The sequence below is a fragment of the Equus asinus genome, chromosome 20 (assembly GCF_041296235.1).
Source record: "Equus asinus isolate D_3611 breed Donkey chromosome 20, EquAss-T2T_v2, whole genome shotgun sequence".
Classification (NCBI taxonomy): Eukaryota; Metazoa; Chordata; class Mammalia; order Perissodactyla; family Equidae; genus Equus; species Equus asinus.
Window position 1 is genome coordinate 64,804,067 of NC_091809.1, and position 72,089 is coordinate 64,876,155.

The window sequence follows — 72,089 nt, forward strand, 5'->3', positions numbered from 1 at the left end:
AAAGAAGATCTCTCCAAATGCAATCAGCTTATCTAGCTTTATTCTTGAAGGTAATCTCACATACCCAAATTTCAAAATGTTCAGAGAGAACATAAAACATGTCTGAGACATTGCTTTACTTATGAGAATAACTGCTTAGGGAAAGGAGATGCACAGGTACCCGAGCCACGCTATAAAGGGACAATTCAGTGGGGAAACTATTCTTAAAGCACAAAAATTTACTTGGGGAGGGGAAACCAGAGGATTATTTATTTTGACAATAATTTGTTTCATTCTCCCTATTGTAAAGAGTCAAAAAATGAGAGGTATTAGACCCTCCCCATTCTAAATCAGTGGCCACACCGTGTATCCAGAATCTAGGCTCCCTAACCAAGGACCTTCATGACTGTTATGTGACAGAACCTAAAATAAGAAGTTACCAAACACGTGGAAGGCAAAAATCCCCTCCGTTTCTCCCATCAGTTCTTGTTGGAGAGACTGCGGCTCAACAAAAGATGTTGGTGTAGAAAGTGGTTCGCAGATATGGTGGGTGGGAGAAATGACTTAGATCTGGAGGAAAAGTTTGAGCTTCTCCGGGACAATGAGGAAAGAAGGTACTAGACTTCCAAACCATAAAAAGGAACCATAGCCTATCTGCAGAGATGAGAGATCAATGTGGGGTACTGGTGAGGGCTTGTCCCTAAACACAAGGCCTTGAGAGTACCCACGGTTCTCTGGTAAGAAATTTATAATCATTGGAGAAGACCCTCTGGAAGGAAACTTTTAAGTCCACTCTGAGGAAGGTAGGAGAACAGGATGGACAGTGATATTGTGTAACATCAAGAAATCATGGTACCTACATTACCTTTGCAGATTAAGGACCAGGGACTTCTCCCATTTTCCAGACAGTCACTTTCTAGTACAGCATCAGAATAAAAGGAGGGAGATCCTTAAAACTTGAGTGAGATGGAATTTCCCACTACCCTGGGGCAAGGACTCAAACTAGATTTCATTTATTGCAGATCAAAGAAAGGAAGATGACATTTCTTTCCCTAATTTTTAAGGAACAAATTCCATCCATGACAATATTGATTGGTACTCACTTTTTAAGTAATAGTCCAGTTTCTTTTGTATTTTTGTTTGACAATTATACAAAAGAGAAATTGTTCTCAAAATTATAACAATCTGAAGGGAGAATAGTCTTAATTGATCTCACTATTTTTCCTCACCCAATGTTTTTGAGCAGCTCCTAAATGCCGGACACTGTGGTCTCTACCAGGGATAGTGTGAGCAAAACCTGCCTGACGTCTGCCTTCATAATCCTTTCAGTCTTAGTAGCTTCCCATCCACATGCAACTTCCTGGTTCAAATTTCTCGGACCCTTTTTCATTCGTCTGTTTTCTTTACTACCACTCCCTAACTGAGGTTGGTTAGGTTGGATGTTTCCTTTAGAGCTCTTAAGTCCCTAAACTCTAATACTGATTAAAAAGAAACAAGGGGCCAGCCCGGTGGCATAGTGGTTAACCTCGTGCACTCCACTTCAGCAGCCTGGGGTTCACAGGTCTGGATCCTGGGTGTGGACTTAGCACCGCTCATCAAGCCACACTGTGGTGGTGTCCCACATAAAATAGAGGAAGATTAGCATAGAAGTTACCTCAGACAAAATTTTCCTCACAAACAAATAAGAGAAACTCTTCTTGGTTCCTTCAACATTCAACAAACATTTACAAAGAACCTACTATGTGCTGAGCACTGTTTAGGGACAAGAGATAATCGATCAGTGAACAGTGCAAAACCCCTTTTCTTCATGGTGCTGATGTTATAGTGGGATACCAAAAGATAATTTAAAGTAAATAAGTAAAATAAAAGAATATTGGATGATGGCAACTACTTAGAACAGCAAAGCAGGAGACGGCAATTTTAAAGGGCAGGGAGTGAGAAGGGGGCCCAGGGAAAGCCTCTTTGGAGGTGATATTCGAACAATGATCTGAAAAAAATATGAGGCACACAATTGCTACAAATGTGCTACCCATGATGGTAAATGCTATACCTACTTTATCTTATTGTTTTATTGTTACCCTACCCACTATTTTTTTAAATAAAAATATTGATTGATTGATTGATGTAACAAATATTTATTGAGAGCATAACTGTGACATACACTGTTCTAGGCACCAGGATATATCAACTAGAAAACACAAAACAAAACCTTGCCTGATTGGAGCTGATATTCCAGAAAGCTGAAAAAATCTATGTATCGTGACCAAAGTCACACAGTAAACAGTAGAGTCATATTCCAACCCAGTCATTTCTCACTCTGCACTATTCTTTCCTCTATACAACTATGCTTCTCTTATTCTTGATATGGAGAGAGAATGTGAACATTTGAGATGTGGCAAATTCTTGCAAACATCATAATATTTCTTGTTTCCTAAAAGGAATTTACTAGTTTAGCAATTACGTGCTTGGTAAGTAGTACATCAAAGTTGATATTATGGTAATGAGAAAGCATAGAAAGAGTTATTAATGGTGACACCATGATTAGGTAGATTTTCCATTTGAGCAGAAATGATGTTTAACTATTTTTCTATCTCCTGTAAGTCATTACGAGAACTACAGACAGAAATGGAGGCATCTTTATATCCCGTAAGGAATGATGTACCATAAAGGAATTTATAGGAACAGATAAGTTTTGCTTAAGAGTTCACAGATTTCTCTGCCTCCTCCACATCACTTTGTGTGTGATTTTTTTTTTCTACTCAAGGTTTGATTTTAGTCATAGTCTTCACAGATGCTATAATCACCCATATAAATGTATTTTGCTAAGTCAAGGAAGAGAAAGCAATGGTTCTAGAGTCTAATTTGCAAAAAGATATAGAAAATCAAAAATGGAAATTGAATCAAATTGTTCAGTTCTGACTATAAATTCAAACTTTGTGCAAATCGATCAATCATTCATTCATTTACCAAATGTTACGTGAGTGCCTACTGTGTGGCAGGCAGTTTACTAAGTGCTGGAGATTCAGCTATTCACAAAACAAATCAAAGTTCCTGACCTAATGAAGCTTCTTTCCAGTGGGAAGAGACAGATAATGAACAAAATAAATAATTAAAGCATTTTTTATATTGAAGTTATGGTGAAAAATAAAGCAGAGAAAAAGGATGTGGAGTGAAGGGGGAGAGGCTGGAATTTTAAATAGTCAGTAAGGCTGTTCTGAGAAGATGCCATTTTAGGAAAAACTAAAAGGGGGAGAAGAACTAGTTGTGTGACTATCTGGCATACCATGTAGCAGGTAGAGCAAATGCAAAGGCCACAGGCAAGATCGTGCCTGTCGAATTCAAAGGGAATCAAGAAGGCTAGCAGGAGCAGAGAAAACAAGGGAGAACAGAGGTGAGATGGGAGAGGTAACAGGGAGCAAGATCATATAGGCTGTGACAAGGACTTTGGCATTTGAGCTGAGAGAGGTGGGAACTATTGGAGAGTTGCAAGCAGAGGAGTGACTTAAGTGTTAGACGTGAATAAGATTATTCTGGTTGCTGAGTTAAAAATGGAATATATACAGTTATGTACCATATAATGATGTTCCAGTCAACGACAAATTGCGTTTATGACGGTGGTCCCATAAGATTATAATGGAGCAGAAAAATTCCTATTGCCCAGTGACACCATAACCATCACAATATCATAGCTCAGTGTCCTGAAAGTCTTATCCAGTATGTAGATGACTTTCTTTGCTCACTTGATTTGACAGTTTGTTGGTCAACATCTAATATTTACTCCAAGCTCTGGCCCACAGGGACATAAGGTCTCTAAAGACAAATGCAATTATGTAGCCCTCAAATGCATTACCTCTGGCATGGTATTTCCCCTGAAGGGACTATTTATCATCTAAATGAATTAACACTATTATCAATTCTCCTACTCCTGACACCAAAAGACAACTCCAAGGGTTTATAAGATTAGTTAGCTATTGCTAGAATTGGTTAAATTAGTTAACAAGGTTAAATTTCTCAGGTTCACATTTAGGGTCCAAAGTAAATATGTAGGAGCTTCAGTAAACCCCTGAGGCATAAGGTGCACTGTTGATTTTTCCATAGAAACCAAAAAAGATATTGTGATTGGGGTGAAGAGGTATATTGAAAAAAACAAAAGCAGAACATAAGTCGATGACCATAAATGAATGGTATTGAGTTGGATGGAAGCCATAATAGGATAGGTTTAGAAACTAGAAAACCACTGGATGACTATTTTGTTTATTGCTTTCAAGTCTTGGACTGGCCAGTATCCTTTGCCAATAGTCTTCTTTACTTGGAGGATGGGGGTATTATAGGGACTGGATGTGGGAAATAAGAGTCCCTTGTCAAGGAGAGCTTGAATTTTGAATTGATTAATAAATTCTTCTCTATTCTTATGGGAGTCCAGAAAGTCTTTAACAATAGCATACGAATCTGAGTGTGACCAAAGCTTAAAGAGTACTTGTTCAGGTGGGCATGCAGGCCATTGACCCTCAGTCACAGGTAGGGAAGGGCCAATAACATAGGTTAGAATGGGGAATTAGGGAGCAAGGCAGTTGAATGGAGGCAGAGAGGGATTAAGGAGGAGGAGTAGGGACTGAAGAGTGAAATAGAAAAGGGAATTCCCAGAGCAAGGAGGAGTAGTGGATGGAGGAAGGGCTGAGACGATGCACATGGAGGGTTTGGGGCAAGCAAAGGGGTTTTGAGGTTTTCTTGGGGGGTAAAAGAGGAGCAGGAGGAAAGGATTGGTGGAGAGATAAACAGTCCTTAGCAGATCATACAGTTTGAGATATTTTCTCATTTTTAGCCTCCTTGCATCAAGCAAAATAAGCTTATCATTGGTGAGAAGAGATGTTAGAGCCCTGAGATTCAAGGACACTTGATAGATGGACACATTCGGAGAGTTCCAGGTGTCCCAAAGAAACCTTTGGAGTTCTAAATTGTCCTTTGTAAAATTCATTCATTTTTGGAAGTAAAGAAATGAATTGTCACTGTAGTGGTGACATATAATTAGCAGAGATTTCGGAAAGGGGTGTCAAGAGGATTGAGAATTTTCCACAGTACCATAAACAAAAGCTGGCAACGAAACAAACCAAAACAATGCTCAAAAAATCAAAATCAAATCTTTACTGTTTTACCATGAACAAATATCTGAAGCACAGGGTTCAGGATCTGTACTCACTGTGGGATTCCTGAATTGCCAGTCAGGGAAGGAACACAACAGGCTCAAGAGACCTCAGTACGTGGGTGGAGAGGGTGGAGTCTGGAGGTGGGCTTCTAGTCTAATCCGAGTTATGGCGCCAAACTGTCAAAGACAAAAAGTGGGCAAGGAAGGAGAATGGTTTTCTCCAGACTGTTATAATAAGGCAAACAACCCAGATGAGAGCAGTGTCTTACGCTTTTCTAGGGAGAGAGAAATGGGTTACAAAGGGGATGATTTACAACCGGGATTGTTTTGCAAGAAGAAATCGCAGTCTGTTATCTGAACAGGAAATGTTTTTCTCCGGATTAGCTAGTTTCAGTGGAATAAACTCTTAAATAATCAATCAATCATGGGGCCAAGAATGGAAAGCTGGAGGGTTTGTGCCTGTCCTTGTCAGTAGATTCAGACAAAAGGAGAAAAGACTGTATTTTTGCCTTGTCATAACTAAGTCCTCATTATTAAATAGTCTACAGTGACAGAAGTTTATTCAACTATCTTACAAAATGGCTTTACAAAGTAACTAAAAATTGTCATACATATTAGGAAGAATGGATTACAGTTATCAATATATCCTTTACACACATGGGAGAAATTCTGAGGGATTTTTTGTCTCTCATACCTCTCACAACTTCATAACTGCAAGACCACCACACAGCCTATAATTCCTCCTTATCCAAACCCACTGAAACTCTCTCAAAGGCCCTGATGTCGCCTTCTTTGCACATGGCACTTACCTCAAGCATACAAATGGGAAACTTGAAGTGGGATATACTATTACAGATTTGCAACAACCCACTGAGTTCAAACTCCTACCTGAGGTTAACTCAGAAAAGTTGCTGAACGCATAGCCCTCACCAGTCTTGCAAAGTAGGACAAGATAAGAGAGCTAACATTTACACAAGGAGCAGATATGCTTTTGATGTTGTACGTGATTTTAAACAGTATGGAAACAAAGAGCATTCATGACAGCTTCAAGGGCAGCTATTAAAAATGGAACTTAAGTAGCTAACCTATTAGAAACCTTACGACTATCCAAGTAACTAATTATTCTCAAAACTGAAGCTCAGACTAGGAACCAGACTCTCCACACTAAAGGAAATCCCTTGACTGACAAATATACTAACATAGATGCCTCACAAGAAAATTCTTCCTCAACCACCTGCATACTTCCCTTTTCTCACCTTCCTTTAAAGACAGAAACTCTACTTGGAGAACCTACTGGACAACTGCTAGCACCTGAGGCTGAAAATCTATTGGAAACAAGCTAGTTATTTTATCTATTCAAATGAGCTTTGGAGACATGCAAATTGCCACTTGTCTGTCCTGGCATGGCTGGAAATTTAGCCCACAGCCTCAGCAAAGCCCCCAGCAAAGAAGCTCTTGAACGTCTCATCCACAAATATTGGCGTGGACATGTCATGTTGTGCAGTAACCTCAATTTTCCCCATTTGCCAGGAAAACAATCCTGCTAAAAATGAAAAGGTAAAATAAGGATGAGTGTCAGCTCCCACTGGTCCCTTTTTAATTGAAAATGGATTTTGTTCAATTCCCAGAGTCATGTGCATACAAATTTGCTCTAACCACAGTCTGCGTGTTTTCAAGTGGTCAGAAGCTTGAACAGGCTGCTGCCACCACTATAGCTAAGTTGCTACTAGAAAGCATTTTCCCCATGTGAGGCATATCTTTGTTCTTCTCTAGCAATAGAGGAAGTTCCTTCACTAGTATTCAAGATATTCAGAGTACTTCCACTCTCACAAAAAACACACTATCCTTACTACCCTCAAACATCTAGAAAAATAGAATGGACAAATGGTGCTCTAAAACTCAAATTAGCAAACTTTCTGAGGAAACCATCTTGCCTTGGCCCAAAGTCTTAGCTTTAGCCCTAATGATCATTCAATCTTCTCACCCCCAACCCAGTCAATTTCAACTATCCTTTCATGAAATAATTACGCACAGGCCAATGAGGATCCCTTACTCCTCTTGAAATTTGGAGATTCTAATTGAATCCAATACGATATCTTTAAGTACTGCCAAGGTATCATGAAACGCACTCATAGTTATCATCAACAGGTCAAGTCTGCCTTTTCCCAAACACACCACCATAGCACTGACATCATCTTCAGGTCAGAAACCTAGTCTTCTGGAAGACACCACTAAAAGACCAATCTTAAACTCAGGTGGAATGACACTATACTGTCCTCCTAATGACCAATACCAATGCAAAACTACAAAGAGTACAACCTTGGGTTCATGTTTCATAATTTTAAAAATAAAAGTTTCAGGGCCTGACCTGGTGGCACAGTGGTTAAGTTCATGCACTCTGCTTTGGCAGCCCGGGGTTCACCAGTTTATATCCCAGACAAGGACCTACACAGTGCTCATCAAGCCATGCTGTGGCAGGATCCCACATATAAAATAGAGGAAGATTAGCACAGATGTTAGCTCAGGGACAATCTTCCTCACTAAAAACAAAATCAATAAAAATAAATAAAAATACAAGTCTTGTTACAAATGGAAATCCACACCAATAAGAGACCTTAAATTGAGGCTCTTTCAAGATCTCCCAGAAGAAGATGACAACATGAGGTATACTGCTTTCCCAGGAACTGGAGACCAAACAGGTAACATCACAAAGTGGTCAGCTTCTACCCAAGGCATGGGGACAAGATCCTCCAGGATTCCCCTATTTAATATCCTCCATGTTTCTCTTTTGTCTTTCCATCATCCTCCTTTAACTTTTTTTTATTGAGACAAAATTCACCAGAAAATTAACCTTTTAAACTGTATATTTCGATGCCTTTTAGTATAATTACAAGGTTGTGCAATAATCATAACTATCTAATTCCAGAATATTTTCGTCACCTTAAAAAAGAAACTCCAGGGACGGGCCCAGTGGCACAGTGGTTAAGTTCGCATGTTTCACTTCGGCGGCCTGGAGTTTGCCAGTTCGGATCCCAGGTGTGGACATGGCACCACTTGGCAAGCCATGCTGTGGTAAGTGTCTCACATATAAAGTAAGGGAAGATGGGCATGGATGTTAACTCAGGGCCAGTCTTCCTCAGCAAAAAGAGGAGGATTGGCAGCAGATGTTAGATCAGGGCTAATCTTCCTCAAAAAAAAAAAAAAAAAACTCCATTCTCATTAGCAGTCTCTCTCCATTTTCCCTTCCCCCTAGCTTCTGGCACCTGCTGATTTACTTTCCATCTCTCTGGACTGGCCTATTCTACACATTTCAGATAAATGGAATTATACAATACATGGCCTTTTGCTTCTGGCTTCTTTCCCTTGGCATCATGTTTTCAAGGCCCATCCATGTTGTACCATGAATTTGTACTTCATTCCTTATTGTGGATGAATAATATTCCATTGCATGGATATACTATATTTTGTTTATTAATTCATCAGTTATGGGCATTTGGGTTGTTTCCACTTTGGGGCTATGATATTATGAAAAATGGTGCTATGAAAATTCATGCATAACTTTTTCTGTGAAATTTGTATCAGTTCTCTTGGATATATACCTGGGGGTGACATTTCTGGGTCAAATGGTAATTCTATGTTTAAATTTTTGGTCTGTCAAACAGTTTTCCAAAGCAGAGCCACCATTTTACATACTCAGTAGCCAATAGTTGTTATTGTCCATCCTTTTTGATTATAATCACTCTACTGGGTATGAAGTAGTATCTCATTGTGGCTTTAATTTGCCATTCTTTAATGACCAATAATGTTGAGCATCTTTTCATGGGCTAATTAGCCATTTGGATGTCTTCCTTGGAGACTCCTTTTTTTTCTATCACTCATTTATTTCAGTACTTCCTTGAGCCAAGTCTTTCCTTTTCCTTTTGGCCTTCTCTACTGTTTCCTTTTTCTCTATTCCTCATTTACCTGTAACATTCAAGACCTCCAAAACCTTCGCATAGTATTCACTGAGCTGATTACTCAGTCTTATAATCTTTCTTTTAATTGTTCATTTTGTTGCCCCTTTCCTCTTGGCTCAATCATCTTTCCCTAAATTCCTCTTCCCATCCCTAAAACTTCCACAGCTATTAATTTAGCTATTTTCCCACAAACAATGTTAGGAAACTCTTCTTATATTTTATATAAGCTAGATGAAGAACCAAATCTAGTCTTGACCTCTTTTAGAAGAGGTCATACTTACTTCTCTCACAATTTTACAGATGGGACTTTTCTCAGTTCCAGTTTCTGTTGACACACCTTTTATGCTACCAACTCTGATGACTATACTTGTAATATTCATTATTGCCTCACAGAAAACACAACCTAATATTAAACAACTCCGCCATGGGTACTGGCACCTAAGGGCACTGGAACTTTACATATGGAAAAGTCCCAAACAGCATATTCTCCTTCAGCCAGAGATAATCTATGGCAAACCTACTTCCATTAACCTTGTATAGCCCCCAAAGACACCTAATTGATTGTGTAAATTGGGTCAATTGGTATCTTCCAGCAAAATGGATAGGCTCATGTTACCTAACCAATCTTGTCAGTCCTTATCAAATCTTTAATTTGACATCTTTCTTAAGCCATTTAAATTCCTCTCTGACCTCTTCAATGCCCCATCATCAATCTCAATAGTCCACTAATAAGTGCCACCTGAACACACTACATGACAGATGCCAAAACATAAACCACAGTTTTCCTTTTATTCTGGATTTGAATACACCCTTAAAAAAGAAGCTAATTGCTTGGGAGGGCTTGACTGCTGCACCCAATCACTTTGGGACCACCATTGTGCCTGGAGCAGGTGCAGTATTACAGTATGAGCCACTCAAGAAGCAAAATTAAACTCGTGCTTCTTCCATGCACCATTACAGGAAATAACCATCACTGTGGATAACGTGACAAAGAATCTTGACCTCTTCACTCAAGAACTTCAAGACACTCGAGGTCCAGGACTCCGCAACCAATGAGCCCTTCATATGATCTTGGCCTCAGGGGGAGGATGTGTGCTGTGGTCAGAAACAATTGCTGTACATTTTCCAAAACCTTCTCTGACCTCTACAACATACACAAGAACTTTTGAGATACTAACCAAGAGATCCACTGCATTGCCACCACAGTCCTTATCCTATCACTAAAGGACCTTTCCACATCAATTTCCTAAAATCTATTAAACTGGTTGTCAGTATGCTGCACATCTTGGTTCTAGTCCACAATACAGCCTCTAATAACCATTTTTATGCTTCTTTCTCATAGGTATCCCCCTAATTAAATGCCTTATCTCCAGAACAGTTTCTGAGTTGCAGTCACCTGCCAGAGCACAAACATATTTCAGCTAGTTCTCCAAGAACAGAGCAAACAAGAAACTGCTGATTATACGGACTATATAACCAAACCTTGACCCAAGACCCAGCAGATATTACTCCAATCCTTAAGATTATTCTAAAACACATGATATTTGTCTGAAACAAGAAGAAGGACTGACAACAGATTAACAGTCTTTTCCTCTTTTGCTTGAACCTGCTAACAAGTCCTAGCTCAGAACTTCCAACTTCCCAAATTTCATCCTATGATTGGTTAGCTACAACTAGAACTAGCTAACTACAGAGAAAAACATTTTTTGTTTAGATGACTGACTAAGGTTTCTCAGTCTTGAAAACAACCCCAAATATAAATCATCCTATCCACAACTTGTTTATTTCTCCCTATTGAAATCTAAGGCAAAACCACCTGCTGAGACATTCTGTTCTTTTTTTGGGATGTTCTTCTTATTGCAGTAACCTAAACAAATTAATCTCCTTACTTGTCCAGTTTTTATTTTGATAGTTATTATTTAGAAAATTTAATCGATGTAATTAATGTGAGTAATCATATCCATTAATAACCACTTTCTTTTTTCTCTATTATTGAGTGTATTTATATTTTTTTAATTTATTGATGTCCTAGTAGTTTATTACATTGTGAAATTTCAGGTGTAGATTATTTGTCAGTCACCGTATATATATATGTGCCTCTTTACCCCTTTTGCACACTCCCCAACCCTCTTCCTCTCTGGTGACAACTAATCTGTTTTCTTTGTCCATGTGTTTGTTTATCTTACACATATGACTGTGGCATTTGTCTTTCTCTGTCTAGCTTATTTTGTTTAATATAATACCCTCAAAGTCCATCCATGTTGTTGCAAATGAGATGATTTTGTCACTTTTTAGGGCTGAGTAGTATTCCATTGTGTATATATATATATATATATATATATATATATATATATATATATATATAGTATTCCATTGTGTATATCCACATCTTCTTTATCCATTCATCAGTTGATGGGCACTTGTGTTGCTTCCACGTCTTAGCTATTGTGAATAATACTGCAATGAACATAGGGGTGCATAAGTCTCTTTGAATTGTTGATTTCAAGTTCTTTGGATAAATACTCAGTAGTGGGCTAGCTGGATTACATGGTATTTCTATTTTTAATTTTCTGAGAAATCTCCAAAGTGTTTTCCATAGTGGGTGCAACAGTTTCCATTTCTACCAGCAGTACATGAGGGTTCCCTTTTCTCCACATCCTCTCCAACACTTGTCATTTTTTGTCTTGGTAATTATAGCCATTCTAACAGGCATAAGGTGATATCTCATTGTAGTTTTGATTTGCATTTCCCTAATAATTAGTGATGTTGAAGATATCTTCCTGTGCCTGTTGGCCATCTGTATATCTTTTTTGTAAAAATGTCTTTCCATATCCTCTGCCCATTTTTTGATCAGGTTGTTTGTCTTTTTGTTGTTGAGTTGTATGAGTTCTTTATATACTTTGGAGATTAATCTCTTGTTGGATATATGATTTGCAAATATTTTCTCCCAGTTGGTGGATTGTCTTTTCGTTTTGTTCCTGGTTTCCTTCACCTTGCAGAATCTCTTTAGTTTAATGTAGTCCCATTTGTTTATTTTTTCTTTTGTTTCCCTTGCCTGAGTAGACATGGTATTCAAAAAGACGCAGTGAAGACCAACGTCAAGGAGTGTACTGCCTATATTTTCCTCTAGGAGTTTTATGGTTTCACATCTTACCTTCAAGTCATTAGTCCATTTTGAGTTAATTTTTGTGTATGGTATAAGATAATTGTCTACTTTCATTCTTTTGCATGTGGCTGTCCAGTTTTCCCAATACCATCTATTTACATTACATTTACAATACCTTTCTGCATTGTATGCTCTTGGTTCCTTTATTGAAAATTAGTTGTCCATAGACATGTGGTTTTATTTCTGGGTTTTCAATTCTGTTCCATTGATCCGCTACCATGCTGTCTCAATTACTACAGCTTTGTAGTATATTTCGAAGTCAGGGATTGTGATGCCTCCAGCTTAGTTCTTTTTTCTCAGGGTTGCTTTGGTTATTTGGGATCTTTTGTTATTCCATATACATTCTTGAATTCTTTGTTCTATTTGCATTATGAATGTCAGTGAGATTCTGATTGGGATTGCATTGGATCTATAGATTGCTTAAGATAATATGGACATTTTAACTATATTTATTCTTCCAATCCATGAGCATGGACTATCTTTCCATTTCTTTATATCATCATCAATTTCTTTCAGTAATGTCTTACAGTTTTCAGTCTATAGGTCTTTCATCACTTTGGTTAAGTTTATTCCTAGATATTTTATTCTTTTGTTGTAATTGCAAATGGGATTGTATTCTTGATTTCTTTTTCTGCTAGTTCAATATTAGTGTGTAGAAATGCAATTGATTTTTGTAAGTTAATTTTGTACCCTGCAACTTTGCAGTAGTTCTTGATTATTTCTAATAGTTTTCCAATGGATTCTTTAGGGTTTTCTATATATAGATTCATGTCACCTGCAAACAGCAAGTGTTTCACTTCTTCCTTTCCAATTTGGATACCTTTTATTTCTTTTTCTTGCCTAATTGCCCTGGCCACAACCTCCAGTACTTTTGTTTTTTGGGATGTTTCTGATTACTGCTTTAATCTCTTTACTTGTGTTTGATCTATTCAGATTCTCTATTTCTTCTTGATTCCACTTTGGGAGGTTGTATCAGTCCAAGAATTTATCCATTTCTTCTAGATCGTCCAATTTGTTGACATATAATTTTTCATAGTATCTTCTTTTAATCCTTTGTATTTCTGTGATATCTGTTGTAATTTCTCCACTTTCATTTCTAATTTTATTTATTTGAGCCTTCTCCCTTTTTTTCTTAGTAAGTCTGGCTAAGGGTTTGTCAATTTTGTTATCTTCTCAGAGAAGCAGCTCTTAGTTTCATTGATCTTTTCTACTGTTTTCTTGGTTTCTGTTCCATTTATTTATGCTCTAATTTTTATTATTTCCTTCCTTCTGCTGACTTTGTTTGTTTTTCTTTTTCTAGTTCTGTTAGGTGTAATTTAAGATTACTTATCTGAGATTTTTCTTGATTGTTAACATGGGCTTATATTGCTCTGAATTTCCCTCTTATAACCACTTTTGCTGGTTCCCATATGAGTTGGTATGATGTATTTCCATTTTCATTTGTCTCCAGATATTCTTTGATTTCTCCTTTAATTTCTTCATTGATCCATTGGTTTTTCAGTAACATATTGTTTACTCTACAAACATTTGTCACTTTCCCAGCTTTTTTCTTATAGTTCATTTCTAGTTTCATACCATTATGGTTGGAAAAGATGCTTGTTATGATTTCAATCTTCTCAAATTTATTGAGGCTTGCCTTGTTTCCCAACATACAGTCTATCTTTGAGAACATTCCATGTGCACTTGAGAAGAATGTTTATTCTGCTGTTTTTGCATGGAGTTTTCTACATATATCTATTGAGTCCATCTGGTCTGGTTTTTCTTTTAATTCCACTATTTCCTTGTTCACTTTCTGTCTGGGTGCTCTATCCATTGATGTAAGTGGGGAGTGGAGGTGCCCTACTATTATTGTGTTATTGTTAATTTCTCCCTTTTTGTCTGTTAATAGTTGCTTTATGTACTTTGGTGCTCTTGTGTTAGGTGCATATATATTCATATGTGTTGTGTCCTCATGGTGGAATTTCCCTTTTATCATTATATACTGTCCTCTTTGTCTCTCATTGCCTTTTTTATCTTGAAGCCTACTTTGTCTGATATAAGTATGGCAACATCTGCTTTCTTTTGTTTGTCATTTTCTTCGAATATCATCTTCCATCCCTTCACTCTGAGTTTGTGTTTGTCTTTAGAACTGAGATGTGTTTCCTGGAGGCAGCATATTGTCGGGTCTTATTTTTTAATCCATCTAGCCACTCTACGTCTTCTCATTGGAGAATTCAATCCATTTACATTTAGAGTGATTATTTATATATGGGGCTTAATATTGCCATTTTATCTCTTGTTTTCCAGTTGTTCTGCATTTTCCTTGTTTCTCATCCTGTGTATTTCTGACTGCCATTTCAGTTTGGTGATTTTCTATGATGATTTTCTCTTTTTTTATCATTTGTGTCTCTGTTCTGATTTTTTGTTTAGTAGTTACCATGAGGTTTGTACAAAAGATCTCACACATGAGATAGTCCATTTTCTGATGGCCTCATCTCCTTAGTCTAAGCAGATTCCATCCCTTTCCTCTATCCTAAGTTACGTTGTCAAATTTATTCCATTTTGTGCTGTGAGTTTGTGATTAAAATGAAGTGATTATACTTATTTTTTATGCTTTCTTTCCATTTATCTTTAATGTTATAACCGAGTGGTTGCTAACCTGTTCTGATAGAAAGCTACAATTCTCTGATTTTGCCTGCCCATTTATCTCCTTGCTCAAGGCTTTGTAAACCGTCTCCTTTTTTTCTGGTATGAGGGCCTTCTTGATTATTTCTTGGGAGGGGCTGGTCTTATGTTAATGAACTCCCTCAGCTTTTGTTTATCTGGGAAAGATTTTGTTTCTCCATTATATCTAAAAGATAGTTTACTGGATAGAGTATTCTTGGCTGAAAATGTTTCATCTTTCAGTATTTTTGATGCATCATTCCACTCTGTCCTAGCCTGTAAGATTTCTGCTGAGAAATCTGCTGTAAGCCAGATGGGGCTTATAGGTTATTTTCTTCTGCCTTTCTGCCCTTAATATTTTTTCTTTGTCATTTACTTTTGCCAGTTTTACTAATATATGCCTTGGACAAGGTCTTTTTTGCATTGATGTAGTTAGGAGTTCTATTGACTTCATTTACACGTAATTCTAGCTCCTTCCCCAGATTTGGGAAGTTCTCAGCTCTTATCTCTTTGAAAAAGTTCTCTGCTCCTTTCTCCCTCTGGAATATCTATAATTCTTACATTGCATTTCCTAATTGAGTCAGATATTTCTCAGAGAATCTCTTCATTTCTTTTTAGCCTTAGTTCTCTCTCCTCATCTACCTGAAGCATTTCTATATTTCTGTCCTCTAAATTATTATTTCCTCCATACTGTCAGCTCAATTTTTTAAGGATTCTAGATTTTTTTTATCTCATTCATTGTGTTTTTCATCTCCAGAATTTCTGTTTGGTGGTTTTTTTTTTTAGAGTTTCAATATTTTTTGAGAAAAACGTCCTCTCCTCATTAGTTATATTCCTGAGATCATTTAGTTCTCTTTCTGAGTTTTCTTGTGACTCATTGAGTTTCTTTATGATAACTACATTGAATTCTCTGACATTTAGATTGTAAATTTTTGTGATTTCAGGATTGGTTTCTGGACACTTGTCATTTTCCTTCTAGTCTGGAATGTTAATGTATTTCTTAATGTTGTTTGATGGGTTAGATCTTTGCCGGCACATAGTAGTAGTATCTGGGTGCAGATTCCACCTGCCAAAACTGGGGGACGGTGGCAGGTGTCTTCTGAGTCTGTCGCATCTGCTGGCAGTTGTGCCTGTCCACTGGAAGCTACACTGACAGGGCCCATCAGAGTTTGCCTATCAGCCACCATAGCTTCACACACAGAGGGGCCGGTGCTCTGACACAGATCGCCTTCCCTGGCTGAGTGGCTGAGCTGGTTCATCAGGGATTGGGAGGAGGGGGCACCTTCTTTCCCACCTGTGCTCCTGCTCTGCACTCACTGGTAACCCACCTGTGCCACTCAGCTTGGTGGGGGTGCCCCCGCAGTGACTGAGCCACTTTGGCATGGAGTGTTCCCACAGGCTGGGGAAGCAACTCCAAGAGCAAAAGCATTACTGCAGAGGGCTACCTTTTCCCTTGTCTCCTCTCAGAGTCATATGCCAGCTGCTTCTTGAGGTCCCCTGCCCTAGATCTCTGCCATTCAGGAGGGGGAGGAGATCTGCTTATCTACTTCTACTGCTTCCCAGGGGATCTAGTAGCCCCACCTTCAGACATATGGCTGCATGGATCTCTCCAATGTATTTTGCTGTGTGGATGTCCTCAGTTGGTTAATGAATGTCCTTTTCATTGTTCTTCAGGGTAGAGATTAAGGGAACAGCTCATTCTGCCATTATGCTGACGTCATCTCTGTATTGAGAGTATTTATTAACAAGGTAATAACCACTTTCTTACCTCTCAATCCAGGTTTAACTAAATAAGAAATTTGCTCAGAGAAGGAGCAAACTCACATTATTCTACTAACATTCATAATAATGGGGTACCACTACGGCATGCTATTAAGATGGTACTATGTAAAGGACCCAGGAATATTGAAACTCTACTTTGACCATCTCATCCCTCTTTTCTCCAAAAGCCCTAATGGAAATATAGTCATATAGTGAGCAAAGCAAAGCAGAAAAACATGCTATTCTCACAAGAATGTATGCTCTATACTCTTGGGTCAGTAGTTGTTTGGCTGACTAGACAGAAAGCTCCTTTTCCCTAAGTATAAGTAGCATCAAACCAAAGCAGACCCTTAGATTGCTCTATTTTGGCTTCCAAAGCCCAAACCTAATTCTCTGAAGCCTCCATTTTAAAGGGACATTCAAGCATAAATCAGTGGGAGAAAAAGAATGATTATGTCATGATAGTTTATGTATAACTCTAAGACCTAAATCTTTTAAAAACTTTGACACAGAGGCTGGCCCCGTGGTGCAGCAGTTAAGTGCACATGTTCTGCTTTTGTGGCCTGGGGTTCACCAGTTCAGATCCCGGGTGTGGACATATCACCACTTGGCATGCCATGCTGTGGCAGGTGTCCCACATATAAAGTAGAGGAAGATGGGCACGGATGTTATCTCAGGGCCAGTTTTCCTCAGCAAAAAGAGGAGAATTGGCAACAGTTATCTCAGGGCTAATCTTCCTCAAAAAGAAAAAATTTGGACATAACAAGTGCCCTGGAAATGAACTATATCCAGATGAACACTCCTCCTTATAGGCCATGAATAAAAAGGAAGGAAGACAAATAGGATCCTCACTTTCCTCATGCAAAACCATCAATGGACAGGGAATGATTCCTAAAGATGGAATAGAAATGACTTCTACCACTGAGTTCCTATTGTCTCTGTCTGTTAAGTGATTAAGTTAGAAGGAGACTCAAAAGACCTCAGAAATTAAAGATTCCTACAATGTAGTGGAGGATTCCAAAGTCTAATTAACAGCTATATTATTTTTGCTTAGAAATTATTGTAATTTATCCTATCTTAATTGATTTTGATTAAATGTGCTCATTATGATGTGATCATTAATATAAAAATTTATTAACACTTATGGAATTTGTTTCCTAGGCTTTGAAGTAATAATTATCTTTTTAGTTCTGGAAATCCCAAAGAATCAAATATTAATATGTATTCAATCTTTGAACAGAATTTGGAAGAGAAAAAGGAAGAAGCTCTAACTTTCCCTTCCCTCTTAGGAGCAATGTGGAAGTCTGGGCTTACAGGGGAGTTTTCAACAATAGGCTCTTAAGAGCTGTTTCTAATCCAAACAGCAATAAAACAAGCTTAAAGTCCAATGTAAGACTTTAAGTGTTATGTGATGATAGAGAATAAAAAAGGATTTAAGTAGACAGAGAAAAAGGCAACTGAGCTCCTGAGGCAGTAAGAAATTTTTCTTTGCAGATGAAAGAGGATGCCTTACAAATAAATCTATCACGTTTTGAATGGTAGTCATAAAGCAAAAGCAAAAATACCCAAAAGAAACAACAAGAATATGACCTCTATGCAGATAGGAAAATCTTTTCTAAAAAGTCTTCATCCTCATTCAATACAAAGTGAAGAATCTCCATCCCATAACCTTCTGGAGTAGACTACTCAGCCTCATACCTTCATCCAAATGAATCAGATACTAAGAAAAAGCAGCCTTGTAACCCTAAGTGGAAATCTACTATTACATCTCAAAAGTATATAGTGACATGGAATATTTTAGGTGCTATCATTCTCTTATGATACCTTTACAGTTTACAGGTGGTTCTGCCTATACGTTTACCTTCAATCTTCTCCATGAGGAAGTAAGACATAATTTATACAGGCAAGTGACTCCCTTGCCTTCCTGCATTTTCTTAAGAACACTTTAAGCCTGCCCTTTGCCAGCTGATTGCCAAAACATATAGACAACTCCCTTAAAGATTATACAAAATACCTGGATCCCAGGTTCCTGCCAGATAGTATAACACTGAGTTCTCTGCTGTTTAACCCTTGTCAAAAGCCTGATTGCCAGATATAATATTTATGGATGGTGCTCTGAAGGATAGGCAATCCATCTACTCTTTATCTATTCTAATTAGCATTGAACATCAATACTAATGTTCAAGACCTGAGAATGTACGTCAAATTCTGATGCAGCAGCACCTTAAAGAACTACTGTAATGAGTTGACCTTTTTCTTCATATCTTTGGGCTATTCAAATAAACAGCTCACTCAGAAATAATCCTGCATATGTCAGGAACAAGAAAAGTGATGCTTCTCTAATAAACTGATTGGCTTTAATCAGTTAAATTTACAGATTTTCTAAATCTTGCAGATGATTTTATTTCCATCTTTGTTTTGCCTGGTAAATCTTAGGGCCAAATTTGCATCTCATTTCTAGCAACTGCACAGAAATATATATTGATATGTGCTAATCTAATCCATGTTGATTATTTTCCTCCCAATTTGTTTCCCTTTGACCCTATGTCTCTTAATTACCTTTAATTGTAAGGTAAAGTAAACTCTTTAAGAGAATTATTATTGGTCTATCCCCAATTGAATGACACATGGAATAGTAATCGAATAACTTTTCCAAAATACGATTAAGCTTCATGGAAATATTCAGAAATACAACTGACAAATTATCATTACTCATGTCTATTTTCAACTTTTCCCTTTAATTAGCAGAGCACTAAGGTTGTGCAGATAATATTACATTGTTTTAATGCCAATGTTCTTGTCCAATTTATATTTCCATACATCAAGAATAAAAGGTTCATCCTGAACAGTGCTAAAAATACTGTTTTCCAGTGACATAACTAATGAGCCACCAAAAAAGCATGTCTATAACCAGGAAGGATCTTAAATAACAACTGACAGAGTCATATGATAAATTGCTATATTTTGACATCTAAAGGATTATTTTCAACTATTTTTCTTGGACAATTAAGCTTATTCAAATTCTATAATGGGTTGTGTCAGTCATCATCAGACGTAAAACACTTTAATGGTGTACAGTAAGCTTTTTCTCCTCATACAAATATCTTAGGACCTGTAATTACACCTCATTAAACCTTGGCACCATAATTTGGAAATCCCATTCATAATATTTAGTCTAAAATTGTACTGAATAAATAAAGTGGATTATCTCTAAAGCATTCATGAACTTGTTGTCTACAGGAGAGTATTTAAAATTGTATAAATTATGTAGTGTTTCAAGCATTAGTACGAGAAGTTGATGAAATAAAATGATGAAACCTTTTTCTTTTTTCTACCATAGATAATGTATACCGGATCAATTTCTTAATATAACTTTTTATATACAGTTATCCTAACTAAACCTAAAAGATATATAGAGATAGATAGGTAGACAGATAGATAGACAAATAGATAGATTGATATGTTACCCTATCTATAATGGTTTGACAAAGTTAGTTAATTTAACCAATGTTTTACTTAACGTCTAATATAATCATTGAATAGATGAAATTCAGTAAAGCATAAAATGCCCAAACAACTAGAAGTGTCTGAAGTTTTACCATATTTGCAAACTAACAGGAGAGCATGCCACAAGTTCACCAATGATGGCCTCCTCAACAAGACACAAGGACTTTATTATTGACATTATAAGCAGTAGCCAGAATATCAGCATTTTCTAAATTCCCTGAGACCCAAATTTCATAGGTTGACATAAAGAGAGATAGGTGAGCCTGTATACACTTTAGGTTGCATTACAGGAGAGGAAGCCAAGCTTAGGGAACTTGAATCCTTGAATCTTTTATAATGGACGGTAAACCTGCTTGATCTTTGCCCCAGAGACAGACATCTTTATTACACTAAACAGTAAATAAATCTGCCCTTTGCTCCAGTGGGAGACACTTCTTTATCTTCCAAGGCTGTTCACCATACAAACATCCTTGAAAAGATGGTCCAGAGTAAGGAGAGTGCATGCCTCTGCCCACAAGTCATGCAGAAATGTGAGAGACGCCTAGTGAGTTTTCTCCCAGTATACGGCATATGACAAGTCCAGTAAAAGCCTTTGATATACTGTGTCTCCAAAATGCATAATAGAATGAGAGTAATTTTAAAAGTTAGAAGTTTTCACCATAATTTATGCATTTCTCTGAAACAGTAATATCAAATTTTTCTGTTGTTTTGTTTTAGCTATTATACAAGTTGGTTACTTGCCTATTCTAATTAAAATTGCACATCCTCAGTTACTCCCTGAATGATGACAGCTGGTACAGCCCTTAAAAATGCAGATTCCTGAGTCCTATCCCTAGAGATTCTGATGCAGCAGTTCTGTAATGGGACACAAGAATCTGTATTTTGAAAGGTTTCCAAGGTCAATAAACAGATGAAAAGGTGTTCAACTTCATTAATTACCAGAGAACACTGATTAAAACTAAAATGCAATACCCCTATATAACCACCAGATTATTTCAAAAAAAGAAACGATACAAACCAGAACTCACAAACAGAGTTGTTACAAGTGCAAACTGGAACAACCACTTCAGAGAACTGGTGGGATCTTCTACGGAAAAATGAACATGGCAGTTCCCATGACATGGCAATTTTACTCCTGGGTATACAGCCACAGAAATGTGAGCCAATGTTTACCAGAAGACATGTACGAGAATATTAATAGCTTGACTATATGTAATAGACAAAAACTAGAAACAACTGAAATGCCTATCAAGAGTAGAATGGGGGGGCCAGCCCTGTCGCCGAGTTTTTAAGTTTGGGGCTCCACTTCCACGGCCCAGGGTTTCACCGATTCAGATCCTGGGCGCACACCTGGCATCACTCATCAAGCCATGCTGAGGTGGCGTCCCATATAGCACAACCAGAAAGACCCACAACTAGAATATACAACTATGTAGTGGGGGGGGGGCTTTGGGGAGAAGAAGAATTAAGAACAAAAAAGATTAGCAACAGATGTTAGCTCAGGTGACAATTTTTTAAAAAACAGAGTAGAATAGGAGGGTAAATTTGGGTAGAGTCATTTAATAAAAATATATATGGCAATGAGAATGATTAAACTACAGATAAACACAAGAGCATAAATTAATCTCACAAATGTAATATTGAGTGAAATAAGCCAGACGTTAAAAGACTACCTACTATATGACTCTATTTACATGATATTCAACAATGTTTGTTGAATATTTGACTCAAAGGAGGTTACTATTTATAACGCACAAAAATATCTTACTAATCAGTAAGCAAAAACCTCAAATACTTGCACATAAATGTGTGATTATGAAACTTACAAAAGAAGATATACAAATGTATAATATGCCCATGAAAAGATATCCAAATTCTATCACAGAAATGTGAATAAACATGTGAGAGATTATGTTTCACTCACCAAACTTGGAAGGACTTAGATATTCAACAAAAGCTAGAACTGTTTTGGGTAAACAGGTGCTTTCCTGGAAAGGTGGTAGCTACCCACGTTACTATGTTTCTGGAGGGAAATTTAAGAATGATATCACATCATAAAATATACATATCTAGCAATCCACTAAAGGTAGAAATGTTTGTCTGATTGGATTACTGTCATACCGCAGCATCTCACACAGTGACTGACACAAGGTTGGGGCTAATAAATATCTGTTGAGTGAATAAATAAATAAATAAATTCAATTAAATAGGACAAAATGAAAAATTATATTTGAATAAAATACCTTCATGTATTTTTCATACTAAAAAAGAAATGGAATAATCTATGTCTATCATTAAACGTGGAAAATTAATGTGATATTAGACGCAAGAAGTTCCCCTATTCTACTGATATAAGAAGTGGTCAATAATAATATATTAAGTCAAAAATCAGGTTAAAAAATCATATACAATATAGTATCTCATGTAAAATTACATGTATATACTTATTGTACAGGTGTGCAGAGAGATGTGTCTGGAAGAACAGTAACCAAAATGTTAATAAGTGTTTTCTGAATTGCACAGTTTAGAGACATTTTACATTCTTCTTTGCCTGTTATCTTATTTGAATTGTTTCGTGATAGGCATGTATCATTTTTTTAAGTAAAGTTATTTCTTAAAATTAAAGCTAAATTATATTAAAATTATATTTACAAGCACGTTCCAATCATCTCTCATTGCCCCTGAGTTTCAATATTGACAAAGATTTACTGGGTGTAGAAATTATAACAGCCCTGATAAAAACAATGCCTAGCATTAACATCTATCTATTTTATTTTAGAATTTAATTTACCATCTGTTACATTCAAACTCTTCATCTCTTTACAATTCAATGTATGTTGTGGTAACTAGAAATCCAAATGTATAATCAAAATACACCATAAATGAAATGTTCAAATCTAAAATATTTAGTCAAACTGAATGCAACCACGCACAGACATCTTCTCAGATTGGTCTTTTTCTTACTTTATCTTAATCTGGAAATATTAAAATTAAGTACCCTCTACTTTAAAATGGGCAAGAAGGCATTTTGATTTGCCTCAAGACAGGAAAGGGAGTTGCTGAGGAAACACTTTGTGCCCCAGCCATTGTACAATATTTCTAAATAGTGCTTTTGTGATCCTAAAATGGAGACCGATAAAAGAAGTAGATTTGTATTACACACAGAGAGGGTATCAGGTGTAGTTATCAATGATTTATCCAACAAATGTAGGGTACAAAATGTGTCCTCAGCCTTGCATTAGATGCTACGAAGGACAAAGTGAAAAGCATAAGACAGAATCTTTGTTCTTGAGAAGCTCTCAATTAAATTGGAAAGATAAAACTCTTGGATAGGTAAAGAATGGGAACAATTCCAGACAGCTTATAACCAAGTGGCAGACAAAGTGTGTGTGTGTGTGTGTGCACACGCACTTATGCATTTCTGAAAAAAGTAAATTAATGTCCCCTGGGACTTCAGATCTAGAGATACAAAAGCAAAATTAAGGAGATGTGAACAAGGACACAGGTCAAAGCAAGTACAACTTAATTGTTGAAGCCCCATACACTGTGCACTAAGTCTTGTTAACTCTGTGTTAAACATAAGGTAAGAACATAATCCTTCACCCAGTACTCACAATGTGAATACCCATGCTTTCACTATCTATATACTAAAAAACTATACATTCATTTTAGAAGCTGTATTAATTAGGGTTATCCAGAGAAAAAAACATTAATAGGATATATATACAAATATATATAAAGAGACATTATAAAGAACTGGCTCGTTGGCTCACATTATTATGGAGGCTGATAAATCCCAAGATCTACCATCTGCAAGCTGGAGACCCAGGAAAACTAATGGTGTAATTTAGTCCAAATATGAAGGCCAGAGAACCAGGGGAGCTGATACTGTAGAATCTCTTCGAGGTCTGAGGGCCTGAGAACTAGGAATGCTGAGGGCAGATTGATGTCCTAGCTCAAGCAATCAGGCAGGAAGCCATGAATTCTTCCTTCCCCCAAATTTTGCTCTATTCAGGCCCTCAGCAGATTAGATGATGCTTGCTCATATTGGGGAGGACAAACAGCCTTACTGAGTCCACTGATTGAAACAAGGACATTATGCTAAATGAAATAAGTCAGACAGAGAAAGACAAATACTGTATAATATCACTTACACATGGACTCTAAAAATGTCAAACTCATAGAAACAGAGTAGAGTGGTGGTTACCAGGGGCCAGGGGTTGGGGGAAATGGGAAGATGTTGGTCAAAGGGTATGAACTTCAATTTATGAGTTGAATAAGTTCTGGGGATCTAACACACAGCATGGTGATTATAGTTAATAATACTGTATTTTACACATGAAAGTTGCTAAGAGAGTAGATCTTAAATCTGTTCACTAGAAATGCCTTAGTAAAGGAAGCATTGGATCTAGTAGAAAGCTCTGTGGTGGCTGTTCTCTGAAAGCTAGAGTTACGGCGGGAGATGCTGCCATTATGACCTGATTCCTGATGGTAATAGGAATAGTGGAATCTCAGAATGGCAGAAGCCCAGTGTCAGTACTTAATCCAGTAGCAAGATAGGCAAATTAGAATAATAGGAGACAGAATCTTACTAAAGTATTACTTGATCTAGATAATTTAACAAACTCCAGTTATAGTGGGCATTGTAATGGAGACTTACAGGTTCTTCCTCAGTTACCCAACTTAATAGGATCTCCATGAGGAAGGAATATACAATGCTGCCCAAGGATATACTATACATATCGCTCCAAGCTGGCTCAAAAGGGACCTAAAGCTATTATTTGGAGTGACTCTTCATGAAGGGAAGGAATCTTTCAGGGATTACTAGATACCAGCTCTGAGTTAATATTAATTCATGAGTACCCAATACATCAGAGATGCCCACCAGCAAAGTGAAGAATTATTGGGGTCAGGTGATAAAAACATTCTTGGCCCAAGTCTCACAGTGAACAAAGTAATTCTACAAAACCGTTGTACATTTCTCCAGTTCCTGAAAGCATTATTTTAATAGACATATTTGGCAACTGGTCAAATGGAATGGAGTGAGAACTATTATGGTAGAAAGAGTTAAATGAAATGCCTGAGAACATTCCCTCCATCCAGGAAGCCAAAAGCAAAATGTCATCTCTGGAGAAATTGCTGCAATTAGTCTAACCATCAAAGTCTTGAAAGATGCAAGAGGAATGATTCCTATCACTCACACATTTCATTTATCTGTTTGGCCTATCCAGAAAGTAGCCAGTAACTACTGAAGGTAACTATGGATCCCACAAAGGTATGATTTTATGTAAATATTATGTGTAGACTGAACATGTTTAGGATTTCATTAACATCATTCAAATATTAACAAACTAAATGAAAAGTAAACAATGCGACTGTGGGAGTTCCATCTTCAAAGAGTAGGCGAAGAGGCAATCATTTTGTCTGGGACCAGCTCAAGATGGCTTCATGGACTGAGGGAGACTAAGGAGCTGTACCTTTGACAGGAGAGGAATAATCATGCAGAGAGCCATTGGAGTTCCAGAGTTTGAGGTTGCTCTCTTTCTTTGCTTGTTTGAGCCTTTGCTTCTTTTACCATTTAGGCCTAACCTATATGTGTCTATTTATAGACAGTCTCTTTGGTAGGTCAATCAGTCAACAAGTATTGAGAAGGGCTGGTGTGCTCTAAAGTTGATCTGAGTATGTTGTGAGCAGGGTGTTAGATGATGGAAAACCAAATCCCCGATCTGGGTCAAACTCACTGTATCTCACATAACACAAGATGATGTCTCAAAGAGATAAAATAAATTAACCAAAGTATATTTGATCATTTGAAAAGTATCAAATGAATGCATTAAGTTAAAAAATTCAAGAAATATTCTCTCTTTAATTCATGAATCATATTAACTATTAATATGAAGAGGATAGAGGAAGGATGCAGGTTCCAGCTAAAATGCATTCTCTCAGAATTCACGCCGGTGTAGATTCCTCCTGGAGGCTCTTCCTATCAGAGGGCTCCCCTGCCTCCTGGCACTGCAAAGCAGTCAGCCCTGAGCTGTCTCTCTCTCGCTGGCCAGATATTACTGCTGAAAGAGAAGAGGATTCACGGCCCTAGCAACATTATCTTCTCCTGCTTCTTTGGCAGCAACAAAGAAGGGGGCTGCAAGAGGAAGGCCAAAAGAAATCAGCCAGAGAGCAAGAGCCAAAGGCTGGAGACTCACGACCTAGGCTTCTAGACCCTTTGGAATGCAAGGCTCCACAGTCAACTTGAGGGAGTGAGGAGTTACTAAGGAAAGAAAAGAAAGCATAGATATGTACTTTGTCAAGTACATGAAAAGGATCATATGTCCCTTGAATTACAAAAGGGAGATATCTGCAAACAGCTGGAAATTTAGTCCCGCACTCAGCTGATTTGTTTAATTATAAGAAATCTAAAGTATCCCATTAGTTGGGGCTTTACTGTATTATTAAGGGAAGATTTTTAGGGATAGAAATGTCTCTGAAATCTGAGAAACCTTTCTTGATGCTGTAGGTGAACTGATCTCCCAGTCATCATCTTCCCAGCTCAGCTTTAACGTCTGGAGTAGAGTTACCCCAGACACAACAGTTATTTAATCTCATTTCATTTTTCAATGTCAGGACACATTAATATTTTATAAATAGAAACAAGGGCCATAAGCTAAATTTTTCTCTTATAAAAAAATGCACAAATGTATTTTTCAAAGTGACATGATTAATTTTATCATTATAATTTTATGTTCTGTTAAAGCATCTTAAGAGTGGAAATTGGAGGATTTTCCCTTCTTTTAGAAGATTCTCCAATAACTTTTGGCATATGTAAACTGTCTTCTCAGTTCATTAGACATCAGAAAATACCAAATGCAGTGCTGCGAGGATATTTAATTAGAAAGAAACTAGGAAAAAGAATGTATTTCCATAAATAAAAACAAATTTTTAAGAGCTATGACGTAAAACTATTCAGAGTAAATGCATACTGTCACAATTTTTTTATTCCTTTATAATTTTCCTAAAATGCTGATATTTAAAGGAATTTTGGATTGTCAAACATTAATAAATAATTTTTAAAGGGAACATAAAATAACTTCAAAGGACTTAATTCACGTGACTCCATTCCAAATTTTTTTCCATCCACATGGTAGACAACTTAGCATGTTTCAACTGAAAAAACGCTCATGGGGACAAATGCATCTCTCTTATTGTTGTTCTTGGTTGGTTGGTTGGTTTTTTTTTTTTACTGAGGTATAATGGACATATAACATATTACTTTCAGGTTACAACATATGATTCAATATTTGTATGGATTGCAAAATGATCACCACAGTAAGTCTAGCTAACATCTGTCACCTTAAATAGTTACAAAAATTTTTCTTCTTGGGATAAGAACTTTAGATTTACTCTCTTAACATCTTTCAAATATGCAACACAGTATTAACTATAGTCACCATGCTGTACATTGCATCCTCATGACTTATTTATTTCATAACTGGAAGTTTGTATCTTTTGACTCCATTCACCCATTTCACCCCACCCCCACCCCAACCTCTGTCAATCACCAGTCTGTTCTCTGTATCTATGAGGTTAGTTTCTTGGGGGGGGGGGGGGGGAGGTGTTTTTGTTTGTTTTAGACTGGACATGTAAGTGAGATCATATGGTATAGTCAAGTGCTGCATAATGACATTTCAGTCGATGATGAACTACATATACGACAGTGATCCTGTAAAATTAGTACCATACAGCCTAGGTATGTAGTGGGCCATACCATCTAGGTTTGTGTAAGCACACTCTATGATGTTCGCACAATGACAATATCACCTAGCAATGCATTTCTCTGAACATATCCTCGTCATTAAGCAATGCCTGACTGTATTTTTCTGTCTCTGTCAAGATATTTCACTTAGCAAAATGCCCTCAGAGTCCATCCATGTTGTCACAAATGGTAAGATTTAATTCTTTTTAATGGCTGAATAAGATTCCATTGTATATATATACCACATTTTCTTTATCCATTCATCCATCAGTAGACACTTAGATGGTTTCCACATCTTAGCCTCAAATAATGCTGCAATGAACATGATGGGGGAATATATCTTTTCAAGTTAGTGTTTTGTTTTCTTTCAATAAATACCCAGAAGTGGAATTGCTGGATCATGTGGTAGTTCTATTTTTAATTTTATGAAGAAGTTCCATACTCTTTTCCATAGTGACCACACAAATTGACCTTCTTACCAACAGTGTACAAGGGTTCCCTTTTCTGCACATCCTCACCAACACTTGTCATTTTTTGTCTTTTTGATAATAACCATTCTAACAGGTGTGAGGTGATATCTCATTGTGGTTTTGATTTGCATTTCCCTGATGGTCAGTGATTTTATTACTTTATAGGTCCCATATCCAAGTAAGCAGACCAGTATGGACTAGTGGCACACATAGTCCAGATTAGATACAGCATAGTTTGGTTTCACTAGACACTCATAATTCAAGGGGTTCTCTCCCACCTGCCACTGAAAATTTTCTATCAGATAACTTCATCACTGAATTCTCCCTGAAAGCACACTCAACAAAAAGAACCTCGGGCCAGCCCTGAGGCCAAGTGGTTAAGTTCACACATTCCACTTCAGTAGCCTGGGGTTTGTGAGTTCAGATCCTGAGTGCGGGCCTACACACTGCACATCAAGCCATGCTGTGGTGGAAGACCACATAGAAGAACTAGAATGACTTGCAACTATCATATACAACTATGTACTCGGGCCTTGGGGAGAAAAGAAAGAGAAAGCTTGGCAACAGATGTTAGCTCAGGGCCAATCTTCCATAAATGAATAAATAAATAAGTAAATAAACTAACTTGGGGGAAAAAAACTATCAGTACCACTACCTAGCAACAAACATAACTCTCTTCTCCCTATCTTCTAAACATAGTACTGCATTTTCTCAAAAGTTAGTAAGAAAAAAATATCTTAGCAATGGTCTAAGGCAGGTGTCTCCAAGTTGCTTCTCTAAGCCCTAGATATCCACAGTGGAGCCTTAGAGTCCACTGAGATGGGCAAGAACAGCATCTCTCGAGGCCAGAACGCTGGGGCTCCGACCCCCCGCTTCATCTCTGCTTCAACTAGATTCACTGTCCTTTCTTCTCCTTTACTTTGAAGTCCATGAGAACATATCATTTAAGAGGAAAAGTAAAAGGTTCTGCTATTTTTACAAGTCTAAAAATCTTTTATTCTCAAGCTGATTATATCTCATTAGGGAGATTTTTCTTTTCTTCTTCTAGCATCCTAATTGAAGAAAATGTGTATGTCTCAAATAAGGGAAGAAAGGCAAAAAAACATAAGTATGCATGAATCATTTATTGCTGAATAGCTATTAGTGCCTTTTCCCTAATAAATTATGGGTTCCAGAATGGCTGGAAGCTCTTCCCATGCTGTTATTCTTTAGAGCACTAATACAGTGAAGAGAAGACAGGTATGCTCAAAAGAACTAGTTGGCTTTTTCCATCTTCTTTTATTCTCCACCAATATTGAAATCACCTCAAATTCAGAATGATGTTTATTTTTGGATAAGTATGCTCAACTATCTGCAACCAGGAGTAATATCTATTTACTGGGCAATTTAAAGCACCCTTTTAAGAGGATCCTGAGAGGCAACTGTGTTTTATGCACAGTGAGTGAAAATCAATGCTCGGTCTATGCCTATCACAGCATGTCACATCTCTGATTGAATCTTTTCAGCCTGCTTATCAGACATACAGCACAGGGATAAATTTATCTTTATACACTTTATGTGTGTCACCAAAAATAGCCTCAGGATCACTATAACCTAATGAACTAAGAATGTCCGATAAACGATTAGGCTGCTCTTGACAGTGAAAAGTGCACACTCTGTTCTTTAAAATCTCAAGTACAATATTTCTAGGGAGAATCTAGTTCTCCAGAAGTTCCTCGTAAAATAACACTCATGATATTTTAACACTAGCCAAATAGAAAGTATTCAGCTTTTAGTCCTGATTTTACTGACATTTTTCTACAAAGCATCCATATAGACCATTTTAATCTTTAGTCCTGTTTTTTCCCAAGGACCTAACCCTAAGTGGTTTTGTTATTCTTGCCAAATTAAAAGTCTCCAAATTTTCTTATTTTAAAACTATGTCTGCTAAAATTATGGTACAGAGTAACATATCTAATTATTTTGAATCTGTAAGTACCTCAAGGTCATTTTCAGAAGAAAACAGCTTTATGGCCCTGGCCTAAGGTTATGGAAGGTAAATGGTATGCTCAACTGTTAAATTACTCAGATGAGAATCAAATAATAAAGAAACTCTTTGTAACTCAATATAATTAATTATGTAAAAGAGGACTGTCAAGGAAAATCATGTCATCAAAACATATACAAATCACAAAATCCTTTCGACAATTCGGGAACATTAAATTAATTCTAGTAACTTTTCCAAGTCTATGATGATATTGATGTGCATGGTAACATTATACTAACCTTGGAGGTTTGTCTATAACTTTATTTTTAAGCATAATATAATAGTATCGAGAAATGATACCTGACCTTATGTGTATAGAATATGCTGCCCTGAATATGTGAGGGTGAATGTATTGGCTCACCATTGCTGGGGAATATACGTGACAGCCATTGTTCCATGAATGGAAATTGATTTGGGATAATACATACCTGCTTTCTAATCTGGTTCTCTTTATAACCAAAGTCATACATCTGGAGGTCAAGTGACCAACATGCATATGGCAACTTCCGGTTACAGGTATGAATAAAGGAAACTAGTCCATACAAAGATGAAACTTATTACTTTAGTCTCATGAATGTGATGTTTGACTCAAGGATGCAAACACATACATAACAAGAATTGAATCATTTTTTATTGCCAGTTCTAAGGACATCTGATCATCTAGAAAATATTTTTAAATTGTTAGTAAGATATAGAAGACCCACCTTGAACTGATGACTTTTTACTTCTTGCTTCATCCTCAACCATTTCCTGATTCACTAACAAACATTTAGAGATAATGTATGCTAAGCCAGCACTATAGTAGATACAGAGGGAATAAAAATAAGCAATTTCTGCCTTTGAAGAGCTTTCAGTTTAGTGGGAGAAAAGACGGTAAATAATAATAGCAGTGCAAGATAATAAAGTGCTTTCTGTTCAAATTGCTAATGGGATGTTAATAAAAGGCATCTTAATCAGATTGGGGCAAAGGCTGGATCCTTAGAGAAGAAACTGAGGCTTGATAGATGCTTGGTGTTTGGCCACACACCCAGTTGGGTAAACAGTTCAGGACAGATTGTGGAGAGACTGAACAGGAAGCCTGGAGATGGTAAATGAGACATATAGATCTATTGGGAGTTACTTACAGGGAATGTCCAGTGGCGGTCAGCTGGATGGAAGTGTGCACCAGCTATGGCCCCCTGAGAGAGGCTTGTTTAAGTAGGCAGAGGAACAAAGGCTGCACGCTTGCCAAGGGGTATTGTCCTTGTAAGACCTGCAATCCAAAGACCAGAGCTCCCCCCACGGGGCCTCTGTGTTCCCTCAGACCACGACGGTCTTTGTGCTAACTATCCCATGAGGAACAGCTGGGTTGGTGAAGCCCAGGACTGTTATCATCATGAGTGCTGATGCATTGCCCAAACAAGGGGCCTCAAGGATTCATGGCTCTTAAAGGGCACACAAGCTAGTGCCCCCACACCTAGGAATTAGCCAGGAAGGGAAGGTGTCCAAAATGTCAGGCATTCAGCTATCTGTTTAGACTTTCAGCCTCCCCTAATCTTTCAAGCTCAAATTGTGTCCCTCTATCTATTCTTCCTGGACACTCTTCAGGTCTGTTGATAACAGTACAATTGTAACTTCCTCTTTATTTACATCTACCCACCATCCTATACTATAGCTTCTCTTTATTTGCTTTCAAATCCCTGCAGTCTTTACCTACATAAAGGGAAAGACTGCCTTTTTTATTTTAATAGGTGTAACAATCCCCAGTATCTTGAGTTGTCATGGCATAAAACAAAAGCTTGAGTAAATCATTGTTGAGTTAAAGTTGAGGGAAGGAACACTTTGTGCAAAAGCACTAACGTGTGAAACAACATGACAGGAAGTTGATATGTCTAAAGGGATATATAATGGGATACAGGATAGAGATGGTACTAATTCTAACCCTTGACAAGAGCTGTAACTTTTTTGCAGCATAGAGTAATAGGTTCAATTACAGCTTTGAAGCTAAACTGCTTAGATTGTATCCTAACTTAGATCAGGATTTTGTGATGTTAAAGTGAATTAATCTGTCTATACTTAGAATGGTATCCTTCATATGGTAAGCACAGTTAGCTATCATTTCTCGTCAAATAAGTTTGCCATTTTTCGTGAAAACTATGAAGACTGAAGAATTTTAAGCAGCAGTGAACTATAATCACCTTGAACTCTGTATCAGTCAGGATTCACCACAGGAAATAGAAATTATCACTTACCACCCTGGTTGGTAGTTAGCTGTCTGAAAAGCTGTCTTCAAGTTGTATTTCTCAAAGGCATGGATACATTTATCTTCGATTGTACGTCTTCCATATATTCTAGCACATAGTAGCTCCTCAATAATGTTTAATTAATGAATGAATGCTTTTGAAGGGAAGAAGAACCTTTTATCCAGACTTTTTTATTCTATTAAATTCTTTCTAAAACCATTCCTCTGAGAATGAGTTAGGATCATTGCTGCATCCTCTTATGCCAAACAGTAGATGCCATGCAAAAAGCAATCTAGAGTGGTGGAAAATATAATTCGGACACAAATTCATGCAGAGTTGGAAAAGATTAGTAATATAATTCAGAGCAAGGCCATAGCTTGTGAGCCACATCCCTTTTGCCAATGAATTCAGAATAAGGAAGTAAGAACCAACTGTAGACTCATCCAAAATCAGCCTCCACTCCAGCAAGTTATCATCCGCATTTTTGCTCTTTGGGTTCCAGGTGTGTAATTATCAACTTGTTCATTTATTCAGGACACACACCTGCCAACAGCTTTCTCCATAATAATCCAAAGAGCTTTCTTCCAGTGATTCTGGTTGTCCAAAATCAATGATGTGTTGCTGCATGTGCTAAGTCTCTCAAGACAACAAACAAACCATGGAGCAGCAATGGATAAATATCTCCTTCCCAATCAAACCTGGTATTCCAAACATGGCAAGTCTGAATCTGCCACTCTGTAGTCAGCATCATGCCAGCTGCCTATGGCTTTCTACCCCACTGCTTCTATGGATTCTTGCTGTGGTATATACTCACAGGTGAGACCATTTCAGAAGGTATCCTTGGAGTCCTTAAACTATTAAACTTCATTATATTGCTATGGAGAGATCTTAATTGCACTTTAGAACCATTTATGTTAAAGAAAAATGTTTCTCAATATTAAAATCTGCTTCAAGAGTCTCTAGTACCTGTACAAAAAGTCCAATAGAAGAATGTGCAGTGAGTAGGAACCAATTAGAAGAAGAGGTTGAGGGTAAAAGGAAGTTAAAACAATCACGGAAAGGATGATCTTCTCAAATTCCTACTGGAGAAAATTTCATTTCCTATTTCAGAGCAGAGAATTTAAAAGAAGATGTCGTGTTAAGCCAAGTGTCACGTGCCTGTGTCATCCATGGAGGTGCCCTGCTCAGAGGTCGTTCAGGAGAACCCACTGCAAGGAGTGAAGTTGACCAACAGTCAGTTGAAGCCTGTCAGTCAATGGACCTTTAGATCCATTGCAGCATCTATATAGGGCTGTGCTACCTCAAGGCAGCTACCAGCTAATGACTGAGCACAGCAGGAGTGAGAACATGACATTTCTGCCCAATGCAGGATGAAAATCTGGCTCAGGAGCTTCTCATAGGCCTGTCAGGAACTTTCTCAGAACTGAGCTTCAAGCTGAGTCTCTTCAGATTCAACCCTTTCTTTCCTCTACCCTTTTTCAGGTGTCAGACCTACATTTCAGTCTGAAAGTTCTCCTTGTCTGCTCTTGCTACCGCCCCTCTTATCTTTCACAGGATTTTTCTCCAACAAATCTCTTGCATACCTAATCTCATTTTGGGTGTATGCATTTTGGAAGATTTGAATTGTCAAAGTGTGTGATGATATTAAAAGCAGAGAATGAGGCCTAGTTCCTGCTCAGATGGCTTGCATTTTCAGGCATTAATTAATTAATTAACTTGTCCATGTTTCAGCATTGCTCCTAATGTTTTGAGTCTCTCTTCTGTAGTATTTTTTTGAAGATTTGAATTATCAAAGCATTCAGCATGGAAGATGCTCAGTTTTCCTCCCCTTCCTTCCTCTCAATAGGAGGAATATGTTGAGTATTTGTTTTCAAGCCTCTTTCATTCAATTTTCCTTATTCCCAAGAGATTTTACGGTTCAAAGCATGAACCATAAGCATTTTGGTACAATACGTATTTGAGTACGTTCAGGGATGTCAGAAGGTACCCAAATATTGTGTGATAAAGACCATACATTAGAGAGAGAGTAGCTCACCTTCCCACAGGCCATTGCTTGGCAGCATTATCAGGGACACCTTACATACAGATGGTCTCAATGGATCATAGATTTAACAACATCCTTGGTGACACTAGCCTTGAAAATATTTTATAGACCTTTAGTACTAAACACTGTGGGTCTTACAATAATATCAAAAAGCATATTTCAGTAGGAAATATTCTTTTCTCAGCGTGGGCAGTCAGTATTGATTTGCAGCCCATTAATTTACAATGACAGCATATTTTTTTCTTTTTTCTTTTCCCTCTATGATTATTACCCTTTGACTCTCCAGATAAGTTTGATTTTTATACTTATATTACCACCTTGACATTATCAGACAAGAGAAAAATATTTCTCCATCACCTGAAATCGTGCTTATTGTACACACATTTGTAGAAACTCAGCTTTCTTTCTTCTTTGTTTATATTTTACCTCACCTTAGTTCATGATGTGTCTCCTAATTCTTTTACTTCTTAAACTAAAAATACCCTGAGTTCTGTTCCTTCACATTTATCACTATTTACTGGCTATTCATAAATGCCTAATCCTGTGTCAGGCACTTCAAAAACAATTTAAAAGGGCAAGAACCTTGGTATAGAGGATCAAATAATGTTTAAGAAATGTCTTTGGAGTGCACGAGACATGAGTACAGGAAGCGTCCCTGGCATTCCCAGACCACCGAAATTTCTCCCTCTTCTGAACTCCAGTCCTCTCATCACACATTTGGATCTAGGCATATGATTTCTTGAATCTTTAACTACAAAAAGTTGTTTACATCTTATGCCCCCACTAAATTGTAAATCTTTTTGAGAAGGTATTATTTGTGCGCTACTGTATGTCCTCCACTGTATCTTGTACATAGTAAGCACTCAATAGAGTGGGAGGGAAGGATTTGTTACCTGTAGCACACCTAGGCAGGAGTAAGCCTTTTAAGTCTTCATCTGAATTCCCACCATCTCCTAGACTGACCGAAGTGGCCTGACTTGGGAGCTTGGTCATGGCCTTCCTGCCATTGGCTGGACTCCTCAGGGCCAAACTGAGAGCAGGGGAAGCCTGAAAAGGATGTCCTTACTACAAAAAAAGAAATTAATTTTAAAAATGCTCTATTGTATAGCATAGTACATATAGTTAACAATACTGTATTATAGACTTGAAAGCTGCTATGAGAGTAAATCTTAAATGTTCTCACTACAGAAAAGAAATGGTAATTATGTGAGAGAGTGATGGTATGTTAACTAACCTTATTGTGGTAATCCTTTCACAATATATATGTATATCAAGTCATCACTTTGTACACCTTAAACTTACACAATATGTCAATTATATCTCAATAGAGCTGGAAAAAATGCTCTGTCATTTTCAAATACCACAAATTTTACTTTTTAACCCTTTTGTTCTCATAGTGTAGACCATACTCGTTTGTCACTGCATGATTCTGCATGTGCTATTTAGAGATTCAGCAATTTTCCCAGGTTTCCCTGCTTAGAATTCTTTTCCTTGAAAACCCCAATTACCGTTGTTCTGGTGATTCCTTTCAAATACGCCAAATTTATCCTGGAATCAAGCTTCCAAACAATCTAACTTATGCTTGTTAAGTTGAGAGAATATATACAGTTGGGCACATTTATGTCAAGTACCAATCAAATAATCACCCACAGCAATTGATTCTCAAACTAGATTCAGTGTATTCTAAGGCATCTGAAAGTCCCTTATCAAATTATAACATTTTACTTTCCATTTTGATAATAACTAAAATAATTAATATAAATATATTTTAGGTGTGCACTAACCAATTGGTAACCACTAGTTATAATTATTTAAATTTAAATGGAAATTATTTTAAGTTAAATAAAATTAAAATCAGTTCCTCAGTCACACTAGTCATATTTCAAATTCTCGTTAGCCGTATGTGGCTAGTGGCAATCGCATTAGACGATGCAGATATAAGACATTTCCACTGTTGCAGAAAGTTCTATTGGACAGGGCCATTCTGTTTTATTTAAATAACACGTTAATAACCAAGTACAGCCACACAGTTTTGGTATCCATGCTTATATTTTTTTGGCTTTATGTAGTGCTACTGTAATTACTGCAACTAATGGAAAAAATACCTGAGCAAATTAATGTGTAAAAAAATATATTCATGGCAAATGAAGAAAAATGACATTGAGAGCTCTGTAGAAGTGTTTTAGTAAAGTGCTAGGAGAAGAGGATACTCACAGGCGGAGTTCAGAAGAACCTTCCAGAACATTTTAGTTTGCCATTTACATTCAGAAAATCACCTTCATCCAACAAATTAAATTAATATTTTTTGAATTTTATTTTTTAATAGTTGTATTTAATTTGTTACTGTTTTGGTCTTCAAAGTCAAATATGAGCCATAGGCATAAGAAGTTTATATCTAGTTTATGTTTATGCATATTAAATAATACTGAAATAAATACTAAGTCAACAGTGAGTGTACTTAAAAATTTACTTTTTGTTTAAGGGAGATTTATTCATTACATAATCATAAGAAACACGGAGCTAACATGAAAAGGATTTTAATAGCTGAGAGCAAATTTTAAATTGCGCATGATTAACACTCCATACAAATTGGTCCCCAGCAGTTGTGTTTCTTTGAATTTTCCTTCAACTCTTTATGTACTTGCGTTTAAGTTCATTCAATTTGAGTTTGTTGAGTCTATATCTTCAATTTTGTACTCAAGCTTCTATTTCAGCATCAGAAATTATGAGATTCATAGTCTATTTAGAAAAAAAAAGCTCATTTCACACCCCAGTGAAAGGTTTTAAAATATATTCTGAGCAGCAGAGAGCCCGCAATCTCCTCCTCTTGGGGAAGGGGTATGTGGTGCAGGTGGAGAAGGTTCCAGGGTCCTTAAGGGACATCTCTAGGCTCTAACTCCTCCTTGGACCTGATGTATTTGTATGTTCAGTATTCAGTCTCAGAGCATTCAACCATTTTGCTTTATTTTGTGCAATCTCTGGGCTAATAATTGTTACTTTTCTTCAACTTCACCATTAAGCATGTGCAGCCAAGGATAGAACGAGGCATCAATGCAGGCTTATTAATTTTCCACAGAAAGTCAGAGGTTATTCTTAAGTTTTTTGGACATCTTTCCTCGTAAAACAAGTCATGCTTTATGGGGTTGATTACTAGGAATACCACTGTGCAATTTTCTCCGTCAAGCAAGGAAATTTAATGCTTTTGCATTATATTCTGGTTTTTGGACTCTAAGGATAAAATGGAATTCATAAGAGAGCAGAATGTGAAATTCCATAAGCCAAGTTCAAAGACATATAATGGAATCATTACTGCAAAAACATTTCCATTTTTGTAAAGATAATTCTGGCTATTTACGTAATATGACATGTCACATTCACTCACACACACACATCCATAGCTATCCATACGCGTCTTATGTGATAAAATAATGCAGACATTTACATACTACGTATATTACACATATGTACGTTTAAATCTTCCTGGGTTTTCTAAACAATCATTACACTGTAGGTTAACTAGAAGTTGCATAATGAACTTTGCCATTCATTATTTTTGTGTTTTATCTTGGGTTCAATTAAATAAAATCCTAAATATTTGTTGGTAACTTCACAGGGGTTTTAATTACGATTTAGTGTAAAGATCCCAACTACTTCTGCATTTCTGTTTTCATGGTAATTAAATCTTGATAAAGGTTTTATTGCAGAGTGAAATTCTTTGAATATGCAATCATTGACCTACAGAGTACTAATAGGATATTTGCTTAAAGATATTTCACAAACTGAACTGTGGAAATAGCTTGTGCCATTGCAATGCCATCTTCTAGAGAGACTATCTGCACTAAAAATTCAAGATTAAATTATTCTAGTTATTGTGAAATACTCCCAAGTCACAAAAGGCTGTATTTTTTACATAGTAAGTTTTGAAGACCCATTGCAGACCTCTCTTCCTTATATTCCAACCATTGACCCCCAATCTCACCACTCTGTGGGTTGTATATTTTGAGCTGCTACTGGCTTACAAGAAAAAGGCTAGGAATATTGCCTTCTGTGGCTTCAGTTTTGGTAGCAGGTAAATGTAAATGTTTTCATATAAAATGCTTCTATAGCTAATATTTTTAAACATAACTATTAACATAAACTGATTTGAAGCAGTATTTGTCAATTTAGAAGTAAAGCGTTTCCCGGTCACCCTACTAAACAGCCTACAAATCGTTTTGGAAAAAGTTATTGACAAATTTAATGTGGCCCTCAAAGTTTCTGTCATTCTCCTCTAGCTAACCTACACACTTAACTCTTCCAATAATATTCATCTCCTTTTATTTTCTAAACTAAAAGAATTCGCTCTTGCCCTTCATTAACTTTAAAATAGGGGGTCTGTGGGGCTCACATACCCCTAAGTCTGGTGGCTTTGCAGAATCAAGGTCCATCTAAAGGGAGACAGGAAAAAATACATTTTTTAAATAAAATCTTCTCTCTGGTCTCTATGGGAAACTTCCTGAATTTCCGACTACTTTCATACTGGTTAAAAAAAATTATGAGGTGATATGTATTTATCTATATTACTGAGGAGTCTGGTTTGGCAGCAAAACACAAGTCAAGAACCCAGAAGTATCAAACTCTAATATCAACTCTGGGAGAAACCAATCTCAAGTTGTCACGTTTTTCACATTTAAAATTGGAATGGGGTTATTGGGAGGCAGCCAATAAAAACCATAGTAAGTAATTCTGTAAATATAATATGCAAAAACAAGAAGGCAAAATGTTCAAACTTATTTCATTTTCCCCAAATTTTAAGATTTTCTGGTTATAGCTTTCTCTTGAATCCTCAATGTTTTTTTCTTTTAGAAGAAATACAAGGTTAACATGGTAACCTAACATGAAGACTGCTGTGAAGAGTCAGTGCCCAAGATGCAACCTACGCATCACACGTTGCCTCATTTGGCTGTGAAAGGTAGTTAAACAGCATCACCTGAGAGCCACATTACACGTTAAAGGAGAAGACATCCTAGGCTAGAGGAAGGCTTCGGAAATAAAATCTTCCATATGAATTGAAGGGGTGGTAGCAGGGGCCTCCTTTAGAATAGTGGAGGGAACAGAAGAAATTAGCAGGCACCTCCACTTGCTGAGTGCCTTTTATCAGGCCACATGTTCTATAATCCTCACCACGACAGCCTGCATTCATATCCATCTTAGCGCTCATGATGGGAGGGTGATTATCTGTTGATTTGTCTATCTTCTCTTCTGGATTGTAAATTCATTGAGTGTAAGGTCAAATATTATTTATTATCTGCTTGTGGCAAAACACTACCTACCAATGAGCAGCACAAAGGCAGCAATCAATACATGTTAGTTGATTGCATAAACAAGCCAATGTGCTAACAGTTACTATTCCCATTTGATCAATAGGGAGTCTAGGGCTCAGAGCAGTTAAGTGGCTTATCCACGGCACAAAGATCACACAGGTTGGTAAGTAGCTGAAGAGACATACAAATCCAAGCCTGTCTGACTTCAGAGAACTACACTTTCTACTATACCAACACGCTTCATCGAACCCAAAGTGGGACCAATCCTCAGAGACAGGCCTCAGATTTTTTGTGGAAGGATTGCAGTGGGAGAGAAAATTTTCACACATTACTGCCTGAACCTGAAAGATCTGAGAAGCAAAAATGGAGAGGGTAATGTTACTTCTGGGTACAGTTCAAACTAGGATAAAATCAGAGCATCAGAGTAGAAAAAGTCTTGCATTTGTTTCCTGGCAGCTTCTTCGATAATGTCTTTTGCTCTTTAACATCTTGTGTTTGTTTGCTTTTCTCTTGGCCTCTCTCCTACCTCTCTTACCACAGCTTCTTTCCTTATGCGGTTCAGAATTCGAGGCAGACAACTCTGTGCAAAGGTCAGGAGAAAAGCCAGGAGGTCACAGTTGACAGCACAGACTCTGGAGTCCAGCTGCCAGAGTTCCTTTCCAGCTCTACCCGATTCTAACCAGGTGACATTGGGCAAATTATTCAACCTCTCACTTTCTCAGTTGCTTCATCTGGAAAATGAGGCTGTTGATAACAGAATCTGCCTATTTCATAAGAACTAAATGAGTCAATATATGTCAAGGGTTTAGCACAGTATCTGGCACATGGTAGAAACTTAATGAAGAGTAGCCATTACCATGCCCTTAGCCCCAAAATTCAGGACCAGAGCCAGCTGCACACATCCTACAGCCCATTAATCCCTAGACACATCTGTCATACTCCAGATTCGGCTGGGTATATAGGGATCCAAAAAAAAATTCCTCTCCCAAAGGAAGTAGTGTAGTGTTGCTACAAGTAAATGAAATAAATCTGAATAATTGTTTCTAATATTTCCTGAATTAAATGGCTACTGGCTTGGGTTATAGGCAGCTGTAGTTGAGATCCTTTCCTCCATACTAACCACTACATGTAAAAGCCTCTCCTGGGTCTGGATAGAAAAGCAAAAGGGGCAGTCTTTCTTTATCATTCTTCTCTGAGCTCGTGTCTTTCTAATAGTATCATAAGTTCATTTCAATCTAAGAATGAATTCCCCCATCCCTCAATCTGGAAAGCTGAGCACTAGAGGTAAGGGAGCACACCTTTACACAGGAAACCAGGCTCAACTTATCTGGAGCCATTTGCTTAGCTATGAGTCCTCATTAACAAAAGTAATGACTAGGGCGGGAGAGGAGCAGGGGCTAGACTAACCAAATAGAGGTTTGTTTTTGCTCACGTAACAACATACCCAGAGGAATGCGGTCCAGGGTTGGGGCAATTGTTTAAGGGAGTTATGAATGACTTTTTCTAACCACCCACCCTACCCTCTTTAAGATGTATCTTTCAATTATTTAGTTATAAGACGGCGATTATAATGCCAGCCACTGGGCTGAAGGCCACAGAAGAAGAAATGAGGGAAAAGGGCAAAGAAAATAAGGTTGAAAAAAAAGGCAAGCGAAATACAGATCCTTTAAAATAATCTTCACAAAAGCTCCATCCAGAGTCTTGCATTTACATCTTCTTGGCCAAAAATATTAAATTCAATCACATAAAATTGATGATAATCAACTATGCCTAGAGTCAAAAATAAATATGGCATATGATTCAATCTAATATGGCATATGGTAACCTCTAACTGCAAGAGAAGCTTGGACATAGGGTGCTATATCTGGACCCATTGCCACTCTGAACAGAACCAGAGATCTGTAAGTTAGAATGAATGGCTGTTTCAGCATTTGTTTAAATCCTAAGTCATTAACAGTGTCTCTTATGTTCACCAAAGAGGAAGTCCATAAATGGCTTGTATTTCCTAAACAGAATTTTTCTAAAATGGCCAGGGTACCATGACTTAAAAGAAAAAGGAAGAACCACAATATGTTCCCTCAATGAAATAGAATAATCCTTGACTTTTACCCTGCCTCCGGGCAGAGTATGTGCCTGGAGGCAGGGTAAAAATAAATGAATTCATAAACGCAAATGTAGGCCTGCAAAAATAGAGTTGTATAGCAGCAACGACTCATGGTGCCAGCTTCCTATCCTCCTCTTCTCAGCTTGCCAATGATGACCACATGGTTAATATAGACTTACTTTCCAGATTGTGTTCCAAAGTAAAGATTCAAAGGATGCCTAAGTAAAGAGTGATCAGACTCGAGAAGAATCAACCTATAATTATTTTTTTCAGCAACGACATAAAAGAAAATGCAGATTCCATTAAAAAAAGAGAGCAGTGCGATGAGATTATATGCAATAGTTTGGGGGGAAGGCAAATGAGCAACACAAAGAACATTAGCTAAAGGAGATGAAGAAAGGAATCGGAACAATCCCTACAGTAAAGTGATAAGTGAGATGGATAACAGGATTAAGCAACTCATACAGAAGGATAATGGAAAAGGGAAGAAAGGCAATCAATACATATCTACCACACAGATGATTGATACGAAAGGTACATCGTGAGATGCAACATAGAAATAATTGCTGTGCATAAAAAAGGAAAAAATACTGTTATAAAAGCAATAATTAACTAGGAAATATTTCTACATGGGGTAATATTGAAAAATAAGATTTCTGAAAAAAATCCCAGTACAAAAAAATCATAAATTTCAAATAAAATATGACTAAAATCTTGCAAATGTAGAGCTGAACTAGCAAAACCATAAAGTCCTCAAAGACCAACATAAGTAGATGATAGAGAGAGAGAGAGAGGGAGGGAGGGAGGGAGGGAGAGAGGAGGGAGGTGGCCAAATTAAAATGATGAAATAGAACCAGGGGTTTACCCTAGAATAAAGCTGCTTTTGTCCTGAAGTCATTGACAGATCTCTAGGGTGACAGAGTTTGCATTTTAAAGCCCATAAGACAAAAAACAAAGTACTAGATACAAAAAAGGGGGAATTATTTTTAAACTCCTGAATTAATTCAAAAATCAAAAAAAGTAAATAATAAAGAGTAGAGAAAATAGGACAACAGGAAACATAAATGAAACTATAGAAATAAATTTAAATATATATCAGTGATCTGGACGCACAAATGAACAAAGGTTTCAGGGGAGTTTTTTGGTTTTTTTGGATTTTGTGAGGAAGACTGGCCCTGAGCTAACATCTGCTGCCAATCTTCCTCTTTTTGCTTGTGGAAGATTGTCCCTGAGCTAACATCTATGCCAATCTTCCTCTATTTTATGTGGGATGCCGCCACAGCGTGGCTTGATGAGCAGTGCCAGATCCATGCCAAGGATCTGAACCTGTGAACCCTGGGCCGCCAAAGCAGAGCACATGAACTTAACCACTATGCCACCGGGCCAGCCCCAAGTTTCAATTTTTTAAATTCCACTTTATAAGAGATAAACCTAAAATATACAGAAAAAAAATTTTAAGTAATAGCATAGAAAAAATAGACAATAAAAATGTGCTTAAAAATAAATATGAACGGGCCAGTCCCACGGCCTAGTGGTTAAGTTCAGCATGCTCCACCTTGGCAGCCCAGGTTCATGGGTTCAAATCCCAGGCAGACCCACATCACTCATCAGTCATGCTGTGGTGGTGACCCACATACATAATAGAAGAAGACTGGCAACAGATGATAGCTCAGGGCTAATCTTCCTCAATTAAAAAAAGAAGAAGATTGGCAACAGATGTTAGCTCAGGGTGAATCTTCCTCAGCAAAAAAAATAAAAATAAATAAAAGCAAATTTAAAAAATAAATGTGAAAATCTATATTAATATCTGAAAAAATAGATTTTAAAACAGAAAGCATTCTTCAGGACAAAGAGGACATGGCATAATAAAGGCAATTAACAAAATAATGCAATTAATAACTGGGTTCGAAATATATAAACACTATTAACAGAAAAATATAAAAGTATTGACATATCTACTGTCAAATTGGGAGATTTTCACATATTTTTGCCAGTAATTGATATAATAAACTGACGAAAAAATAAGCACCACAATTAGTAAACCGGGTCCACGGACATCTGTATATCTCTGTTCCCAACAGAGAGATCATTTTCTCCCAAACACACTGGAATATTTCGGAAAAGGACCACAGGTTGAGCCATCAAACTCATCTCAACATATATCAAAGAACTAATATCAAACCGTGTGTGTTCTCTGACAAAGATGCAATTAAGTTAGAAATTAATTTTAAAAAGAATAACAAAAATCTATATGAAGAGAAATTAATTTAATGTACTCCTTAAAATCAGTGAGTTAAAAATGAAATCATAATATAAACTAGAAAATGCTTGTATTTAAATAGTGCCAAATATGATACATATCAAATACAGTGGTATATAGCCAAAGTAGTATTAGAGTAACATTTATTAACCTTAAATGTGTCTATTAGAATATGAAAATGAAAAATGGAAAATTAGGGAGCCAAACATTAACTTTAAATTATAAAAAAGAAAAACAACAGAAGAACTCAAAGAAGGAAATAAGGGTGATAAAAGTAAAAATTAACTTTTAAAAGAAAGTTTTTAAGGAAATTAATTTTTAAATTTTATTTTAAGAATAAAAATACTATCTGCAACTTCATGCCACCTAAACTGAACATCCAACTGAAATTCATCACTTCCTAGAAAAACGGCACATATAAAACTGAATTCAAGAAGAAATAAAAAACTTGAAAATGTCTATCATCATTTTTATCTTTGAATTGGAAGTTCTGAGTCTGCACACACACATAAACACACTTCATACTAAGCCCAGACAGTTTTACACATGAATTCTACCAAACATTAAAGGACAAAAATTCCCACCATAGAGAAACTCTTAAAGACAACAGAAAATCAAAGAACGTATTTTTATGAATGTTTTAAGATGTTAACATAATCTTAGTGCCAAAAATCTAAGCAGGAAAAACAAAACAGGAAAAAAATTAAAATTCAATATGATTATCTTAGAAGCACTAAAGGCCTACTTGAAATTAGCGGTCATGAATTTAGAGTGAAATCCCGCCTCAGGATTTTGTGTTTCTCCAGCTACATTCAGTTTCATGAATGCAGGTGCAAAGTATCCAGAGTTAGATTCAACCAGGGTGGTGGTTTTGCCAAATTGGAAGAAGCAAGAGGAGCATAGGAGTTGAAAGGATACGAATGGTCGTCATTATAATGGTAGGCCACAGAATCTACTCTAAACAAGGAAGGAAGATTAGCAGAGGGATGAGGAATGGTTACAAAGGACCCGGAAACTGCAGCCCCTCATGGTAAAGAAAATTTGATTTTATCAGTAATCCTGAGAGGTAAGAAAGGCAATATAACCACCACATTTATGCATGATGAAACCGAGACTCAGATATAACGGACTGTTCTAAAGTGACTATATACAGTGAGGAACTGGGAGAGCTTGCACTCCAACCTGAAGGTTCTGGCTCTAAATCACATTCCTGGTCCTACTACATTATTCTGGAGCCCTGCCCTACGCTGACTTGCATATCTCCCTGACCTTGCTAGTTACTGCTCTTTCTCAGAGGTTAATTCTCATTGGGGTCAACTCAGGCTTCCTACCTCCTCATTCAGATTTTGTTAAGGCTCAAATTTTATTGCTATTTTGATAATGTTTTAAATTCTAATTTGCTGAAATATTTACTTTCAGGAGAGAGGAAACATCACCTTAAAACATAAAATAAGTTCTTTTGCCATAAAATGTCCATATTGGATTAGAATGGGGATTGCAGCCCAATCTTCCCAAAATGCCTCATATGTTATGACAATTTAACTTTCCTCCAATCTGTCTCCTCCTTTTCTAAACCATTCACAATGTTCCTTCACTCCTTTCTGGAATGTTAAACTTTGAACATGCTCTTTACTACCCACAGTGCTGTTTTTTAGCTCTACATAACAGTTTGACTGCAAAGTTTCAAGAACCCTATTCCCTAGGTGTCTATAAATCTCCTCACAATGTCTATTTGTTTAGCAACCTTCATCCTCCTTTGCTAATCTTACCAAGAATTCCTTCAAGGTCATCAAACGTGAGATATGTATTTATAATCATTATGTAATAAGGTCTTCAGAAAGGTGGACTTGTTTGGACGTTGTTTTTGTACAGACTGACCTTTATTATTCTGCCAGTATTAATAAGAAGACCTGTAATTTATGTGTGTGTCATCCTTCAGAAAATTGACAAAAATGACTGGAGGGTTGTCTCCTAAGTAAACCAGTTATCACTTAGTATCAGGGTCAGAGAACGTATTGTAGTTAGGTTGATTTATCTTCGAGGTTGTGTGCCAGCTTCTTTGTATTGTCAGTTTCCCAAGTGTAACTTATCAACTTTGAGAGACACACTTTCAGGCTCAACACCACCAGAGCAATAACATCTTTGAGGGCACTCACCACATCCATAAAATGTAAATCAAGAGGCAATTCCTCCTAAAGTTATGTTTCTAAGATATTATTGTAAAGGAAGAAAAAGTGCCCTAGAGAAATAAAAATAAAACACTTTTTGTAATTAGAATGCAGAATCCTGACTGTCCTCAGTGTACAAATTGCTGTCCTAAGGAGAATCTGTGTTGAGAAAATACAGTCGTTATCTTGATATTTCCTCCTTTTTATCACTCCTAAAAGGCCTTATTTGCTCTTATTTTTATTTCTCTTTCCCTATTCCACCATATAATTTTCTCTCACACTTATGTATTTTTGACTTCTCAGTAGTTTACCCTACTTGATTTTCCATACGATATTGAATTCCTGCCAGTTCTGTAAAACTCATTTCATACTGCTTCAAAGTGTGATTTTTCTCAAACCCCCCGATGCGGTAACTGTGAAACACTGTGCTATGTGAAAATTCCAGTCACTGCATTTGTTTGGTTAAGACAATTTAATTGCTTGCAGAGAAGCTCCAGTTTCATCTAGTAAAATAAAGTCAATGATCATTGTGAGTAAGGTGAGAGCAGAAAAGAAATGACATATCATACATCTGCCAGTGGCTCCTCATGACACTATCATCACCAAGGAGTCAATGTTGGAGAGAGGGGTGCCAAAGAGAGTGAGAATGGAGAATTGACAGCTAATGTTCTTATGAAATTATTGCTGAACCAGAGGTAGAAAACTAATATCACGCAAACATTTCAAGTAAGACAGCTGCACATAAAAGGCAACTCAGAGAGATTTTATCACAATAAAATGTATAGAAAAGAGAGGAGAGTCTTTCTTCAAATTCCAAGCCTCTTGATATTGCCCAAGATTCACAAACAATTTTTTGATGTATTCATGGTTTTGAAATCTCATTAACGCCTCTTGTCTAACTCAGAAATTTGCATGGGGTATTTAGGAGAAGATCAGGTTAGGGAGTGAAAAGCAGGTTAGTCCAATCCCAACCAAACCACATAGCACTTCTGCAGTTGAGGAGGCATGGAATAGATGTTGGTGAGAGAATCCCAATGTCCACTGCAACCCTATATCTTAAGACCCTCTGCAGATATACAGGAGTTTGGGGGAGTAAAGGGAAGTACAAGAGAAATCTTAGGGAACCAGGATGCCCACTTTGGGCAAATCGTGTGTTTTGATGGGCTCTGCAGATTTATTTCCATTGAAGATTGTGCTCAAAAGAGACCATAATCCTCGGAAGGGTAACACTGGCAGGAACTCTGGCACCCAGCCCAAATGACAGCAGCATATGCCTTTGAGCGTAATACTGGGCTACTTCCACCCAGCAGTCGCTAAGGATATTGTTTTTTCTCTAACATCTGGTGATACCTGTGAAAGCCTAGAGCATTGGAGTTCTCTTTTGAGGGTGAGGTATATGAAAAACTAATCAAAGAGAATCCAGAAATGTTCTATCTAAATTGAGCTGACACCAGATAGCAATTTGTATGGCTGTTCAATGTATAAACCTCCTTGAAAAGATGGTTCAGAATAAAGGGCATCCAGTGACTCACTTTGCAAGACATGCAGAAACACAAAAGACCACAGAGAGTTGTCTCCCAATGCCTTTTACCAAATGACTGTCCAGGAGGTTAATATTTCTTCAAAAGGTATCCATAAGCCAAAGCAAGAACCTCCATCCCATACTTTCTACACTCTCAGAAAGAGGTTATCTCAAAAACATGCATTCCAAATGCGGTTTTCAGGGCCTGATGCAATTTTTATCTCTTCATGCTCTTATTACCATTTTGCAATAACTTAGTAACTTTATTTCATAGTGAAATGCTCCATAATATTTACTGAGTCTTTTTATATGCCAGGCATCTTTCTAAGCATTCTATATGCTTTACATTACTTAAGGCTTGCAATAAGCTTAAAAATGAGATATTATTATGCATATCTTAGAAATAAAAAACAAGGCTTCCAGCCAAAATTGTATGGTAAACTCACTCTGTGAGCCTCATTTATTCATACACACACACACACACACACACAAACATACTCACTCTGTGAGCTACATTTACTCATACACACACACACAGACACAAACATAGTTAGCCTACTCCCACTGATATTACCAAAAAACTTGATAAATTTAAAAAGAAACATTATAAAGATATGGCCATTCTCAAATACACAATTAATACCTCTGTGTACCTGAAAAGTAATAAAAATCAAAAGGAGTAAGTAGGGCTAAATACACAGCCTTCTGGGCTCCACATCTGAAAGTAGACAATGGAATTCAGCTCCAGAAGGGTATTAGAACTAAACATACTACCAAACATGTTAGGGTTCCAGAGCCAAAATCATTGCTTAAAATCAGGGTTCAGTATAAAACTATCTTACGGCTGAAAAAGGACCAAAATCACTGACCAATGTTGCAGAATACAGCACAGATAAAGTTACGTTTTGCTAGAAACATAAGAGGTAAAAATGCCTTCTTTCCAGCATCTGGGCTTAGCTGCCCAGTGGTTCACTGACTCTGCTATGATATGCATGGGTCAGGAGCATGGAGCATACAAAATAGTGCAAGAGGGATGATGATGACAGTGAATAAAAACTGAGTATAAGGAGAAAAAAAAGAGTGACAAATAGGAAATTAAAACAAAATGATAAACTTAAACCCAGCCATATCAATAATACATTAAACTTTAATATGATAAACACTCCAATTAGAAGGCAGAGATTTCTAGAATGGAATTTTTTTGGAAATTATTGTTTATCAATTCCTGAACACACTTCATCGTGCTCACCCCCCAGTAGTCTAATTTTTATCCATCACCATACATATGTGCCCCTTTGTCCCTTTCACCCACCCCCTAACCCTCTTCTTCTCTGGTAAACACTAATCTATTCTCTTTATCCATGTATTTGTTATCTTCCACATATGAGTGAAACCATGCAGTATTTGTCTTTGGCTTATTTTGCTTAACATCAAACCCTCCAGGTCCATCTACATTGTTGCAAATGGGGCAATTTTGTCTTTTTTCATGGTTGAGTAGTATAGCAATGTGTGTGTATATATATATATGTACACCGCATCTTCTTTATCCATTTGTCTGTAGAAGGGCACTTAGGTCATTTCCACATTGTGGCTATTGTGAATTGTGCTGCAATGAACATAGTGGGTGCATAAATCTCTTTGGATCATTGATTTCTGGAGAACGGTATGAATATTTCTCAAAAAATTAAGAACAGAATGGATTTTTTTAAAAATCTAACTTTATACTGTTTATAAGAAACATCCTTTAAACATAAAGACACAGATGGGTAAAAGAAAAAAGATGAAAATATATATACCATAAAAACACTAATCAAAAGAAAAGTAGAATGACTCCATTCATGTCAGACAAAGGAGATTTCAAAACAAAATATATTTCCCAAGGTAAGGAGAGGCATTTCATAATGATAAAATGGTTAATTTGTCAAGAAAACAGTAATTCTTTTTTTTATTTTTCCTTTTTCTCCCCAAAGCCCCCCACTACATAGTTGTGTATTTTTAGTTGTGGGCTCTTCTAGTTGTGTCATGTGGGATGCCACCTCAACATGGCCTAATGAGCGGTGCCATGTCTGTGCCCAGGATTCGAACCAGTGAAACCCCAGCCCACCAAAGCGGAGCATGCAAACTTAATCACTAGGCCCGGGGCCCAGCCCCCAAAGAAAACAGTAATTCTTAATGTATAAGAACCTAAAACAGAGCATCAAAGTAAGTGAAATAAAAATTAACAAAATTGAAGGGAGAAAACGATCCACACTCATGGTTGGAGACTTTAATATTCCTCTATTAATGAATGATAAAACAGCTATACCAAACAATCAATACAAATTTAAAGAAAAACTTTAATAACGCTATCAACCAACTTGTCCTTAATCAAATCAAAATGCAACACATCCAATGGCTGCAGGATACACAATCTTTTCAAGTGCACATAGAATATTCACCAAGATAGATCATATGATGTGCCATAAAATAAGCCTCATAAATTCACAAATTATTGAAATCATATGAAGCATATTATTTAACCCCAAAGGAGATTAATTAGAACTCAGCAGTGATAATGTATCTAGAAAATCCCCAACTATTTGGAAGTTAAGCATACACTTCTTAATAACCTAGAGGTCAATAAGGAAATCTCAAGTGAAGTTAGAAAATATTTTGAACTTAATAAAAACACAATACGTCAGGGGTGGGCCCCCAGGCCCAGTGGTTAAGTTCATGCTCCACTTAGGTGGCCCAGGATTTTGCCAGTTCGGATCCTGGGTGCAGACATGGCACCGCTGGTCAGGCCATGCTGAGGCAGCCTCCCACATAGCAGAACTAGAAGGACCTTGACTAGACTATACAGCTATGTACTGAGGGACTTTGGGGAGAAGATGAAAGGGGGAAAAAAAGATTGGCAACAGATGTTAGCTTGGGTGCCAATCTTTAAAAAAAACAAAACACAATATGTCAAACTTTGTGAAATGCTTCTAATAAGGTGCAAAGAGGAAAATTTATAACTTTAAATATTTATATTAGAAAACAAGAAAAGTAAAAATTCAAAGATCTAAGCTTTCACCTTAAGAAGCTAGAGAAAAAAGAGCAAAGTAACCTAAGGTAAATAGAAGGAATACAATAATAAAGATACATACAATTATAAAGAAAATAAGAATGATCAATAAAATGGAAGACAGGCAATAAATAAAAATCATCAAAAGCAAAATTTGGCTTTTTGTAAAGATAATAAAATTGATAAATCCCTAGCAATTTTGATGAAGAAAAAAAGAGAAAAAAATAAACTACCAATATCAAGAATGAATAACAGTATGCAACACACGTATATTACAGATATTAAAAAGATAATAAGGAAATATAATTACCATCTTTAGAACAATAAATTTGACAGGTTCTCTGAAACACACAACTTATCAAAACAAAAACAACAAGAAAAAGACACCTATATAGCACCATCTTTGTTAAAGAAATTGAAATGATCATTTAAAACCTTTCTGAAAAGTAAGCTCCAGCCCAGATGGCTTCAGTGTTGAATTCTATCAAATATGAAAGGGAAAAAAATACCAATATCATCTACACACTTTCAGAAAATGGAGGAAGAAGGAACACTTTCCAACTCATTTTGAAACTAAAAATACCCTAAAACCAAAACCCAACAATGATGTTACAAGAAAAGAACATGACAGTCCAATATCCTTCATAAACTTACATGTGAAAACATGTACGAAAGGTTAGCATACCAATCCAAAAGTATATTAAAAAGGATAACACATCAGGAAAAGAGGGATTAATTCCAATAATTCAAGGGGAGGCTCTATATAATCTTAATAAATGCAATAAAAAGATTAGTCAAAATCCAACACTGCTTCATGATTAAAAAAAGAAATTCAGAAAACTAGACATGAAAGGAAATATCCTCAATTCAATAGAAGACTTTTGTTTCACGAACTGGCCCCCATACACGGAAGGCAGGGAGAGACCCAAGAGGCAGACCGTTTCAGATTGGTAGGTGGCAGACTTAACAAGCAAGACAACTTACACAGAGGCTTATCCTGGGAGGCTGTAGCCAAGTAGATCTCCACACTGCCCGCCACGATCTTAAGAGTTTATATAGAGGCCTTAACTGGGTTCAGTAACGTATTCAGCCCAGATGATCTCAACATCTTACTCTCTCAAGGTTACATCCTTGAAACAGCTCCCGCTATGGGAACTGTGGGTAGATTGTGCATTCCAAAGACGGGGAGAGGGTAAGGAGCCTCTGATTGCCCAGGTCCAGCTTGAGGGTCAACCAGTGGTCACATCCTCCTCCAACAAAGACTTCTAAAAAAAATCTACAGCAAAAATGCTTACCATTAAAATATTTAACACTTTGTCACTAAGGTCACACACACACACAAAATGCAAGTATGTCTTCTCCCAGCACTTCTGTTCTATCTATGCAATAAGGCAGAAATTTTAAGTAAAAGTCATGAAAATTGCAAATTAAATAAATGTCTACCTACAAAATACAATGGATTCTATCAAAAAAAAGGGGTAGATCTAATACATGAATTCAGCCAAGTCTTGGGATACAAGGTCAATATACAAAATACAATATACAAATTGTATTTGTTTATACTGGCAACAAACACTGGAGATTGAACATTTTTTAAATGCATACATTTTGCAGTAGTATGAAAAAATCCAAAACATCTAGCAATAAATTTAACAAAAGACATAGAAGACCACTATATAGAAAACTGTAGAAAATTGCTGAGAGAAACTGTGGGAAACTTAAGTAAATGAGGAGATACACCATAGCAATGGATTGGAAGGCTCAATATTATAAAAATATTATGTGTCCTCATATTGATCTACAAATTCAATACAATTCCAGTCAAAATCCCAACAAGTTTTCTATAGAAATTGGCAAGCCAATACTAAAATTTATATAGAAATGCAAAGGACGTAGAATAGCTAAGACCACTTTGAGAAAGAAGAACGAAGTTGAAGGAACACACTGCCTGATTGCAGTAGTTACTTTAAAACTGCAATAATTAAGATGGTTTTATATTGGCATAAGTGTAGAAAAATAGAACAATAAAACAGAATAGAATCCAGGAATAGGGGAGAGAGGTAGACAGGGATTTCTCAAACCAAATCCAAAGAATACAAAATATAAAAGAAAAATTACAAATTGCACATTTGAAAAATTAAAAAATCTCTATTAATCAATAGACATTGTTAAAAGAAAAGAAAAGCAAGATTGGGAGAAAATAATCACAACACATATATTCAACAACATAACTTTCATAAGTCAAAAACAAAAAAGACTGACAAACCAATTAAATATGAGCATAAGATGGGCCAGCCTGGCGGCATGGTGGTTGGGTTTGCGCACTCTGCTTCAGCAGCCCCGTGTTTGCAGGTTTGGATCCCGGTCGTGGACCTACACACTGCTCATCAAGCCATACTGTGGCAGCATCCCACATGCAAAATAGAGGAAGATTGGCACAGATGTTGGCTCAGGGACAATCTTCCTCAAGCAAAAAGAGGAGGATTGGAAACAGATGTTAGCTCAAGGCCAATCTTCCTCACCAAAAGAAAAGAAAATGAGCAAAAGAATTTGGACAGATACTTCAAAAAATTGAGCATAAAAATAAAAGACGATACACAAATGAAAATTTGTTTCATATCAGAAGTCATCAGTGAAATATAAGTTAAAACCATGAGATACCACTACACACCCTCTAGCATGGCTGCCATTAAAATGAATGACTATAACAAAAGGATGCTGAGCAACTAGATCTCTCATATATTGCTGGTGGGAGTATAAAATGGTGCCACCACTTTGGAAAACTATTTAGCAGACTTTTTAATAAAAGTGTACATACAGCTATGATCTAGCAATTCCACTCTTGGGTACTTACCCAAAAATTGAAAACTTAGGTCCGTAAACATATTAATTGCAGCTTTATTCATAATAGCAAAAAGGAGGAGGGGGGTATCTATCAACAGGACAGTATTCATTGTCCTGACATCCAAATGAAGAAAATATTTCAAGAAATAGTAAACAACAGTATTAAATTCTGTGTTTCAAGTAACATGAGAACGGAATTGAACGTTTAATTTGTTAAGTCATTGAAACCTAAATAATATTAAATAATTTAAAATTAAGTACAATTCTTAAAAGTTATTTTGTTTAATATCAAATATTTCAATTAAGAGTAGAATTACATCACCATCTATTTTCCATTTTTCTGCCTTATATTACAACTTCATTTCAATACACATTTGGGGAACAAAAAGAGTATAATATTCTTCCTAATATTAATCTACTCTTTAGTGTTTCCATAATAACCAATCCATTTCCCTAATTATCATATTATTTTGATATTCCTGATATTGTTTGCACAAAAAATTAACAGTTTTCACAATCATCAATTTTTACACTATTTCTCTCTTGCATTGATAAATTTATACTTATTCTCCCAAGTGTCTCATGACAATTTCAGCTTATAAACCATACAAGGAGATTTTTGACTTTGTTATAGACATATACTTACATTTGAAAGTGAAATTTTCAGATAATGTATTTCCAAATGAAATTCTTTGTTCACTTACAGATATGGTTATGCTGGTAAGATAAAATAATAAGTGGCGTGAGCACATAAACATGCCAGAATTTACTTTAAAATGGACATTTAGCTACTGGCCTTCCTAGGAGCAAGTGTACAAACAATTTGAGATCTGGATGGAAAGTCGGTTGGGCCAGACTGTGGAAGACTTAAAATGTCATCATGGAAACTTGACCTAAAGCATCAAGTGCATGATTAAACTGGATGACTTTTAAATACCTCCAACTTTGAATGTCTATGGCTCTGTGGTTCCAAGAGTATTTCTCTATGGGATCATTATTCAGACAAGAAAGATGTTGCATCAGTTTCAGCAAAATTTCACTACGCCCTTACGGAAACCATCCATCAAGTATTGCCCCCTTTAGAATAGTCTCCAAAGCATTTGAAAGTGAAAAGTTGCAATTCTTGCCCTCAGTACCCAAGATATATGAGTAGAAGGAGAAATAAGAAAGTTGATGACTTTATAATAATTTGTGTAGTTGGTTTTGTCCCATCTGTTTGAGCCATGCAGATCTTAAAAGAATCAGTCGGTGTACTACAAGGTTGATTCCTCCCACGCTGCTCAGGCATCAGCCATCGGGGCCTGGCTCCTGCCCTCAGGGTCCTGAAGCTCCTATAAGCTCAAGACACACTCGAATACAGAGGATCAGTGCTGATCAGGGGAGCGCTGAGACCCAGTTGCACTCCATGGAACATTACAGAGCAGCCCTCAGCTAGGAGCCAGGAGAACCATACTATTTTAGTCCTGATAAATATTTGTTACAACAGAAAAGAATATTCTCTGAACTTCAGTTTATTTGAACACTTTTTTTCACATTTTTCTTATGTATCTTCACTTCCCACACGTCTTTGATTTCCTTGAGGACAAGAACCATCTTTATTTTAACATTTGCCCTCTTTCCCTGGCACATTACGTGCCTGGCACTTTGCCTGGAAATGGAATAGTGAACATAACAGATATTTACTTCCCAAGAAGTAAATTAACAATAATAACACATGATAAATGTTCTTAAAGTAGTAAGACGTGTCACCAAAGCACAAAGATTTACCAGGTTCAGTGCAACGTATCCACGAAAATCAGCCTAGCATCTGAATCCTGAAAGTGAGTTAAGGGACCCTTCCTCAAATCTCCTACATTTCTCTGTGCATAGCTACATCAATGCATTTGCTAATTTTTTTTTTTTTTTGAAGATTGGCACCTGAGCTAACATCTGTTGCCAATCTTCTTCTTTTTTTCTTCTTCTCCCCAAAGTCCCCAGTACATAGTTGTATATTCCAGTTGTTGTTCCCTCTGGCTCTGCTCTGTGGGATGCCACGTCAGCATGGCCTGATGAGCAGTGCCATGTCCATGCCCAGGATCTGAACTGGCAAAACCCTGGACCACGAAGCAGAGCGTGCAAACTTAAAAACTTGGCCGTGGGGTCAGCCCCCATTTACCAAATTTTATTGGCATTATCCCCTTATGATTCATTTTCATCTATGTATTCTTGAAAGGCAGGGGCTTTTTTCAGTTTTTGTATCACCCAGCCTGTGTCACAAGGCCTGAAACTTTGTGGGTACTCAGAAATACTTGCTTAACGCGTGTTTATTGTTTGCTGTTTTTCAAGAAGAGAATAAACTTCTTTTTATATATGAAACACCTGTAGAGCATCCAGGCAATGATATTAAGTAAAAATTTGAAAACATAGCATGAAAGATCATGATGGGCTCAAAAGTCAAGTAAAAGTTAGTCATAAAATTTTTAAAAAATTACCCAGGTAATCTCTTCATTGATATTTTCAGATTCTACGTTACATAGCACCTATGCGATTCCTTCCTTGATGACTTTAGCTTGGATTGTTGGTTGGCTGTTTAATTGTTAGTTCAATCTCCAGCCTTTTCTGTTTATAGTACTGGGTTATATGCTTCTGCACTTATTTTACAAAAATTGTATCATATATACACTTTCTGCATTTGACTTTTTCTATTTAATAAAATCCCTCCTATTCAGCTGGTATAGATCTAACTCGTTCTTATCAATGGTTACCTAATATTCCGTGGCATGTTATTCATTAAAGTTAATGGCTAAACTTAAAATAAAGAGACCTGGGGGCCAGCCCCGTGGCCTAGTAGTTAAGTTCAGCGTGCTCTGCTTTGGTGGCCCAGGTTCGGTTCCTGGGCACAGATATACACCACTCATTGGCAGCCATGCTGTGGCAGCAACCCATATACAAAACAAAAATAGAGGAAGATTGGCACAGATGTTAGCTCAGGGCGAATCTTCCTCAGCAAAAACATAAATAAGTAAAATAATTAAAGAGACCTAAAAACTTCAATGACAAAAAAAGCTTATTTCTCTTTCATCTAATAGTTCTAGCCAGTTGTTCCCTGTTTACAGGCAGCTTTGTTCCATTCAGTTGTTCAGGAGCACAAGCTGATGGCAGTTCAACTAACCTCAACATATTATTTCCCAGGTTGCTCTGCTCATTGTCATTCCCACCCTGGAGTGTGGAGGGAAAAGCCTGAAGGAATACATGTGGGAGGTGGATGGGTCAGCCCTGGAATTGGCACACATCACTTCCATTCACATTCCAATGACGAGAACTGACTTAGAAGGCCATGCTTAGTTGCAAGGGACCTTGGAAGTCCCTGGCCAGGCAGCCACACTCCAGCTATGACCTTTTACTACAGAAGAAGGAGAGAATAAACTTTGGTAGACAACAAGCAGTTTCCACCTCAGTATGGATTTACCAAAATTTGTTTAACCTTTCCCCTAATGATGAGTCTTAAATTTATTACTTGTTTATTCTTAATTACTAGTGTTTTTATTTATAAGGATTCCCAAAAAATGAAAGTCTGATTTAATAAATGTGGTCACATTGCTTTCCCAAGTGCACTAGAATACTATGCATTTCCACTAGCAATGTTGGTGGGAAGGCTCCACTTCCCGTGCCATATCTGCTCCAGCAGTGGATGTAGTCTATCTTCATTCCTTTGCCATTTTATTGAGTGTGAAATAATAGCTCGTTGTTAACTTTAATTTACATTATCCTGACCACTGGAACACTTCAACCTCTATTATATATTTGCTAATCATTTGGATTACCCTTCTCTGGATTTGCTTTTTATATTCTTTGCCTATTTTTCCATTAGGTTATTCGTCTTTCTGTTGTCAATTTTATCTTGCTGACTGTATATTTTTAAAAATGCAAAGAGATTTGGTAGCCTTGGAAATACGTATTTTTATATTTATCTCTTCCCCTAATCCTCTCCCTATTTCATAAAAATCATTGACCTTAATATATTCCAAAGGGTAATGTTTCAAATACACACAATGTTTCCAAGTTCCCCTATAAATCTGAGCATACAATCTTTAAGAATAGTGAATAATCAATATTGCATGCTGATATTTCATTTAACAGTTTTAAAAGACGCCCACAAAAGTTAGCCATCAACAAGTCTTTTTTTGTCAAGAAGTACACAATCCCCTGCCTACTAAGCTTGCACTCTGCCAGTCGACACATGGTAGAAGAGCTAATTCGTTTGGAGAGGAAAGTGATCATCCAGTAAATAAAACAGCAGGCGCCTGGTTCAAGTACAGTGTGATTTGAGATTGATATGTGAGGCATTTGATGGGCTTAATTTGTTCCCCAGTGATATGCAATCAGCATTACAAAACCTCTCACACATCACTGGGATGAGTTTGGATAATCTACCATTCTGCATGCAGAAAAACCCCTAAGCAGAGTACATGTGTAAGACTGAATAATTTTGTCTAGCCTTTTTCAGAAAGCTCAGAGAAGTTTGCAGGCAATAATTAAGCCCTAGAACATTTACAAGGCATGGGAAAATATTATTTCCTTTCTGTACTCAAAGAGTAGGATGAGAACAGTTAAGTGATTAAATGAAAGAGCTAGTTGAAGACAGAATCCCTGAGGCACTGATGTCAGGAGAATACTCTAGCCACTAGATCCCTCTTCTCTCCTTGTTCTTTAAGAGGTAGGTCTCCACAGGTCCTGGTTCAGTAAATGCAAGCAACATAAAGAACTCTACACTGGGGCTAGTCAGCAGAGAAATAGGATAATTTGCCAGACTTTACTCTTCAGAAGCCTAGGCTGTATCACACAAAGGAAGATGGAAAAATAAAACATTTTTTGTAGGACTTAAGATATCTTCTTTTGAACATATGACAAAATTTCTCAAATTTTTAAATATTATTAATTGGGTTTAGAATAATTTGACTAAAGCATGAAAGTCACTTTACTTTTTTACCAAGGCATTTTAAAAGGGCTATTTCTAGATAGGCTGGCAGAATTCAAATAGATTTATTTTTAAAAACATATGTGACTAGGGGCTGGCCCCGTGGCCGAGTGGTTAAGTTCGCGCGCTCCGCTGCAGGCGGCCCAGTGTTTCGTTAGTTCGAATCCTGGGCGCGGACATGGCACTGCTCATCAGCCCACGCTGAGGCAGCATCCCACATGCCACAACTAGAAGAACCCACAACGAAGAATACACAACTATGTACCGGGGGGGGCTTTGGGGAGAAAAAGGAAAAAATAAAATCTTTTAAAAAAAAAATAAAAAAAAAACATATATGACTAGTAGAAGAAAAGTTTTCTTCTGAAGTATTTCGTTTTGCTACATTTAATAATTACAATAAAATTATCATATTAAGTATAAATTCTATGTTATTAAGCATAGTAAAAATAACAATAGCATAGATGTGGGTGTTTTATTTCCAAATTTGCCTAATATATAGGCCCTGATCAATGTTTATTTAGCTTTTGGTACTTTAGAATTTAAGTCTTTTTCTTCAATGTATACTTTGGGGACTGACGAATGAAATCATTTATTAAATCTGTTAAAGGTTGTCAAAATGGTACTCACTCTACTGGGTAGGAGAGAACAATGTATTTTTAACTACGTAGTGTATTCTTATGTATCTTGATATACTCATAACCAGTTTCACAACTAATAGTTGGGATCATATGACTTGCAAACCATTTTCCATATATGCCATTTCACTTAATGATCCTGAGTTACATTTTAATTTTATTCCCATTTTATTAAAAGAGAAGTGAAGATTCAGACAAATTAAGCAATCTCTTCCAAGGTCACACAGTTTAGTGACACAGCAAGGAGAGGAAAGCAGGTCTGCTGATCCCAAATCCTATTCCCCCATAGCATCATGTTAGTTGTCATGAATTTATTTCCAAAGAGAATTTTTGTCAAAGGTAGAGGGATCTTTAACTTCATCATAAGACTGTGCTGGCTGCTTTCACTTTAAATTTATGACTACAGTCTCAAGGATTCTCAACACTGCCTGACAATCCTTCAGTTTTTCAGTAGGAAGTTTGATTTTCCATTCTCTGAGACAATTTCATATTTCCTCCATTCCCTTCTTTTCTAAAGTCTTCGCCCCTACAGCCTCCCTTCTCCCCTTCTAACTTGCCTCATACTTCCCTGAAAAAGTCCCATGAGAACTCCTCCATCTCCCCTGCCCCAAGTCTACCAGGCCACCGTATCTGTTTCCTCACTCAGCCTTCTGTTTCCCTGGCTCCCATCAAAGGAAAATCCCTCCAGTGGTCCTCTAGGTCACATGACCACTCATTTTCTTAAAGCTGCCTTCAATTAACCTAATTGCCCAACTTAGAAAATTAAGAAAGCCTCTTATGGCTACAAGAAGCCCCATTTCTCTACACCCCTCCTCTACAGAGTAAAACTTATGAAAAATGTTGCCTACACCCACCATCTCCACTTTATTTCCATCCATTCCTTTCTCAGGCTCCCAGTCTTTCTACTTCACGTAAAAGTTTCTTCTAAGGTTACATATAATTTCCTTACTACCAATCCAATTGCCACAACTCTGTCCTCACCTCCCTCAAAGCTGAGATTTTGAGGGAGGTGAGGAGCTTCCTCCAGGAAGCATTCTCTCTTGACGTTACACTCTTGCATCTCCCTCCTACCTTTCTGGCCATTCCTTCTCAATTTTACTTGCTAGTTCCTCCTCTGCTGCTCATCTCTAAACGTTGGAATGTTCCACTTCTCTATTTGCTTTTCCTAGATGATCTTATCCCCGCCACTCCCCCTTGGCTGTGATTTTCACCTATATGTTGAAAACTCCAAATATTTTCAACTCTGAACTCACTCCTACTTTCCAAGCACTTTCATAAAGATGCTCTCTTGACATCTATCAGACTTCTGCAACTTAAAAGTCCGGATAAAATTCTTGACTTCTCTTCTGCAAACCCATCTCACTCCATCATATTCTATGCCTCAGTAAATAGCACCACCAATAACCCAAGTACTTAGACTAAAACCTATTAGATATTCTTAACTCTTCTCTTTCCCTCCAACCCCTAATCTAATAAATCAGCAAGCCATGTAAACTCTGCCACCAAAATATATCCCAGACTATTGGCTTTTTCCGTCTGCATGACTGCCATCTTAGCAGAAATTCCCGGCGATCCCACCTACAAGGTAGCTGGCCTTCCTGTCTTCATTCTTGCCCTCTCGTAGTACATTTTTTCCCAACCAGCCAAAATGATACTTTAACAAGATAAATCTGACCACATCACCACAAACTGAAAACACTGACTTTTTCCTTTTGCACTAAAAATAAATCCAAATTTCTTACCATCAGTTATAAAACCCTATATACTATCACCACTGCATAATTTTACAACTTTATTACCTACCACCCCCTCCCTTGCTCACTATTCTCTAGCCTCATTAATCTTTCAGCTTCTCAAACATATCAAGCTTATTTCCACCTCAGGATCTTTACATTTGCTTTTTCCTTTCTCTAGAATTCTCTTTCCTTGCATAGTGACCCCTCTAATGATTTCAGATCTCAGTTAATATGTGAGTTTTTGCATCAAAGAGGACTTCTAAGATCCCTTTATCAAATATTGTGACCTCTTGGCTTCCTTTATAATACTAACCTGTTTTATTTTCATAGCATTAGAATTATTTTATCACTTTTCACATTTTTGGTTTTTAGCTTTCCTACATACTTCTGTATTTCCCAGAAAAATGTAATATCCATGACACAAGAATATTGTCTATTAAATTCATATCTTCATCCCTGGTGCCTAGGATACTCTGGAACATACTAGTTGTGCAATAAATATTTGGTGATGAATTAACTTCAAGTTCATGAGTATTTGATCACATCTGTAAAAGGAAATGCCAGAAACAATCCAGCCTGAAGGACATGTTCAGCAATTTTCAGTCTTCCTTTAAAACTCCTTACTTTTGGATGTAATAAGTCCTAAAGAAATAGAGAACTCATTCATCCTACCTACCACCACCTTAGCCCAAGATTCTATTGTGTGATTCTTAGACTATACCAATAGCTTCCTTATGTTCTTCCTGCTTCCACTGTCTTCTCTTTACAATAAACTCCACAAATATCTTCAAATTAATTTTTAAAACATATGTCAGAATGTTATTCAAAACCTTTAATGTTTCTCCCATATACAAAACAAAATCCTATTTCTCCATAACCTAGCTCCTAAACCTCCAAGATCACACCTCACTATGCTCATACCATATTCATTTCAAAAGTTCATGCTTTGTTCAAGCTTTTCATCAGCCCATGTCCTACTCTTATCAAATCTTAGTAACTTATAAAACCTATCTTATTTCACCTCCTCATGAGACCTAAAGCCCATTCCAGCCACCACTGATCTTCCATTACCTTGATCACCAGTTGCAGTAATATCTGTATGACTCTTTTGATACGCACTTATTTACTGCTTTCAGTTATTACTCAAATGTTTCACGCAACATTTTTTTCACTCATTCGTTCATTGAGCATTAACTATTGCCAGACCTAAGCTGGATGCTAGAGATATATAAATATCAATGCTCTTAAAGAAGTCACTCACAACCTAGAAGAGAATAATGCATATGCTCTGTTCTTTTAATTTTCTCTAGTATATGCCTTTAGTGATATAAATTTCCCTCTAAGCATTGTCTTCACTGCATCTCACAAATTTTGATAAGTTATGTTTTCATTTACTTCACAATATTTTTTAATTCTCTTAAGAATTCTCCTCTGGTGCATGTGTTATTTGGAAGTGTGTTCTTTAATCTCCATACACTTTCGGATTTTCCAGTTATCTTTCTGTTATGGTTTAATTTCATTGTGGTCTGAGAACATGCATTGTACGGTGCCTAGTCTTTTAAATTTGTTAAGGTGTGTTTCATGACCCAGAATGTGTTCTATCTTGGTGAATGTTCCATGTGAGCTTGACAAGAATGTGTATTATGGTGTTATTGCATTAAGCAGTCTATAGATGCCCATTATATCCAGATGATTGATGGTGTTTTTGAGTTCAACCGTGTCCTTACTGATTTTCTGCCTGCTGAATCTGTCCATTTCTGATAGAGGGTGTGGACTCCCAAGCCCAGCCAGGAGAGCCATCTCAGGTAGGAGAAACCAAAAACTTGAGCGATAGTGCCTCATTCTGGAACACAAAAGAAAAGCTTCTAATTGCCAGCCTGTTGAACTATAAAAAGCAAAGTAAACAAATCCTTAACTAAGGAAGACATCTGCTGCTTCAAATGTGAAAGCAGAAGTTCATATCATCAAACACTACAAAAAATGGAGGAAATATGGTATTCACAAAAATAAAATATTAATTCTTTAGTAGCTGGACCCAAAGCCAAAAAATATAGCAATCTAACTAATAATTCAAAATTTTAGCTCTTATGAAGAAATTCAGTGAGCTACAAGGAAACTCAGAATGGCAATTCAATGAATGGCAATTCAATTCAATTCTGTTCAATTGAACAGAAGAAGTTTTTTACCAAAGAGATTGAAATTATAAAAAAGAGCCAAAAAGAAATTCTAGAGCTGAAGAACTCAATGAATGAGATAAAGAATGTGTGAGAGAGCATTATTAACAGGACAGATCAGATGGAAGAAATAATAGGTGACTTGGAGGATAGAAATTTAGAAATGATTCAGTTAGAAAAGGAGACAGAATGAAGATTTTTTTTAAAAGAGAAGAAACTCTATGAGAGCAAGTGGATTCAATCAGAAATACAAATATAAGAATAAATGGTATGCCACAAAAGAAGGAGAAGGGAGCAGTGATTTTATTTCAAAAAATGTTAGCTGAGAACTCCCAAACCTGGGCAAGAAATTGGACATACAAGTCCACAACACTAATAGAAAACTCTATTATCTCAATGCAAAAAGAGCTTCTCCAAGACACATTATAATTAAACTGTCAAAAATCAGTGATAAAGAAAGAATCTTAAAAGCAATCAGGGGAAAAAGGAGAGTAACCTACAAAGAAACCCCCATTAGGCTATCAGCAGATTTCTCAGCAGAAACTCCAAAGACCAGGAGAGAGTGGAAAGCCATATTTAAATATTGGAAGATAATAATTTCCAACCAAGAGTACTTTATCCAGCAAAGTTATCCTTTAGATATGAAGGAGAAATAAAGGCTTTCCCAGGCAAACAAAAGCTGAAGGAGTTCACAACTACTAGACCTGCCTTGCAAGAAATGCAAAAAGGAGTTCCTCAAACTGAAACAAAAAGACACTAATTAGTGAAATAAAAACATATGAAAATATACAACACTCTGGTAAAAGATAAAAATAAAATTAGAAAACTGTATATCTGTATTACAATGGTATGTTAACCACTTAACTAGAGTATAAAGGATAAAGAAAAACAGCATTAAAAATAACCATAATTATTGTAATTTGTTAATGAATTCACAGTATAAGGAGGTAAATTATTGACAATAGCCAAGATGTAGAAGCAACCCAAGTGCCCATCAATGGAAGAATGGATAAAGAAGACGTGGTATATATATATACAATGGAATACTACTCAGCCATAAAAAAGATAAAATCGTGCTATTTGTTACAATGTGGATGGACCTTGAGGGTATTATGTTAAGGAAAGAAGCCAGACAGAAAAAGACAAATACCATATGGTTTCACTCATATGTGGAAGGTAAACAAACACATGGATAAGGAGAACAGAATAGTGGTTACTAGAAGGGAAGAGGGTGAGGGGAGGGTGAGAAGGATAAAAGGGACACATGTGTATGGTGACAGATAAAACCTAGACTATTGGTAGAGAACATGATGCAGTCTATACAGAAATCTATATATAATAATGTACACTTGAAATGTACACAATGTTATAAGCCAATATGATCTCAATAAAATAATTTTTTTTAAAAAGAAGTAAATTATGACATCAAAAATATAAAAAGGGAGGAAGAAAAGGGTGGAATCTTTATAGGCAAATGAAGAAAATTTGCTATCAGCATAAAATGGACTATTTTATCTAGGAGATATTTTATGTAAGCCTCATGGTAACTACAAAGTAAAAATCTAGAGTACAGTCACAAGACATTAAAAAAAAATGCAGGAGACTGAGTATATTATCATGGAAAATTACCAGTTTACAAAAGTAGACAGAAACAGAGGGGAAAAGAAACAATGGAGATAAAAACAACATATCAATAATTATTCTAAATATAAATGGATCGAACTAACCAGTCAAAAGGTACAAAGTGGCTAGATGGATAAAAACAAAAGACCCAACTATATGCTAACTACAGGAAATTCATTTCACCTCTAAAGACACACATAGGATAAAAGCAAAGCGATAGAAAAACATACTCCATGTAAGTAGAAACCAAAAGAAAGCAGGGATAGCCATACTTACAGCTGAAAAAGTATGCTTCAAGCCAAAAATAATGACAAGAGACAAGGATATTATAAATGATAAAAGGGTCAATACAACAAGAAGATGTAACAGTCATAAATACATACACACCCAACATCAGAGCACCAAAATATATTGAAAAAATACTAACAGATCTAAAGGGAGAAATAGACAACAATACAATATTAATAGGGGGCTTCAGTACTCCATTATCATCAATAGATAGATCATCCAGACAGAAAATCAACAAGGAAATGTTAGAATGGAACCATACTTTAAACCAAATGGATTTAAAAGATATATATTGAATATTCTATCCAACAGCAGCAGAATATACATTCTTCTCAAGTGCACACAGAACATTCACCAGGATAGATGATACGACAGGACACAAAACAGATCTCAGGAAATGTAAATAGATTGAAATCATACCCACTATCTTTTCTGACCACAACAGTATGAAACTAGAAATCAACAAGAGGAAAGTGAGGAGATCCACAAATATGTGGAAGCTATATAACACACTTCTAAACAACCAATGGGTCAGAGAAGAAATCAAAAGGGAAATAAAAAGTTATCTCAAAACAAATAAAAAGGGAAATACAACATATCAAAACTTAAAGGAGGCAGCAAAAGCATTACTGAGAGGAAAGTCTATAGCAGTAAATTCATATATTAAGAAATTAGAAAGATCTCAAATAAATAATCTAACATTACACCTAAAGGAACAGAAAAAGAAGAAATGAATCCCAAAGTCAGTAGAAGGAAGGAAATAATAAAAACCAGAGCAGAAATAAATGAAAGAGAGACTAAAAAAACAATAGAAAAGATCAATGGAATGAAGAACTGGTTATTTAATAAGATAAAGAAAATTGACAAACCTTTAGTTAGACTCACTAAGAAAAAAAAGAGAAGGTTCAAATAAATAAAATTGGAAACAAAAGAGGAGAAATTACAATGGATACCACAGAAATACAAAGAACTATAAGAGAATACTATGAAAAGCTATATGCAAGCAAATTGGATAATCTAGAAGAAACAGAAACCTTCCAAAACTGAATCAAGAAGAAATAGAGAATCTGATTAGACCTATCACTAGTAAGGAGATTGAAAAAGTAATCAAACACCTCCAAAGACAAAAGTCCAGGACCACATGGCTTCTCTGGTGAATTTTACCAAACATTCAAAGAAGATTTAGTACCAGTCCTTCTCAAATTCTTCTGAAAAAATGAAGAGGAGGGCATGCTTCTTGACTCATTTTATGATGTCAAGATTACCTTGACACCAGGGGCCGGCCCCGTGGCTGAGTGGTTAAGTTCGCACACTTTGCTGCAGGCGGCCCAGGGTTTTGTCGGTTTCGCTCCTGGGCACAGACATGGTGCCGCTCGTCAAGCCATGCTGAGGCAGCGTCCCACGTGCCACAACTAGAAGGACCCACAACTAAGAATACACAGCTATGTACCTGGGGGCTTTGGGGAGAAAAAGGAAAGAAATAAAAAGAATCTTTAAAAAAAAAGATTACCTTGATACCAAAATCAGACAAAGACAACACAAACAAAAAAATTACAGGTCAATAGCACTTATGAACATAGACAAAAAAATCCTCAAAAAAATATTAGCAAATTGAATACAACGATATGTTAAAAGGATCATATGCCAAAATCAATTGGGATTTATTCCAGGGATGCAAGCATGGTTCATTATCTGTAAATCAATCAATGTGATACACTACTTTAATAAAATGAAGAATAAAAATTATATGACCATGTCAATAAATGCAGAGAAAGCATTTGACAAGATTTGGCATCCATTTATGATAAAAACTCTCAGTAAAATGGGTATAGAAGAAAGGTCTCTCAACACAATAAAAGCCATATATGACAAACCCACAGATAACATCATACTCATTTCAGTGAAAACTGAAAGCTATCCCTGTAAGAATAGGAACAATCGAGGATGATCAATCACACCACTCTTATTCAACATAGTATTGGAAGTCCTAGCCAGAACAAATAAGCAAAAAAAAAAAAGAAAGAAATAAAATTTATCTAAATTTGAAAGGAAGAAGTAAAAGTGTCACTATTTTCACATGACATGACTTTATACATAGAAAACCCTAAAGAATCCACCAAAAAACTATTAGAAATAAACAAATACAGTAAAGTTTCAGGGTACAATGCCAGCACAAAAATCAGTTGTGTTTCTATATACCAATAATGGACTAGCAGAAAGGGAGTCTAGAAAACAATTCCATTCACAATTGCAACAAAAAGAATAAAATACTTAGGAATAAATTTAACCAAGGAGGTAAAAGACCTATACACTATAAAACATTGTCAAATAAAATTGAAGTAGACACAAAGAAATGGAAAGATCTTCTGTGCTCATGGGTTGGAAGAATTAACATAGTTAAAGTGTCCATATTACCTAAAGCAATCTGTAGATTCAGGGCAATCCTCATCAAAATCCCAATGACATTTTCAAGTAAATAGAACAAAGAATCCTAAAATTTATGTGGAACAACAAAAGACTCCAAATAGAGAAAGCAATTCTGAGAAAAAAGAACAAACCTGGAGGTATCACACCCCCTGATTTCAAAGTGTACCACAAAGCTAAAGTAATCAAAACAGCATGGTGTTGGCAGAAAGGCAGACACACAGATCTATGGAACAGAATTGAGAACCCACAAATGAACCCACACATATATGGACAGCTAATTTTTCACAAGGGAGCCATGAAGATACAATGGAGAAAGGAAAGTCTCTTCAATAAAATGGTGTTGGGAAACCTGGACAGCCAACACAAAAGAATTAATGTGGACCACTATCTTACAGCATACACAAAAATTAACTCAAAATGGATTAGGGACTTGAATATGAGACCTGAGACCATAAAACTCCTAGAAGAAAACATAGGTATATGCTCTTTGACATCGGTCTTAGCAGTCTCTTTTTGGATGTCTCCTCAGGCATGGGAAACAAAAGAAAAAATAACCAAACGGGACTACGTCAAACTGAAAAGCTCTGCACAGCAAAGGAAACCATCAACAAAACAAAAGACAGCCTCCCAATTGGGAGAAGATATTTGCAAATCATACATCCAATAAGGGGCAAATATCCAAAATATTTTTAAAAACTCATACAACTCAACAACAAAAAAACAAAAAACTTGATTGAAAAACTGGCAGAGGATCTTATCAGTCATTTTTCCAGAGAAAATATACAGATAGCCATCAGGCACATGAAAAGATGTTCAACATCACTAATTATTAGGGAAATGCAAATCAAAACCACAATGAGATCTCATCAAGATGGTGCTGTGAGCAGATATTGAACTCGCCTCCTCCCATGAACACAACCAGGTTATAACAATTTTGGGAAGAATCACCCTGGATTGAAAACTGAAAACTGGAAAAAAAGAACCCCAACGACAAGGAACAGTCCTGACCAAAGCAGAAGAGGCAGTAACTCCGGCCGGAGAGGAAAAAAGCCATCTTTGGGAGCAGTGGAGCTTCTCAGCTGGCCAGGTGGGAGCCACCTTAAGGTAAGAGCCCTCCCTGGAAGAGTGAGGTCCGGAGCAGGGGCAACACTGCTATAACCATCCTTCGGACTCAGCCCAACTGAGATAGGTGTCTTACTGTCTGGCTTTGCTGGCTATTAACTGCAGCAAGGACACCCCCAGAAAAGCTATTGGCCGAAAGCCAAAAAGATCCGGGTCTTAAAGGGCCCACACACAAACTCACTCATTTCAGCAACCTAAAATCACCAGAGAGAAGGCTGACTGTCCTTTGGTGAAACAAGACTCACCTGGTGGGCGCAGGGGGCATCTTGGTGAGAGGAGGGTCTTCTCCGGTGACTGAGACATTGGTGGGGACCATTGTTCTGAGCTGGTCCAGGTGTGCTGATGATCCAGGTGACACTGGTGGGGGCCATTGAGGTGCATCACTTGGGCTGTTAGCCCAGGGGTCTGCCACACCCACTAAAGCACAGATTTAATCCAGTTCAGCCAGGGCAGGCAACCCGCCCTAGGGACTGGCCCCACCTAACAGCAAGCCCTCAGGCTACTTTTCAGCCTGCATTGACTGAGTGCCTTGATCCTCTACAGGTAGGCAAGGGTGTCTGCCTCTGTGGGGCAGGGCCTGTGTGAGGACCAGGTGGACTGTGGGGGATATTGGGGCAGAGGTGGGGGCCTCTGCATTGTGGCATTGGGGTACGCTCCAGAGGGTTGAGAAGTGTGCACGGACCAGGACTGTGTTGACAGTGTATGTGGTCGAGTGGGGGGTGAGGCTTATCAGGGGCAGAAGACTTGTGCTTCACAAATAGCCATAAAAAAGATCAGCCCCACCTTCCAAAGCCTGAAACAATTGAGTGCCCCCATGCCAAGGGCTAGCTCCACTCAGCTGCACTCCTAAGAGAGCTGACAACAGCCTTGTTGGCCTCAGGCCTATCACAACTGTACACCCCTGAGCCTAGCAACCAGCTACACTGGGTACCAATGCAATTAAGAGGACAATTGCAATAAGAGTGTGCTGATAGACTTTGTAGCCAACAGTGCTGAGGCCCCCCCAAACTGGATTTACAAACAGCTGGCCAGAGAAGGAAAGATCAGACTCCCTGGGTACCTGCAGTGGGAGCAACCCTGCCACAGCAGAAGAACACAAGTAGCCCACAAAGGGGTCACTCCTGGTTCTTAGAGTCTGATGACAAGAGGGCGCACACTGCTGGGCCTCATAAGTCATCTCATACATAAGGCCACTTCTCCAAGATCAGGAAGGAGACATAGCCGACTCACCTAGTACAAAGAAAATAGCACAGAGAAAGAGGCATAATGAGGAGGCAAAGGAATACTTTCCAAGCAAGGGAACAGTACAAAACCCCAGAAAAAGAACTAAGTGAAACAGAAACTAGCAACTTCCTCGACAAAGAATTCAAACAAAATATAATGAGGATGCTCACAGATATGCAGAGAAGAATGGATGAACACAGTGAGCACATCAGCAAAGAACTGGAAGATATTAAAAAAAAATCAGAAATGATGAATACAATACTCGAAATGAGAAATTCACTAGAGGGACTCAATAGCAGAGTAGAGGAAACAGAAGAACAGATCAGCGAGCTAGACGAAAGACTAGAGGAAATCACCCAAGCAGAACAGAAAAGAGAAAAAAGAATTAGGCAGAATGAGAACAGTGTAAGGGAACTCTGGGACAATATCAAGCGTGCTAACATTTGGATTATAGGGGTCCCAGAAGGAGAAGAGAGAGACAAAGGGGCAGAAAATTTATTTGTCTAAATAATAGAGGAACATTTTCCTAACCTAAGAAAGGAAACAGACATCCAAGTTCAGGAAGCACAGAGTGCTCCAAACAAGAGAAGCCCAAAGTGGCCCACAACAAGACATATTATAATCAAAATGTCTAAAATTAAAGACAAAGAGAGAATCCTAAAAGCAGCAAGAGAAAGGCCACAAGAGACATATAAAGGGAAGCCCATCAGGCTATCAGTGGACTTCTCAGTCGAGATCCTACAGGCAAGAAGAGAATGGCACGACATATTTAAAGTGCTAAAAGGAAAAAACCTACAACCAAGAATACTCTATCCATCAAGGCTGTCATTCAGAATGGAAGGAGAGATAAAGAGCTTCCCAGACAAGCAAAAATTAAAGGAGTTTATCACCAAGAAACCAGTTCTACAAGAAATGCTGAAGGGACTTATTTAAGTGGGAAAGCAATGACCACAAATAGAGATAAAAAAAATTATCAAATAAACCAAAACAACAACAACAAAAAACAGACCATAAAATCACTTGTAAGGTAAAAGTATAGTAAAGGCAGCAGATCAACTACCTGTGAAGATATTATGAAAGTGAAAAGACAAATGTACTAAAATCACCTACTTCAATGATAAGAGGGTAATGGATAGACACACACTAAACAAAAGACTATATATGATGTGAAAAACATATAATGTGGAAGGAGGGGATTGAAAAAGTAGAGCTTTTAGAAAGAGGTCAAGCTAAAGAGTCTATCTACTCAATACAGACTGTTATATGCATAGTATATTGAATAGGATCCTCATGGTAACCACAAACCAGAAACCTACAACAAGCAGGAAAAAAAGTAAGGCAAAAGAAATCAAAAATATTACTAAAGATAGCCCTCAAACCCAAGGGAAGAGAGCAAGAGAAAAAGAAAGGAACTGAGAAGAACTACTAAAACACCCAAAAAAAAGAAAAAGTGACAAAATGGCAATAAGTACATATTTATCAATAACTACTTTAAATGTCAATGGACTAAATGCTCCAGTCAAATGCCATAGGGTGGCCAACTGGATAAAAAAACAAGATCCATGTATATGCTGCATACAAGAGACACACTTCAGACCTACAGACACTCACAAACTGAAAGTGAAAGCATGGACAAAGATATTCCATGCAAATGGCAAAGAAAAGAAAGCGAGGGTAGCAATACTTATATCAGACAAAATAGACTAAATCAAAAACTGTAATAAGAGACAAAGACGGGCACTACATAATGATAAAGGGAAGAATCCAACAAGAAATATAACACTTGTAAATATCTACACACCCAACATAGGAGCACCTAAATATATAAAGCAATTGTTAACAGACATAAGAGGAGCAATAGACAGTAACACAATAATAGTAGGGGACTTTAACACTCCACTTACACCAACGGATAGATCATCCAAACAGAAGATCAATAAGGAAACACTTGCCTTAAAGGACACACTAGACCAGATGGACTTAGTAGATATA